This window comes from Microchirus variegatus (assembly GCF_963457635.1).
Source record: "Microchirus variegatus genome assembly, chromosome: 6".
In the NCBI taxonomy this organism is placed as follows: Eukaryota; Metazoa; Chordata; class Actinopteri; order Pleuronectiformes; family Soleidae; genus Microchirus; species Microchirus variegatus.
Window position 1 is genome coordinate 31,283,176 of NC_139807.1, and position 59,743 is coordinate 31,342,918.

Here is a 59,743-nt window from a genome sequence, read left to right on the forward strand (position 1 = left end):
GTCAGGATAATTTATTACGATCCGTCTGTCGGTCAAGTTATTAGGTTGTCAGTTAGTTATAAGATGATACTCATACAAATATTCAGCTGACAGTTACCACACACCACGACTTATTGAAAAGTAAACCATAGCAAACCATCGCTTGTCCGCACCGGCCGACTATTGACAAAAGATTGTATAATAAAAAAATAAATGTTACGCAACAATGACGTCAGTAATCCATAATATGGGCCTAAACTAAGATCATTTTTATATCTCTATTAACAAAGAAAATACTTCATTTGTAGCACACTCGTTTCGCTGCTTTCGGCGCCATCTTTGTTACGTGAAAACACGCAATGCATTCTGGGTAGCCCTTGCTCCCAACGGTGGTCTCGGAAAATCTCAATATTGAGGGCGATACAGCCCTTAAACTCGGCCCTCAACTTAATTTTTCTGAGAATCGGGACAGCACATTTTTAAGATTGAGGGTTAAGCGAGGAATTGGAATTCACCCTTAGCCTATAGGTGTAAAAGTTGGACATAAGCACATTATTTTCTTTTCCTCCACAGCTTTAAAAGCCAGGCTGACAACAGTAGAGATGAGTTGTAATCTGCATCCGTCTTTGTGTTAGATGAACACAAATAATGATGCACGCCCGGTCCTCAGTGACAGGAAATAGCTGACAGCAGGAATGCTGCCTCGCTCTCTCTTCATCCGTCTCTCCAGGACTCCGCTCCACTACTGCTTGGCTGACTCCTTCGTACATACAACAACTACTTCCTGTAAACAAGTCACGCTGCCAATGCGCCCTCCCATCCTCCACCTCTGATCTCCAGGGATTCTCCGTTTTTGACCTCCTCGTGCACCAGAACAATCGCTTTGAGCTTTCTTGAAAGGGTCAAAGCGTTTCATAAAGTGTTTTTCTTTTTTTCCAGGGGCAATGGCCTTCAGAGTACACAGTGGTTTTAACTATCTGATGGAGTAATTTGAGATTAAGGTTCGGGAAACGTTTAATTGAATGGTTGTTTGTTATTGTCTGCACTTTTCCGTGACTGTCCAGCATCGATCATAGGTTTGCTAGGTGGTTTAAAGCTCACATAGAGTGGTCCTGTTGCACATATATGTTAGTTATGGAGGTCTACTTACATACATTAACTTGTTTTTATGGTCAAAAACCTCCTATTTGCTGCAAATGAGATGATCCAAATCTCTCCTCACTGAAGCTCTCGTCAGCCGCGCTGTTTCAGACTGAAATCTCACCCCCAGAAGACAGAGTGTGTTGTGATTGGCCAGCCAGCGAGAGCTTTCACAACTGTCTTGTGATTGGTCAATACCTGGAAGGTATGACGTCATGTTTTTTACGTGACTCCAGATTGTTAAAATGAGTCGCTTAAGTAACGCTAAACTTTAAAAACAGAGGCACACATACGCAATACACAGGTAAGCTGCTCTTCCTTCTTCAATAAACAGACTGCTCCAGTTCCACTGTAGGTGCGCTAACGGCGCTAAAGGAGCTAATGCAGCTAACAGAGCTAACTGGTAAACGGTGCCTGGACTCTGGTGTCACGGCACACATGACGTCATGCGTTGATCTAGTGCCCAGCACTACAGAAAATGCTAAAAAAAAACGTCGACCAGTGTTTGTCAAACCTGAAAATGACGATGTTCTCGAACGTCTTGTTTCGTCCACAAACCAAAAGTGATTCAGTTTTAATGATTTCTTTGTTTTATGGGGCAAAGAATCTAAGAAAATATTCACATTTAAGCCGAATACACGGGAATCAGCTGATACGTTCTTACAGAAATGCAAATACTGTATGAAACACAGTTTGTTTGTTTTTATTACAAAGTGCAAACATTATTCATTGTTGCCACAATGAAAAGACAAAGTTACCTTAGCCTGTGTCCAGTAGTGATCGTCTAATATTCTCAAAAAATCTCTAGCAGAGATTAGTTTAAATAACAGAGATTTGTTTTGTTGTGATTTGTTTAAATTAGGTATAAACTCATACAATACTGAGTATATTTTGGTCCGATAAAGGTCAAAATCACTGGATCACATACATTAAAGAGAAAGATGCTAACTCTGACATCGTATATAATGTGATGCTTCACTATGCAAAGACAAACAAAGACTATTTTAGCTGATTTTATCTCGTTAACTGTTTATTTCTTCTTTGTGGGATTGTATTGGCCTGATATCAGGATCAGTAGATACTCGAGGTTGTGACATTGGTATAGTAACAGACATGAGAATGTTAGTTCCCCTTGCTGTTGTTAGATTGTGTGGGAGTCTGCTATGCTGAAGTTAACCATTGTGGTTATAGATTAAATCAGTCATGACGTGCACTCGGTCGCCTCAAACTTGCTCACTTACGTCGTTTTTTTCTCTTGGTTTTCCTCGTTGCGGGACCAATGAGTGTGGCAGCGGCTGCATGATTAATGGTTTTCTGTCCACATTTCCTTTCTGGCTGTGATGTGAATGCAGACTGAGAACTTGCTGCAAATGCTGCACTTTCTGTTCCAGTGGTGCAAGTTTGAGGCAATAACAGACATGTCTGTAGTGACAGGAAAAACTCTGGCACAGAACGTCCAACCTGCTGTGTGAGTTATGGCTGCACTGACTCCTATAATATGTTCCTGGTATCATCCTATTATTGCTACAGACGCTGGTGTTTACCTGTTGGCACAAATATGCAGAGTCACACCTTTCGTAAAAAACCAGAGTTTGGTGTACAAGAGGTGACCTGTTCAGACGAATGACACTCCTGCTTTTGTCTCGGCTGGGCTGTGGTCGCAGAGGAATGTCGGTCATCTGGTTTTAGGCACAGGATTTATCATGACAATCGATATTATCTTCATTTCACACCTAATACTTAACTGAACTGAACCGAGTTTGCAATATGAGCCGTGTGTTTTTGTGTTTGTGCAGAAATGCTGCCGCTCTTTAAATGTCCCACATTATGCAAAAATCGACTTTTTAATCATTTAAATCCTTATATTTAGGACTCTGGAGGTCGGCAAAGTGTGAAAAAAGATGACTCAGTCATGTTTTTGTGGTCCTCCTCACTCCAAGTACAGGAGATAAAACACGCACTCATCAAGACGTCACAATGCGCTAAATTCTTGGAATTGTGCTGGCGAGGGCAGCGGTATCGGAAAACCGGAAGTCTGCGAAAAGTTCTATTCTTGTCTCCACAGTGCAGCACAGAGTTCTACACAAACTTCCAGCCTCAGAGGATTTATCTGTCCAGTGTATACATGTTATATATGACGACAATGTGCCTGCTAGAGCCTGCAAATGATCACTTTTCCAAATGCTAACTGCTGTTAGCTTCATTTCCTGTCCCTTAAGTTTCATTTTACTTTTTTTTTTAAGGTGGATCTTTAAGGTGGACCTAAAGAGATACTACTAAAGCGAGCGTTCTGAACAGGGCTGTTTTGTTCAGGGTGATTGAACTGGTTGTTGTGCTTCATCCTTGGAGAGGTCCTTTAATTGTTGACATCCTTGTGTTTGTCCACCAGGTGAGCTGGTGGTTTGCAGACCAACATGACAGCCAACAAGAGTTCCAAGGCTGTGCCTCGTGCAGGAGGGGGTAAAGCCTCCCGAGAAGCCCCCGAAAGGTCAGTGACACGTGGGACAGGGTTGGGTTGGTTCATCTGCTCTTTCAGTCTCATTGCACGGATTTGGAAAGTCTATCTGACTACATTGATATGCTTTTTTTGATTTTAAACTGTACCTGCAGTTATATTTATTTCCAACCACCTCAGGGATCAGTCTGTAGTCACTTTCTCTTTTTTTTTTAAAGACCAGGGATTGTCAGTCATGATTACACTTCCAAAGCTCATGCAAGTACAATCCCGTATCCAGGACAAGGGCCCCATCCAACTCTGAGCCGTGAGTAGTGAGCTGAAGCTTGTGTTAGCATGTCGAGAGAGCCGATCGTGTCCTGCTGGGGGACAAAAACTAACTTTGGGAATGATATGTGATATCTGCGGGATTCATTTCTCACAATCTATCACCCTGTGAATTTACAGCGAGCTCAGATTTTATTTAAATGCAGTCTCGGTAGCGGCAGGAAAAAAGCAGCTGTGTTTGTGACTGTCTGGTTTTAACTTAGAGGAAAAACTGTTTTTTTTATATATAACACAGAACTCGCTATGGCTGATTTCTGTAAGTTACTGTCAGTAGTAACTCAAACAAATGTTCATCATAATATTAATGATCGAGATAGTGATCAGTGAAGGATAAAGCTCTAATGCTGATGGTTATGTTTCTCTAACATGACAATTCTTTCTTTTAAAAGTTGACAAACATCATCATAATACCTGAGATTGTTAAAGGTCTTAAAGGTTCATGTTGTAACACAAGTGGTGTTGGGTAGGAACGTGCTACACACTCTATTTCCAGAAGCTATATACAGTAGCTAGGAACCATTTTTTTTAGGAGAAATTACACCCATATTGAGGTTTAGAGGCAGAAACAAACAACAAAGGAAACATACAAGCTACAAACAAACAAACAAACAAACAAAAATATAATGCACATATACAGTATATACACTACACTCTTAGAAATAAGGGTTCCAAAAGGGTTCTTCTACAAGGGCTGAGGTGTGTAAAAATGTGTAATGATGCCTATTTGCAATATAAATCAGGACAAATGCTGAAAACCCTCTGCGTTTTCTGAATAACATTTGACAAATGATGTATAAACTGTTACAAAATATGGTCGTACAGTGCAATCGAGGATTACATTTTAATCCCCGTGAATTTTCCTATAAATTATAATATTTAAATGAAAAATACTGGTGAAGCAAATCCTCCTAAACTTGAGTTAAACTGGTGCAGAACTGAGTTTCAGATGAACACAGGACGTCCTGTGATGGCTCTGCTCTCTCTGTCCTGGTCAGTCAGAGGAAGTGGTTTGTGGTCTGCGAGCCCCTGGAAGTCTGAGTGAGATCCAGAGACCTGGTCCTGACCGGGCTCTGAGTCTTTGTACAGTACAGTTTGTGTGTGTGTGTGTGTGTGTGTGTGTGTGTGTGTGGCCGGCTCATCTGAAGCTGACTGAACTGGGCTTATTTATACAAGCGTGATCCAGACCACTACAAACCCCCGAAAGTCCTCAACATCTAAATATACTTCAATTCTGCTCATAGTTTCTTTTTGTCGTCTTCACTTTACAGCACGAAGAAGGAATTCTAGCTAAAATACGTTCTGAAATCCATCTTCTTTTGTGGCCGATCGTACTTTTGCAGTGGATCAAGTCTGCTGCTCTGTAAGCAGATCAGATTAAAGTACTCTTTAAATGGGATTAATGGTCAACAATCCAGAGTGAGTGGTCAACTTACTAAAGGCCACATTATACTTCTCCGACTGCGTCGCGCTGCAATTTCCCGCTCGGTCAGTAGGGGTCGATGCGTAAGGTTGTTGTGCTCCTAGCTACAGTGAGCAATGGCGTCCGAGAGAGAAAGACTGTTGTTGTTGTTGTTGAAACAGTGGCCGTTTCTCACTTTTCTGTGTCACGGAAAGCAGTTTTAAGGTAATTTGAGGCGAGAAATTGGCCATTTAGAGTCTAAACATGTGCTGTGTGTGTTAGGATATGACGTATTTATTTATAGTTTGGCAGCGACGTTGTAGGTGGTGATCAGCTCCGCCTCTGTGGACGCTCGGTGCTCGCTGTGAGCCCGGCACAGAGCAGCGTTAGCTCGGCCTGTCCTGAGGACCGATCGCAGCTCTTGCCGTCTCCGTTGTCCCTTGACGGAGTGACGGACACTTATAAAATATTTCGTTCAGCCGGAGACGACGCAGAGGGCTCTGGGTAGGTTACGCAGGAGTATAAATTTGGCTTAAGGAGAACATTTGACAGAAACTCATTTGTAATCAACCGAGCATACATAAGTGTGTCACAATTCCAGAAATGTTGGTGTTTTTCAGGACTTTGTGTTGGATCTGGTTGTCACTAAAACATCTCACTCATGTTAAACATCACAGTTCCCAGAGCTGAAGTCGGTCAGAGAGTCAGTGTGGTTTTCATTTGTCAGACGTATGAGGCTCCAATGAAACGTGTCATATTTTATAATACTAATCAATATCAGAGGATTTTCCTCTTGAAACCATGAGCTCTGTTTGACTTATGCTATATATATATTTTATCTATACAGTTGTGGAAACTTAAACACTGTACTTTTTTTTTTTCCAGTATTTGATGCTACACTCTGACTTTATCCAAACGGAAACAGGACTTTTCAGGTTCAAGGTTCTAAACAAACAGTTCAGCCACTGCTGAGAACGCTGTGTTTTATTATAATCTCGGGGCTCAGCGAGATCTCTGAAAAAACCCGGTCCGGTTACGTAAACACCGGTTCTCCGGAACAGCAGATCCTCCTGCTCCGGGCACTAGTCCGGGCACATCCGGTTGCGTACATTTGAACCGCAGAAGAAGAATAACGTCCGTTGTGGAGGTGTTTCACGAGCGACAGTGTCTTCTGACTCCGGGTCAAAGGTCGTCAAAGAGACTGCCACAGGTAGAACCTTTTTATAAAGGTTCCACCTGGAGCCAAAAAGGGATCCGTTCTATCAGATGCTAGATAAGTTGACTATAAACTATATGAACTACACTCTTAGAAATAAAAGTGCTAAGTAGAACCATATAAGGTTCTTCGGTTTGTCCTCATAGGAGAACCCTTTTGGAGGGTTCCACCAAGAACCCTTTTAAAACCCTTTATTCACGAAAGGGGTTTTAAAGGGTTCTCTGGATCAAAATGGTTCTTACCGGGACCATTAGTGTTACCAAGAACCCTTGAAAAACGGGTTTCAGGGGAAGGTTTTTCAATTGGATGGGACAGACCAAAAATATCAAAACACTTTTATTTATGCCTTTATCTTGACAAAAAAGTATGAAAAACACGAGTTTTTTTATTCTTCAAAGCTACAAGGAGCCTGAAGAGCCACATGAGGCTCTGGAGCTGCAGGTTGCAGACCCGTGCTATAGACTATAACGTGAGTCATCATGACTTTGATGAACTTCTCTTGTGTTTCTGTGAGGGACGTTCTTCACGATGCATCCATCACACTCGCATACGTTACAGCGTGCAGGTTTCTCCTCGGCTGTTGTCAAAAAAGTTTCCCCACCCTGGAGCAGGAGGAATGAAACCAGGGAAGGGCAGATAGGTGTGTGTGTGTGTGTGAAGTGAGATCTGTCCTGACCTGCATTGTTGGATCACAGTCTGCAGCCCTCAGCTTCCTCCTCCTCCTCCTCCTCCTTCCATAACGCTTGTTATTCTAACCACTGCTCTGCGGTGACATCAGATCTCCCAAACGCTTCACTTTCGCAATCGTTAGTCAGACTTCGAGTCACGCCAAAGGTTCCTGAGAGACAATGAGTCGTGAGGTGTCAGAGGAACCAGAGGGAACGTTTGATTCTCGTGAGGTTTTTAATGCTGTGTGTGTAAACGTGCGATGGTACGGTCTCGTACACCTAGCGTGAGTTAGCTGCAGGGATCAGAAAAGGCCGTGAGGAGAAAGACTCTCAGGTAAGAGCGCTGTCATAAATCGTGCTTTCTGTGTGAGGTCCACGCCGATTTCTCCCCATGTGGAAAAATCCTCAGTGGCATTTTAATGTAGTCTGTATTTCCTTTGGCCCTTTGTTTGAATCTCCTGCTGCCAAAGACAAAATACTTTCCTGTGGTTGTTCTAAATAAGTGGCTCAGGTTCTCATTCTGCCTTTGAAGTTGGGAATGAATTCAGAACCTTCAGCTGATTCTGTTCGGTTTCCTCACATCTGGTTCACATTGATTTTCCTGTGACTTTCCTTTACTGTGGAAGTTGTTGGCCGCTCTTATAATTTGCCTCCTTTTTTTATTAATAGCCCTTAAAGGTGCATTATGTAATAAATCTAAAGCAACTGGCCATAAAATCCTCCTAATATGTCACAGAGACTCAGGAATAATGTTCATATAACAAACTGAACTCACCAACAACAACAGTGCAGCCAAAATATTTGCATTAAAAAAATATTTGCAGACTGCAAATCATGTTTTGGCATCATGTGGCGCCACCTACCGCCATCTACCAATCATTGCAGTCGGTAGGGTCTCAGCTACCGAGCAACCACGGGTTGCCAGTTGCGCCAGAAAACGAAACCTAAAAGACCTCGGTAGTTTGAATTTGAATGTACTAACCATTTTTGGCCACAGGTAGAACCTTTTGGAAGGGTTCCACCAAGAACCCTTTTCAAACCCTTTATTCACGAAAGGGTTTTTAAAGGGTTCTCTGGATCGAAATGGTTCTTACTGGGACCATTAGTGTTACCAAGAACCCTTGAAAAACCCTTTCTTCGGGAAAAGGGTTTTTCAGAAGTAAATGGTTCCAGGTAGAACCTCAGCCCTTGTAGAAGAACACTTTTGGAACCCTTATTTCTAAGAGTATATAAACGATGAAGTTAAAGCTGCCCTGACATCCTAAAAAAATCATCTCTCTCTATAAATACACACTGGTGTATATATATATATAAAAACCCACTCATAAATCAAGTGTAGTTCATAAATTCACTTATGTTTTATGTGTTGAAATCATGTTTTGGCGTCATGTGGCGTCACCTACCGCCGTCTACCAATCATTGCAGTCAGTAGAGTCTCAGCTGCCGAGCAACCACGGGTTGCCAGTTACGTCAGAAAACGAAACCTAAAAATAAACTCGGGTGTTTTGAATTTGAATGTAGTAATGTAGTTTTTGGCCACATTCTTACTATATGGCGCCTTTAAATATTGTTTATTATTTCGTTTCAGGTGCCGGTCGACGTCGCCGTGTCCCGTGCTCTCGGGCAGCCAGGGCCAGCAGAGCCAGCAGCCGGTCCTCAGCGACGGCGAGAACTCGGGGAAGCAGGCGAGGTACGTCCGCACCGACGGCCGGTTCCTGGTACGCACCGGCTGCAAGGGCAAGGCGGCCGCGCTGTGCAGCAGCAGCAGCAGCAGCAGTGCAACGCTCGCGCGCGACGACGCCGCCGCCGACTCCCAGGGCCGTCTGGTCAAGTCGAAGAGCATCAGCTGTCTGGACAACAGGCTCTCCATCTACAAGCCCCAGGGTCAAACTAAATCCTCTCATCAGGACGGTCAAGGTGTCCAGGAAAACCAGGAGAGGGACCAACAAGGGGATCACTCTGCGGGAAGTGGACTTAATGGAAGGCCGGTGACCTGGAGCACGCTTTCCCTGGGACCTTCCTCCATCCAAGGCCACAAACGAACCCTCTCGCTCACGCGTTCCGTCGCAGGCGTCCCGCCCGCCACCATCCGCAAAAAGATCTCGGAATGGGAGTGCAGGAGGGTTTCTCTGCCTAGGATGAGCTTGTGTCTGGACAAACGAGGAGGAGAGCGCGTCGGAGGCAGCGAGGGCTGCCCGAGCCTGCTCTCGTCTCCCTGCAGCGAGAAAACCTTCGACTTTAAGGGCGCTCGCAGGATGAGCACGGCCTTCTCCGAATGCTCCTACACAGAGACGGAGGCGGAGGACGGAGTCTCGGACAAGGACAACCACGGTCGCTTCCAGAAACGGATCGGTAAGACGGAGTTCGCGCGCTCCCTGTCTGCTCGGAAGGAGACGTCGGCCGTCCTCAACAGGATACAGAAGATAGAGCAGGCCCTGAAAGAGAACCCCAGTCCTCCCCCTCCACGGTATCTGAGCAACTGCTACGCTCCGGACAAGACAAGACAGAGGTCTTATGTGATCGGTGACGGCTTGGACAGCACCTGCACCAGTAAGCGCAGCAGCATTTGCTCGGTGGCCACCGAGCCGGACGCCGCGTTGGGGTCCGATAAGCTCTCCAAACTCAGACAAAGGTTCAGCGTGAGCTCGGTCAGGTCCGAGAGCCCGGAACCAGCCCACGGTCAACAGGCCGCTGTGGCCACGCCGGTCAACCCCGTGCCCAAACCCAAACGCACTTTCGAGTACGACGCCAAGCGGGACCAGGAGGCCACGTCGCCCGCCAACGGACTACCTCCAAACGGAGGCGCCGAGTCTCCGCCCCCTCTGCCCTCCACGCCTGCGCCCAGTGCGCCGCGGACGGCAAAGACCGCGGGGGGAACGTCCGCCAAAAACCACGACAGGTGAGAACATCTCTGTCCTCTGTGTGTTTACATTGAGCTGAAGTCATTTGTGTTTCTGAAAAACAAAGAAAGCATTTCTTTTCTTTCTTTTCTCTTTTTATAAACATTCCAGTGGTTATTTGTTCAGTGGTTTAAACAAAGGCGAACGGCATGAGTCACTGCTGTTCTGTCCAACTGTTTCTGTTCAGCTTTGGTGTTTGATGGATTATTTTATTATTTGTGTTACAGTGGTGCCCGAAAACTCTGACAATATAAAACACAGAAGGATATAAATGCAAGTTAATGTACATGTAAGCAGAAGAAAAGATAGAAACAGGACGTACATCACAGCTATACAGAGAATAAGGACTAAAATTAACAGCGATGAGAAATAAAAGTGCTATGTAGAACCATGTAAGGTCCTCGGCTTGTCCTCATAGGAGAACCCTTTTTGGCTCCAGGTAGAACCCTTTATTCAGGAAAGGGGTTTTAAAGGGTTCTCTAGATCAAAATGCTTCTTACTGGAACCATTAGTGTTACCAAGAACCCTTGGAAAACCCTTTTTTCTGGGAAAGGATTTTTCAGAAGCAAATGGTTCCAGGTAGAACCTCAGACCTTGTAGAAGAACCCTTTTGGAACCCTTATTTGTAAGTGTACACTCTTAGAAATAAAAGTGCAGAGTAGAACTATATAAGGTTCTTTGGCATGTCCTCATAGGAGAACCCTTTTTGGCTCCAGGTAGGACCTTTTTATAATGGTTCCACTAGGAACCCCTTTTGGAGGGTTCCACCAAGAACCCTTTTTAAAACCCTTTATTCAGGAAAGGAGTTTTAAAGGGTTCTCCAGATCAAAATGGTTCTTACTGGAATTAGTGTTACCAAGAACCCTTGAGAAAGGGTTTTTCAGAAGCAAATGGTTCCAGGTAGAACCTCAGCCCTTGTAGAAGAACCCTTTTGGAACCCTTATTTCTAAGAATGTATATACGATGAAGTTGAAGCTGCCTGGACATCCTAAAAAAACCCAGAAATCCTAAAAATCGTCTTTCTCTATAAATACACACGTATATATACATATATATATATACATATATATGTATATATATAAAAACCCCACTCATAAATCAAGTGTAGTTCATAAATTCACTCATATTTCGCCTGTAACTGACAACACTCTACTTTATTAACTCTAAACAAACAATAAACAATAGAACCCAGAGAAATCCAACACTCATTATCATGTTTTTGCGTAAACGTGGTCACTACAGTCCACTCTCAGTTTAAATCCTAACCCTAAAGCGTTCAGACTGTCATGTCCACAGTCTTGTTGATAGTGGGCGGGGCCATGTGCAGATCGTCCCTATGTGAAAACGTGGATGATATATCCATAAACATTCTCCTGGACTCTGTGTTTAACATTCCTGTGGCTCTGGCTCATTTCAGAACATGCTTTAAAGCCCAAAGTCGATGGTGCAACACGAGCGTAGTTAGAAACAGCGAGAAAACTGCATGTTTGCTTCTGTGATTTCAGCACATTGTGATCAGGACGCTTCTTCTTCTTCTCTTTTCCTGTCTCTCTGAACTCTATCTCTTCCATCTGTTCAGCCTCTCTGTCTCCAGATGGCAGGTAGAACTGACCGTCTGGACTATTTTTAAAAGCATCTGGGCCTCTTCTTTTTTCTGATGACTCTTACCTGTCTACCTTCTGTGAGGTAGACGCTGACTCTTTCAGACTCTTTCTTCTTGACATTTTGAGTACGCTGCCGTGATATATACTTTTCCCATCCCGGTCTGTTTTGTCTGTCTTTATTTCCTTCTTTCTTTATTTCCAGAGAGTCTTGTGAGTCAGAGGATGCTGCGAGTCTGCCGTCTTCTCATCAGTCCTCGCCGACAGAAAACGGCACTCTGACCGCAGACGCACAGAATCGACCCAGTTCCAAAAGCACTTTAGAGGAGAACGCCTATGAGGATATAGTAGGTAAGAGCTTCGGGGACGGCTTTTTGTATGTAATTATCTTTTTATTAGGACATTTCACATCAATTGACGAGTACAAATGGATTTAAAGTTGTTAACATCAGAATTGTCAGTCATCAGCCACTGAGATACATTGGGAAACCCCAAAAATAAATAAAATAAAAAGTCCTTCAGCTTGTTACCCTGACAAAATCTGGTCTTAAAGGTCTGATGAATTGTACCCATTTCCCCCAGTGTTATGAATACGTTTAGCTTTAAGTTGACAGAAAAAGTGACCTTTTCCATAGTATATTCTGTCACATCTATGCAATTATTAATTGTAGGTTCGGTCGGCAGGTTCTTGGGTGTAGATATGTATTCACTTGGTAATTTTCACTATATTCTGACTATATTTATGGACAAATCAGTCACAGAATTGAGAAAATACTGGTTATAGGTGGACCAAGAACTGTTCAGTTCAACTCATCCTAAAGAAAAACATTCAGTGGCAGCATTTTGAAAATAGTAAGAGTCAAAGAAGGTAGAATAACAGAATATGTTCAGATCCATTTAAAAAATACACTCTTAGAAATAAAAGTGCTAAGTAGAACCATACAATGTTCTTTAGCTTGTCCTCATAGGAGAACCCTTTTTGGCTCCAGGTAGAACCTTTTTTTTTATAAAGGTTCCACCTGGGACCCTTTTGGAGGGTTCCACCAAGAACCCTTTTAGGAAAGGGGTTTTAAAGGGTGGTTCTCTGGATCAAAATGGTTCTTACTGGAACCATTAGTGTTACCAAGAACCCTTGAAAACCCCTTTCTTTGGGAAAAGGGTTTTTCAGAAGCAAACGGTTCCAGGTAGAACCTCAGCCCTTGTAGAAGAACCCTTTTGGAACCCTTATTTCTAAGAGTGTATGCAGGCTGCTTTAAAGGTAATCTCAGGTCAAACTCTGTTTTTCAGTTTTTCATTCCCTTGTACCAGAGTAATATTAAATACACATATATTATATTATTATGTAGTTATATTATATTGTGAGTGCAGCAGAGGTCTAAATTCCTTTTGATATTGTGCACGATGTGAAAGGTTTCTGTGGACGCACTCACCTCCACCAGGCTCCTGGCTAGAGCTGTAATGTCTCTGTGTTGATGTTGTCGATTTGTAATTCCGGTGAATAGACAACAGGAGCGTGAGAAACAGGCGGTGATCGTTGCACGGAGGCAGTGATTAATAACATTGTCCAACACATTATGACGAGGTCTGAAACAGGAAAGGGGGAAAATGTTTGTTGTCGCGTCCGCACGGCGCGCGATCACACCCTCGGGTGTAGAAATCGTCTCAGTGTGGGAGTGCACACAGGACAGTAATCCCTCTGTGTGTGTGTGTGTGCATTTACTTACGTATTAATTTTATTTTAATTAAACATACACTCATGGAGATGTTTAATTGTCCTATTCAACACGTTTTGACAAAGTTACTTTATCAAAATAACACAGAATTCACTAATCAAATGTATTTCGGAAACTATTACACACTTTTATTTAAGAATTGATGCGACAGGGTCTGTTTAAACTTAGTATTAAGATGTTAAATTTACTGTATATGTCTAAGGTTTGGCATTAAGGTAATGTATGCTTCAGAATTTGTATTTATTTATCCACGGGGGCTCAGAGGAAAAAGTCTGGGAACCACTGCACTGAACAATGGGTCTATTTAACTGAAGTGATTGTCTTTGCTGTTATTCATAACTCCACACAGAAGAATAAGAAGGATAAGAATAGCCTTTATTGTCATTGTATTGCATACAACGTTTAAATTAGCACATTTAAAAAATAACTATTTAAAGACAATTGAAACAATGTGATAGCATAAGAATGCATAAGCTATATGGATAGAAAAGAGGAGAATGAAGAGGTGTGGTTGCATTTCTGTGCTATTAATAGTTATGATATGTTATGAAATATAAATGGTATATATGTAATATAAAAGGTTAACACACGTTAACATGCATGATGCGTTTCCATGACGACTGACCGGAAAAAGAAGCACGCGCCGCGATACACCGAAGTCCAGGCACCGCTTACCAGTTAGCTCCGTTAGCTGCATTAGCTCATTTAGAAGGACGTGCGTGAACGTGTGTTAACCTTTTATATTACAAATAACCAGCATACCTGTGTACTGCGTATGTGTGCCTCTGTTTCTAAAGTTTAGCGTTACTCTAGAGACTAATTTTAACAATCCGGAGTCACGTAAACATGACATGCGCTCAGTCGTCATGGAAGCGATTTAACGGGCACTAATAAATATTAACTAGAATGCTATCAATACTTCATTTTTCAGATTTTGTGCTTCTTCATATTGGAGTCCCGAGTTCATGTACAAAGTTTGGTTACGATACGTGAAAGGCTTCCTGATATATGAGCTAACTTCCTGTTTGGCGGCTACACCTCCGATTTCGTCTGGCTGTGACGGGCAAATGCTTCCGAAAATCTAAAATCCTTCTGGTAGCTTTTGCGAGGCTTGGTCCAAAGATCATTTTGTGAAGGTCGGACAAAATTTGTGACCTGTGAAAGTTTAGTTTTGCTTTCTAGTCAATCCAATATGGCGGAAGAACGACAAGGGGTCGGTGACGCTATCTTCAATTTCCAGTCCAATGTTGGGTTCCTAAATTGGCCCTCAGGTATCAAAACTTTGAGAACCCCTGGTCTAGGAGCAGGAGCTGACCAAAAATCTGGCTGACTGGAATAAGAAAACGTAAGAAGCACTCAACTAGAAAAGCACTCAGAGAGCGCAGACCTCCACCAAGGCGGCTCAGTGCCTACAAAATACACGCTGCCACCGCGCATCCAAATCCGTCCGTGACTTTTCGAATTATGTTGGTCACAAACATATGGGGTCGTACCTATGTCCCCCGGGTCCTATGTTCCCCGATCGTGGGAGCATCGGACCTTTTTTTTAAAAAAAGGGTCCTATGTTCCCCACTTTGTGGAAGCCTGGGCGTGGAGCTCCAAGGTAAAGGGTTATGGTTAGGGTAGGTTAGGGTTAGGGGTTAGGTGTTAGGGGTTAGGGTTAGGGTTAGGGTAAGGGTAAGGGTTAGGGTAAGGGGTTAGGGTAAGGGGTTAGGGTAAGGGGTAGGGTCCTATGTCCCCCGGGTCCTATTGGGTACATCGGGGAACATAGAACCCTTTTTCAGAGAAAGGGTCCTATGTTCCCCGGTCTCATACAAAGCGGGGAACATAGGACCCTTTGGGCGAACAGCGGGGGAACATAGGACCCTTTTTTAGAGAAAGGGTCCTATGTTCCCCGGTCACATACAAATCGGGGAACATAGGACATAGGCCCCAGGGAACATGGATACGGTCCCCAAACATATCACTAACAATACAGAACTAAAACTGTGATAAAGAAGATTTTGATCCGTCCTCCCTCATCTCAAACCTTTGCTGCGACATGTTTCAAACAGCTTCGACTCTGACATATTATCGTGTATGAACTGCTGGACATGTCGAGGAGCCAAATTCCTTTCCACTAGCGAATGACCCGGGGCCTTCTGCCCGCTCCGTTCGCCAGCTCCCCCAGTGCTGACTTAATGTGGTGGAAATGTGTGTCAGTGTGAGCGCAGTCTCATGACTGGAGCTCATGTTTCACATGCAGTAAAAAAGAATGTCACACTAAATACGTTTCATCATAAATGCTCAGTCATGGCCAAATAAGGGCTTTTTAAAAAAAAATTTTTTTATACCCGATTGTTTATGAATCAGTGACCTGTTTGCTCTGAAGCATATTTTAGCTCGACAATGTGCAGAAAGTGCGTCAGGGCAGGGGCCTGATTTTCATGCGAACACCAACAAAGCCTCCCATTATTCGGCCAGTGTGTGCCGTGCGGAGACGTCTGAGGGTTTTGTTTTTCCTGACGAGGACATTGTCTCTCGAGCGAGGCTGAAATTGCTCCGGCGACTTCAAACGAAAGCTCTCACGCTGAAGCGAGGAGCAGTTGTTTCCACTGCAGCGATGCAGCAGTTTCAGAGGTTTCAGAGGTCAGCTGACGCGTTTGAGAGGCGGCCACGTCGGGGGGAAATGAGCCGTGTTCTGGTCCCTGTGAGCCCCTGTTTTAACAAGCGTCCCAGAGAGAAGACAACGGTATATTGTCTTGGCTTGGTTGGTTCCTCTTCATCATCTTGTGGAGATGTTCACTCATCATCTTGGATTGTTGGCACCTGAGACTGATAATGGATGTTCAGCTAATTTGTTAGCACAGTATTAGGCAACTGTTGTGAGTGATTTTATCTTGTGGTGATGATAGATGGAATGATAGTGAGTTATATGTTGATAGACTGATGGGGTTTTTCTCTTCTTTCCCATTGGAGATTGGTATATTCACTCACTGTGTACTTAATTACGTACGTGACACTTAAATAAGTGGCAGCTGGTGTTGGGTTGCATCAAGGTTGGCTATTGCTAGTGACTTCCTGAATTAATTTGATTAATTTTTGATTGATTTAGTAATATTTCAGTTTCCATACCAATTTTGCCGCAGAGCTTTTGCTGCCTATTGCACAAAGTTCTCTCTAACCTGGTGCATCATTGAAAATATTTATGTTTATATGTTTATACACTACCATTCAAAAGTTTGGGCTCACCTATACAGTTTGTTTGCGTTTTCCATTAAAAGTCAGACTTTTATTCATCAAAAGAGTTGGAAAATGAATAAAAAATATAGTCAAGGCATTGACAAGATTAGAAATAATGATTTTTATTCAAAATAATAATCAGCAAAACTGTTTTCAGCTGTGCTAACATCATTGCACAAGGGTTTTCAATGGTTTTCTAATCATCCAATAGCCTTCTAACGCCATTAGCAAACACAATGTACCATTAGAACACTGGAAATGGGCCTCTATACACCTATGTACATATTCCATTAAAAACCAGACGTTTGCAGCTAGAATAGTCGTTTACCGCATTAGCAATGTAAACAGTGTATTTATGATTCATTTCATGTTACATTCATTGAAAAAAAAAAATGTGTTATACAGCATAGAAGTGCAGCAGACAGTTTGAAGCCATCGCTTATTTGTCCAGCAGAGGGCACTTGTTCTTTTATCTGGAACCATGCAGTCTGCTCCTTCTCCTTTGACTTCTGGCATCAACAACGAGGCATTAAAATTTTTCTTCCAGAGAACTCACGCTCGCTGCCATATTTCACTCTCCCTTTTCACACCATTCTCTGTAAACGCTAGAGATGTGATGGATGTGTGAGAAAATCCCAGTAGGTCAGCACTTTCTGGAATTCTCAGACCAGCCCGTCTGGCACAAACAGCCATGGCATTATTCACCATCATCTCTCCTCCTTATGCTGATGCTCAGTTTGAATTTGACCGTATCTATCTGTCAACTTTCTCTGATATTTGGCGTTTGGATTGGAACGATGTGCCTGAAAGTTGGTCTTATTGTTATTCGCAAAGTGTGAAAAAGCTGCTGCTGCAGAGCGTTTTCACATTTGTTGACATGAAATTGCAGGACAAACAGGTTTCACCTGTAACAATAATTAGACTTTGTGTTATTGTTGTAAGTGCGAGGGTGAGGTTACACTTAACTGAAATTTTAAAAACTCCATACCTCCTACTTAACCTCATGTTTTCTGGATTTGTTCCAATGACGTGACAGAAGATAAATAATGACATCACTGTACGCTGTAAAACAGCAAATCTAATAGACGTTTGCACAGCACTGTATATATATACACAGTATATCACGAGTAATTTAATTTAAATAAAATCACACTCAGACAATTATGCACACGGTTGATCCCATGATTTTTTGTGTTATTCTGCGGGTTAAAAAAAACGCTAAAAATACAATGGTTTGTGGCGCTGCCAGATGTTCTTACAGCGCCGTAACCGGGTTTTCAAGCGGTGCCGATGTAACCGCGTTTGTCCACTTTACCCCGTAAGCCGATCCGGACACTGCCCACACGCGGTCCATTGTGTACACAGAATATGTAGAATCGCGGCCGAGGTGTGTCCCCCTCCCTGCCCTAATGCTGTGTGTCTGGGCCGGGGGATGTTTGTAATCACAGGGACCAGTTTAGTACCCTCCAGTACACGAGCAGCTATAGAGACGTATCATTTTCCCAGCAGGCTCTCATTACGCGGTTTAACGAGCTAGCGGCGCAACGTGGGGTCAGTCCGAGCCCTCTCATTCCGCTCCTCGGCTTTAATGACGCACAGAAACTCACTCCCCGTGAGTTAATTTACTGCGTGAAGTGTACTTTGCTTGTGTATATGTACACGGCGGTGTGTGTGTTTTCAGGTTCAATAATTAACCTCTAAATCATTGGTTCTCAAAGTGCGGCCCCGGGGGCCAATGGCGGCCCGCAGAAACATTTCTGGCGGCCCCGCAATGAATTACAGTTGATGGTTTTAATCCAGGAGCTACTAAGCTTGTTAATGTTTATTGGACATTACTGGATACAGACCAATAAGTGTAAACTGGACAACTGTATTTACTGTCATCCAATTTTGGATGACATAGTGACACAGTATAGTATGTTTTTATACACATTATACTATATGTTTTTAGTATAGACGTTTTTGTCCAATTTTGTTGAAATTTCTTCCCAAAAAATTGTCACATTTTGGACGACATAGTATAGTATGTCATTTTTGTCAAATTTTGGACCAAGCTTTCTTTTGAAAAAAAAAATGTGTCAAATTTGGGACCAAAAACTTTTTTCTCCAAAAATTGTCAAATTAGGGACGACATAGTATAGTATGATGTTTTTGTCAAATTTTGGACCAAAAACTTTTTCCCCAAAAATGTTAACATTTTGAACGACATAGTATAGTATGTCATTTTTGTTAAATTTTGGACCAAGCTTTCTCTTGAAAAAAATTAGTCAAATTTGGGACCAAAAACTTTTTTCTCCAAAAATTTAAAAAATTGGGGACGACATAGTATAGTATGACGTTTTTGTCAAATTTTGGACCAAAAACTTTTTCCCCATAAATTGTAACATTTTGAACGACATAGTATAGTATGACGTTTTTTGGCAAATTTTGGACCAAATAAATTTTTTTACAACATAGTTATTACGTTTTTTTTTTCCTTTGGTGGCCCTCAGTCCAATGTTGGGTTCCTAAATTGGCCCTCAGGTATCAAAACTTTGAGAACCCCTGCTCTAAATAGAGAAGCAAACAAAGCATCTGCCTGTAGGTTTATCTCCAGTGTTTGCGCTGCAGAGTTCACCGGGTTTTTCCTCGTCCAAACGCAGGAAGAAGGAACCGCAGCGACCGAACAGCTTTTCTGCTCTTTCTCTCTCGTCTGCTGACAGATAACGCTGCATTTCTTTCTTTCTTTTGTGAAAAAGTTCCCCTCGTGCATTTCGACGCCATCTGGCTCTGTTTTTTATCCCTCACTGTGGCTACACTGTGTGCTACACTTTCTCACAACCTTTTTTCGGACCCTGCCAAAAAAGCTATTCTCAGAGCAGAGCACATGTCTGAATAGACGTGCACCGCGGCGTTACACCAGTTTTCGCCTTATTGAAGTTGGCGCCGGGCCAGATGACATCAGCGCGAGCTGCAGTTTTCTTTGCCTTTGTGCTCCATCATCGATGGATGAAGACGAGCGGGAACAAAAGGCTCTTCCTGTATTTACACTCACTTCTTCAGGGAAAGAGCAGCTTTTTAAAAAAAATGACTAATCTGGTTTTTATTTTGCATTATTTAGTAAAAAAAACAATGTCTAAGGAAATGACCCCCCCCCCCCCCCACACACACACACACACACACACACACACCACCACTATGTCTTAGAGCAGACAGTTTGCATACCTGGACAGTGACTCACTACAAGTGTTGTGTCCAGAAGTTTCAGCTGGGCCCGGTGGGGCCCACGGGGCCCCGTGCCAACAGTAACTGTTTGGAGTTCACTCGAGCCAGCTGGGAGTGACCTTTGACCTTTGACTTACCTTACTTGACTCATCTGTTCCCAGACTAACCACAGGGAGGCCCCTCCTGTGCCCCCTTTACCCTCTTTGACCCCCGAGTCTCATCTGTCTTGTGCTGAAAAACAGCCTCAGTCTACACTCTTAGAAATAAGGGTTCCAAAAGGGTCCTTCTACAAGGGCTGAGGTTCTACATGGAACCATTTGCTTCTGAAAAACACTTTTCGAGCTTCTTTGAAGCCTCAGCTTTGACGCCTTGTTCTTCTTGCACTCTTAGAAATAAGGGTTCCAAAAGTGTTCTTCTACAATGGCTGAGGTTCTTCCTGGAACCATTTTCTTCTGAAAAACCCTTTCCCGAAGAAAGGGTTTTTCAAGGGTTCTTGGTAACACTAATGGTTCCAGTAAGAACCTTTTTGATCGAGAGAACCCTTTAAAACCCCTTTCCTGAATAAAGGGTTTAAAAAGGATTCTTGGTGGAACCCCTCCAAAAGGTTTTCAAAAGGGTTCTCCTATGAGGACGAGCCGAAGAAGCTTATATGGTTCTACTTAGCACTCTTATTTCTAAGAGTGTAGGGTATGTCGGTGCTGCAGCTGCACTAGACTCTCTTAGAAATAAAAGTGCTAAGTAGAACCATGTAAGGTTTCTTCAGCTTGTCCTCATAGGAGAACCCTTTTGAAACCCTTTTGGAGGGTTCCACCAAGAATCCTTTTAAAACCCTTTATTCAGGAAAGGGGTTTGAAAGGGTTCGAAATGGTTCTTTCTGGAACCATTAGTGTTACCAAGTTTCCTTGAAAAACAAATAGTTCCAGGTAGAACCTCAGCCCTTGCAGAAGAACACTTTTGGAACCCTTATTTCTAAGAGTGTAGAGTGAAAGGAAGCAGAGGAGATCGATCCATGCACAGTTAAACTACAGCTCAACTACACTGTTCAGGTGCTACATGGTGATGAGTTCTCTTTCATCTTGTTAGTATTAAACTGTTCTCAACATCCATGAACATAGAACACTGTAAAGCTTAAATCTGACAGAGCTTCAGCCTCAGCACTAATCTACCAGGCTGGATTTTGTCATGTTTTTGTTGCTCTGGTCTTATTCTAATTCCAGGTATAGGCCAGTGTTGGGGATTGTGAAACACGCGTTGTTGAGTGTCCAGGTCACATTAAGTCCAGTTCTGGTCCAACTGAACATGTACATGCAGTGAATCCACTGCCAAACACATTTCAACTATTACTCTGACTGTTAGAAAATGGATCTGGAACAATTTTGTGCTAAAATAACATTGTTCATGTCTTTTAAACGCCTGGTTTAAGTGGGGGTTAAAACAATCATTCTTTTTTTTGTCCCATTCTCTATCGCTCCTTCTCGTCCTGCCTCTGGCACTGCAGAACCTTTAATCATCATAAAACCAACACTCTGACAAACCTCCACATTTTAGAGCAAGCTCTCTTTGCCAGATCTATTTCATAATCAAGACCATACAAAATATTTAGTTCAAATATAATGTCAGCAGCAGCTTCTGTCCATACACTCTTAGAAAGAACAGTGCTAAGTAGAACCATATAAGGTTCTTCAGCTTGTCCTCATACACTCTTAGACATAAGGGTTCCAAATGGGTCCATCTACAAGGGCTGAAGTTCTACCTGGAAAACCCTTTTCCAGAAGAAAGGCTTTTTCAAGGGTTCTTGGTAACACTAATGTTTCCAGTAAGAACCATTTTGATCCAGAGAACCCTTTAAAACCCCTTTCCCGAATAAAGGGTTTTAATAGGGTTCTTGGTGGAACCCTGCAAAAGGGTTTCGGGGTGGAACCTTTTTATAAAGGTTCTACCAGGAATCAAAAAGGGTTCATCTATGAGGACAAGTCGAAGAACCTTATATGGTTCTACTTAGCACTTTTATTTCTAAGAGTGTAGTGCAGCTGCAGCATTGACATACCCTACACTCTTAGAAATAAAAGTGCTATGTAGAACCATATAAGGTTCTTCTGCTTGTCCTCATAAGAGAACCCTTTTTGGAGGGTTCCACCAAGAACCCCTATAAAACCCTTTATTCAGGGAAAGGGTTGTTAAAGGGTTCTCTGGATCAAAATGGAACCATTAGTGTTACCAAGAACCCTTGAAAAACCCTTTCTTTGAGAAAGGGTTTTTCAGAAGCCCTGAAGCCCTTGTAGAAGAACCCTTTTGGAACCCTTCAGAGTTCCAGACAGCTGGACTGGTTGCACTGACCTGCACTCGTACCTGCCCCAGTGTGAGAGCGCATGAAGACGAATGCGTAAGAGTTCTGACGTTTGATTTCCCCCCCCACAGAGAAGGAGAACCCGTACGAGGACGTGGACCTGAAGAGGAAGAACATGGGTCGAAAGTCTTGCCTGTCGGAGAGCAACAGACCGTGGACGGCTGCAGACAGGAAGCTGAACTCTCCGCCTCAGGTGAGTCTGAATCCTGCATCAACATCAGCACTACATCTGTTTTCACCATGTAAACAAACTACATGTGTTTTATTAGTGACTCTGGATAAGATCAGTTAGAGGATCTGACGCCTCGTTACGACAGTTTAAACAGCGCTGATGTTCAACAGAAAGTCAAACACAGTCTCACTAAAGACGCGCGCGGTGGTTCAATACAAACACTCGTAGAACATCGTCTTTGTCAGGACTAAAAGAGAAGAGGAACTGATGTATGTCTGCTCTCGGTGAAGCCAAAACAATAAGACATCATAAATAATAAAAGTCAGACAACGATCGGCTTCTCGTGTTGCCACAAACATCTGCGATCTCCTTTCATTTCCTTCACACGACAGCCGTAGTTTTTTTTTACGCAGAACAACGGGGCAGAGGGTTCTGCGAAGCGACTTTGGTGCCGTTTGTGGCTTCCTGCGATATTTCAAACATTTCTTTGTTTGTCTGTTTTTAATGAGCTGTTGTCGTCAGTGTCAGCGCAAAAACCTCTGAAGCAAATTCATGGCACTTTCAGACACGACTTCACAATAAAAGCCACCCCCCCCCCGTCTTATTAAGAAAGAAAACACATGCATTTAAAGACAATTGTCCTCATGAAAATTGTCTTTTTTACAAAACATGAAATTTATGGTGAAATATAAGTGCAATTTCAACAATATTATGCCTAAATGTACCATTTACACATCACACTGGACCTGGAAGTGAAAAATATTGTATTTGACATTGTCATTTTAACAAATTCATCCTGTGAGGGCCGGATTGGACCCTCTGGCGGGCCAGTTCTGGCCCCCCGGGCCGTACGTTTGACACCCCTGGATTAGACTGTGTTGATTTCGCACTGAAAATGACACAATATGAACAAAACAAGCCAAAAAATCAGATAAAAATAAGATACAGATGCACATACACACTATAAAATAAGTATTTTTATGCACTTGAGGCAAGAATAACTTGTATTATAATAATCCTTTCTAGTTGGTTTAGACCACAGTTGTTCTCTGATGTGCACGGGAAAGAAGTCTCACCTTTAGATGTCACACATGCTTTTGAATGAATGAATGAATGAATAAATGATCAGATTTTCTGTTTTCTGTCCTGACCACAGTTACCTTCCAAACCCAGTAGCCAGTCGCTCCACCTCACGGGTCAGAGCGAGAAGAGGAGCCACCGACTGTCACAGTTATCCAAACGCTACAGCCACGACGAGCTGCTGCTGGGCGTGACGTCGTCGCCCTGTGGTCTGCTGGACGACGGCCTCTGTGGCACCAGCGACACTCTGGCCTCGCAGAGGCACTGGAGGATCCCCAAGGTATATTATACTGTATATATATATATATATAGGTATATATATATATATATATGTACTCTAACACCTACACTGAATCCATGCAGAGCTCTGACTGTGTCAGGTTTCCAGAGTCAGAGACGGCACAGTTGTGTATGACTGATAATCCTTCAGATAAGGATCAGGTGTAGTGGTTATCTCTCGCCTTTGCAGCAAGAAGACCCGGGTTCCTGGGTTCGAGACCCGATTGGAACAAAGGGCCTTTCTGCAAGGAGTTTGCATGTTCTCCCAGTGTGTTCGTGGATTTTCTCCGGGTTCTCCAGCTTCCTCCCGCAGTCCAAAAACATGCAGATTTGGGGCTTATGTGAATTTGTCACTCTAAAATGACCATAGGTGTGAGAGTGTGAGTGAATGTCTCTATCTGTGGCCCTGTGATGAACTGGCCTTCCTTCCTGTGGAGGATAAAGTAAAGTTTACCACATTGTTAATGTGGTAAACGACGATTCTAGCTGCAAACGTCTGGTTTTTAATGGATTGGAATATGTACATAGGTGTATAGAGGCCCATTTCCAGTGTTCTAATGGTACATTGTGTTTGCTAATGGCGTTAGAAGACTATTGGACGATCAGAAAACCCTTGTGCAATGATGTTAGCACAGCTGAAAACAGTTTTGACTATATTTTCTATTCATTTTGCAACTCTTTTGATGAATAAAAGTCTGATTTTAATGGAAAACACAACAAAAATGATAAAGGTGAGCCCAAACTTTTGAACGGCAGTGAAATTACTTCCAGGGTTTTAGTGTCTGTGTGTGGTTTTCTTGCCTTGAAGCTTCTCACTTTTGTTTTTCTACAAACTCCCTAAAGCAAACGTACAGTATTTAACACTGTAACCCCCCCCCCCCCACTGCTTCCTCTGTATTACTGCCCGATCAAAAGAAACAAATGTCGGGATTTTGTCTTCCTTCTTTTCACAGCTGGTCCAGAGGATCAACTCCATTTACTGCACTAAACGTGGGAAGAAGAGGCTAAAGAAGCTGTCCATGTCCAACGTGGAGACTGCGTCTCTGAGAGGTCAGCGCCGTCTCTGTTAACTCTTTAACGCGTGCAGACGTTTGTGTCGTCGCCGCCGTCTCTGACCCTCTGACCCTCTGACCCCGCCGTGATATAAACACCTTTATGGAATGACCTCTTTGACCTCTGTAGAAAACATTCTTGTCTGTCTCATGTCTGCCTGCAGATGACAACAGCGAGAGCGAGAGCGACTCTGACGACAGGTTCAAAGGTGAGCGAACCGCGGTGACGCTGCACTTCCCGGCTTTTTGTTTTTTTCCTCTCTGCAAAAGTCTCCTCAGTGTGGAATTTAGAAATGACTTTTGAAGGGTTCTCTGGATCAAAATGGTTCTTACTGGAACCATTAGTGTGTGTTACCAAGAACCCTTGAAAAACCCTTTCTTCGGGAAAAGGGACATTGTGTATGTATCTACTATTTTAGCAGTAGATGCTTTTGTCAAGTGTTTCATCATCCATCCAGCTTCTACACTCTTAGAAAGTGCTAAGTAGAACCACATAAGGTTCTTATAAGGCTTGTCCTCATAGGAGAACCCGTTTTGGCTCCAGGTAGAACCTTTTTATGAAGGCTCCACTTGGAACCCTTTTGGAGATGCACTCGTGTCCGTGCATATCAAGGCAAATCACTATTTTTTTGGTCGGTGCACCGGAGCCAAGTCACATTTCTAAATTCCACACTGGGATCTACACTCTTAGAAATAAGGGTTCCTAAAGGGTTCTTCTACAAGGGCTGAGGTTCTACTTGGAACCATTTGCTTCTGAAAAACCCTTTTCCCCGAAGAAAGTGTTTTTCAACGGTTCTTGGTAACACTAATGGTTCCATTTTGATCCAGGAAACCCTTTAACACCCCTTTCCCTGAATAAAGGGTTTTAAAAGGGTTCTTGGTGGAACCCTCCAAAAAGCGTTCTCCTATGAGGACAAGCGAAGAACCTTGTATGGTTCTACTTAGCACTTTTATTTGTAAGAGTGTAGGGTATGTCAATGCTGCAGCTGCACTACACTCTTAAAATAAAAGTGCTAAGTAGAACCATATAAGGTTCTTCGGCTTGTCCTCGTAGGAGAACCCTTTTTGGTTCCAGGTAGAGCTTTTTTATAAAGGTTCCACCTGGCCAAGAACCCTTTATTCAGGAAAGGGGGTTTTAAAGGGTTCTCTGGATCAAAATGGTTCTTACTGGAACCATTAGTGTTACCAAGAACCCTTGAAAAACCCTTCCTTCAGGAAAAGGGTTTCTCAGAAGCAAATGTTCCAGGTAGAACCTCAGCCCTTGTAGAAGGACTCTTTTGGAACCCTTATTTCTAAGAGTGTAAATCACAGTGTGGAATTTAGAAATGTGACTTGGCTCCGGTGCACCGAGCAAAAAAAAAAAAATTGAGATTTGCCTTAATATGCACGGATTATCCGTTGACCACTCATTTATCACTTTAATATCCAGTGACAGGGATGAATAGTGATGGGATTAAGTGAAACTTTCTCTCTTTTTTTTGGACACAACAGTTCAGCAGCGTCAGTGAAAAATCCATTTCCCGTCTGGCTAAAGGCAGATGCTTCTAAACTCTTCGTCTTCCCCTCCTCAGCTCACACCCAGCGGCTGCTGAAGCTGCAGTCCATCCTCCGTCGAGCCCCGAGCTACCGCACACTGGAGCTGCAGCTCATCGAGTGGCAGGAGAGAGAACTCTTTGAGTATTTCGTGGTGGTTTCGCTGAAGAAGAAGCCGAGCAGAAACTCCTTCTCCCCCGAGGTCACGTACCAGTTCCCCAAGGTAAAAAAACGGCGTGACAGTGATAAGTGGATCCCTCTGCTCGTCTTCTCACCTTTAGACCCGGCAGGAATCCTCAGCCACTGATTTATTATGTTCACGTGGAGCAAATATTCATAAAGTCCAAAACACGTGTCAGGGGCTTTTCAGTGGCTTCAAATATTTTAGCTCAGGAATTAGAACCGACTATTTTTCCATTTATGATGGGCGGGAGCCATGTTAGAGTTCTGAAAGCAGGGAAAAAAATATTATATAATATGAACAATGAGAGAAAATAATGGGCATGTGTCATATGTCCCAGTGTGAGAATGTGGTCATAGATTAATGTGTATTATGGAGATGATGATGATGATGATGATGATGGATTAAAGTAGGAGAGAGAACCACTCCCATTCTGAAATAAAGATTCATATTTATGTGAGTTTCTCACACTTGAACGTACATATTCTATAATCTATAATTTAAATTAGTATGAGCTTATATTGTTGGCACTTTGTTCCAAAGTATACAAGGTCATACACCATATAAGGTTCTTCGGCTTGTCCTCATAAGAGAACCCTTTTTGGCTCCAGGTCGAACCTTTTTTGTCTTATAAAGGTTCGACTTGGAACCCTTTTGGAACCCTTATTTCTAAGAGTGTACACTCTTAGAAATAAAAGTATAGTATAACTAGATAAGATTCTTTGGCTTGTCCTCATAGGAGAACCCTTTTTCCCACATGGAACCCTTTTGGATCTTCCACCAAGAACCCTTTTTAAACCCTATATTCAGGAAAGGGCTTTTAAAGGGTTCTCTGGACCAAAATGGTTCTTACTGGAACCATTAGTGTTACCAAGAACCCTTGAAAAACCCTTTCCCTCGAGAAAAAGGTTTTTCTGAAGCAAATGGTTCCAGGTAGAACCTCAGCCCTTGTAGAAGAACCCTTTTGGAACCCTTATTTCTAACAGTGTAGATCACAGCACCAATATCAAACCCTAACTTTCTGAGAATGTATTTCTTGTTACTTCCTTAGTCCATGCCCCATCGTTCTAACAAGGTTTGTCCTAAGCGAGTAAACGCTCAAGCTGTTGTTGAGTTATTGAGGACTGGAGGGGTCAAAGGTTAACCTTCATGTACCAGTTATCGTACAGAGAACAAGCTGATGAAAACTCTCCTCTTCCTCTTCCTCTCACAGCTAGAACGTCCCACCAAGCAGATGAGGGAGGCCGAACAGAGGCTCAAAGCCATTCCTCAGTTTTGTTTCCCAGACGCCAAAGACTGGAATCCCGTCTCTGAATACAACAGGTATGAGAAAGGAATCTTTAAGGTTGTTATTTTAGACGTTGCAGCAGAAAACCCTGAATGTGTCCCACGTCGACGGAGTACGCCGACATATTTCAAACACCACTTCTTGAAAAACCCTGCAGAGCCAAAAACAGATAATATCATTTAAGTTATTTTCTCCTGACCTCTAAGCCACAGAGCGTTCTGAGTGAGCGTTATATATCGTGACGCTGTGCCAAACCCGTCCTGCACGGAGTCTTTTATGATTATTTTTATTCTGTGTGTGTGTGTGTGTCAGTTCTCATGTGTATACATTTTTCTTGTTCTGCTGCAGCGAGACCTTCTCCTTCATGTTGACCGGAGAGGACGGCAGCAGGAGGTTTGGGTACTGCAGACGCCTGCTGGTAAAACACCGTTACCCTTTCACATCTTCTTCTTCTCGTTGTAGCGCCCCCTGCTGAGTCCTGTTTGCTGTGACTGAGATCTTTATGTTGAACACGCGATGATTGTTTCCTGCCGAGCCACGGATGTGTTGCACGGCGATGCACTGTGGCAGCAGGACAGGGATCATTATATTTAACAGTCACTCGAGTGAATACCTCTGCCAAGGTCAAACAGTCAAACACATATGTACTTTGTTCTTATTAAGGAGCGAGGAAGTTGTGGTGATGATCTGATCCAAACTATACCAACGTATACACTACCGTTCAAAAGTTTGGGCTCACACACACTTATTTTTTGAAGGAAAAACACTTTTTTTTTCAATGAATCTCACATTAAATGAATCAGAAATACACTCTATACATTGTTAATGTGGTAAACGACTATTCTAGCTGCAAACGTCTGGTTTTTAATGGATTGGAATATGTACATAGGTGTATAGAGGCCCATTTCCAGTGTTCTAATTGGTACATTGTGTTTGCTAATGGCGTTAGAAGACTATTAGATGATTAGAAAACCCTTGAAAACCCTTGTTAGCACAGCTGAAAACAGTTTAATTTGGTATAAAAATCATTATTTCTAATCTTGTCAATGTCTTGACGATATTTTCTAGCGCTAAGCTAGCGTATGACGCGTTTCCATGACGACTGACCGGAAACAGACACGCGTGACGTCACGTTTACGTGCCGCGACACCGGAGTCCAAGCACCGTTTAACAGTTAGCTCCGTTAGCTGCATTAGCTCCTTTTAGCGCCGTTAGCGTTAGCCTACAGTGGAACTGGAGCGGTCTGTTTATTAAAGGAAAAGAGCAGCGCTAACAAATAACCAGCATACCTGTGTAACTGCGTATGTGTGCCTCTGTTTTTAAAGTTTAGCGTTACTTTAGCGACTCGTTTTAACAATCCGGAGTCACGTAAACGCGACGACACGCGCGTCTTTTTCAGTTGACGCCGTTAACAGCCGTTAGCGCGCCCATGACTAATATTTTCTATTCATTTTGCAACACTTTTGATGAATAAAAGTGTGACTTTTAATGGAAAACACAAAATAATTGTATGGGTGACCCCAAACTTTTGAACGGTAGTGCACTGTATGTTAAATAATAATGGATTATTCTCTGGTTTGTGCCCACCTGATGAGGAAAGACTCATTACCTTAATAGTTTGACGGACACATCTGAAAGATTGAACTTGTATAGTTTAATTTTATTTATTTTATTTTTCTGTTAAAGGTGCCATATGTAAGAATGTGGCCAAAAAGGGTTACTACATTCAAATTCAAAATACAGAAGTCTTTTAGGTTTCATTTTTTTTTTGAAGTAACTGGCAACCCGTGGTTGCTCGGCAGCTGAGACTCTACTGACTGCAATGATTGGTAGACGGCGGTAGGTGGCGCCACATGCATTTCAAAACATAAACATGATTTGCAGCCTGCAAAATATTTTTTTTAATGCAAATATTTTGTCTGTACTATTGTTGTTGGTGAGTTCAGTTTGTTATATGAACATTATTCCTGAGTCTCTGTGACATATTAGGAGGATTTTATGATTTATTACATAATGCACCTTTAAAACAGGAAAAGCAAAAGTCAGTGTTTGATGATGATAGCAGCTGATCAGCGCGATGGTCCAGGGACTTCTCGTCCTTCTGTTGTCGTTCAAGTCTGCCCAGGAAATACCTGCAGCCAGCAGTAGTAACAGAAACATCTGGAATAACAAACATTCAAACCGTGTTGCTAACCAGGGAAGCGTGTTAAAGTGGTCTAATTTTTTAAAATGTCATTTGAATTCGATATAATTACAATACGTGAGAGAAACGACCGCAGGTTCTCTGAGCGGAGCTGATGCTGCAGACATTCGCTAACGGTCATAAAGCGAAAATGTAACATAATAATAAAATAAAACGGCCAATTCGATTTTAACAAGATTTTCTCAGGGAGAGACGAGACGAAGAGAAACCATGAACAATCCGAACGTTGTCATCGTGCAGCGTTTTCCCTCTTCGTAATGAGGCCCCGGGAAGAGCTTTGAAGGTTTTGTTGACTTTCCCATTCGGGCTTTTTGCGGCGAATGTGGGATTGTGCGAATGTGGTGGTGATTGTGTGTGTGTTTTCGAGCGTGTTTACAGCGCTGCAGTGAGTGAGTGCGTCTTCTCAGGAGAAACTGGCGTTTTTCACCGTCGTGAGCTTGTCTTCGAGGGACGGAAACGTCTTGATCCGCGACGTCGATCTGCGACCTTTCGCGACAGAGAGGCAGGTTTTGATGAAGGTAGAGGAAGAGGTGAGCGGGCGGCTCCTCCACCGACTCCGTTTCCTCCCTGCCGTCTGTCCAGCTGTTGGCAGTCACAGAACATTCCTGAGGCCTCGACTCAAGCACCACATCGTTGATTTAATCATCCATTTGGACGAGTGCGGGAGAAACGAGAGCGGAGAACCGTAGATCCTAATAAGGACAAATGAATTGGCGTTTCTTCTGCAGTGGCTTGTGTTCGTTTGTGTCTGTGTGTTTGAGTGCGTGGAAGCACATAATGGTCCATGAGTGTACAGAGGAAATGCAGATAGGATCAGCAGCAGCAGATAAACCACCTGTGTTTAGGAAGTTGGTTTCCACATGAAAGGCTGATGACAGACCAGATTCAGAACTTCACTTACGCTGTTTACACTTCTTATCTGCACGTGATAGTATCATTGCCCAGAAACTATAAATATATATATATATGTGTGTGTGTGTGTGTATATATACACATATATATATATATGAACAGAGAAGTATATATAGTTGCATCATGGTAGATCATCTGATCTGGGTGGTTATTTATATAGCACCTTACATACAAATCAGTGCAACCCGGAGGAAATCCCACTGTCAGCCACAAGGGAAAACACCTTAAAAGACAAAAAAAAAAAGAAGATGAATAATCACAACTCAGCAGGAATAAAATAATAATAATATAACAAATACAAATGAAATACATAAGTAAAGAAAGTAAAGACCGGTAATAGTTATACATGTAAACAATATTTATCTTAATAAGAGCAGTAAAGAGGCTGCTACCTCACAATCTGACAGTCCTTCACTCTTAGAAATAAAAGTGCTAAGTAGAACCATATAAGGTTCTCTGGCTTGTCCTCATAGGAGAACCCTTTTGGAGGGTTCCACCAAGAACCCTTTTAAAAGCCTTTATTCAGGAAAGGGGTTTTAAAGGGTTCTCTGGATCGAAATGGTTCTTACTGGAACCATTAGTGTTACCAAGAACCCTTGAAAAAACCTTTCTTCAGGGAAAAGGTTTTTCAGAAGCAAATGGTTCCAGGTAGAACCTCATGATCAGCCCTTGTAGAAGGACCCTTTTGGAACCCTTATTTCGAAGAGTGTACATGCTTAGAAATAAAAGTGCTCAGTAGAACTAGATAAGGTTCTTTGGCTTGTCCTCATAGGAGAACCATTTTTGGCTCCAGGTAGAACCTTTTTATAAAGGTTCCCCCTTGAACCCTTTTGGAGGGTTCCACCAAGAATCCTTTTTAAACCGTTTATTCAGCAAATGGGATTAGTGTTACCAAGAACCCTTTCTTCGGGAAAAGGGTTTTTCAGAAGCAAATGGTTCCAGGTAGAACCTCAGCCCTTGTAGAAGGAACCTTTTGGAACCCTTATTTCTAAGAGTGTTGAAGGTTGATTCAATGCAGTAGCTGTAGCTGAACTATGTTGTTTTTTCAGGCTAGACCAAAAAAGCAGAAACATTACAGTAATGGAGTCTGGAAGTAATAAAAACATGTTTTTTATTACTCTCTGTGTTTATATTTTCCCCCTTTTGAACATTTGAGTTTTGCTTCCATTCTTGAACGTACGTCTTCACCTTCGAGAGCCTTAAAGCGGCAGCGCGTAACAATTGTTCCGAAGTGAACAGATGTTTGAGGTGTCACTAAAGCAACAAAAATATTAGCCTCAAAGTCACTGATCTGCTTGAAAAGCTCGTTTTCTCAGTTTTTGGTGAAATCAGCCAATTTTCTAATGCAGATTACTAGAGAACGGAAAAAGGTAGAAACAAAGTTTTTTTTCCAGATAAAAGAAGAAAGTCTATGTTTTAGTTTTTTAGTTTCACTGTTTACATCATCATAGAAAACAATATTCTGTGGGTCTCCAAAGATGGGTCAAAATGCTCTGAAAATGGCTGGCTGTGAAAGAGTTAAAACCAGCATCAGCTCCACGCCACGCTCTCTATTACAGTGGAGTTACGCAGTGCAGCTTTAACGTCCTGCGAGTGTGTGAATTTATATTCTCTGGTGCTCTCTGCACTTTTTTCGGGGTCAGTTTTCCGAAACATCTGTTTCTGTTTCCATGGAGTCTATTAACACCAGTGTCTTATGAGTCTCTGTCGGTGTGTTTCTCACAGCCGTCTGGGAAAGGGCCTCGCCTTCCAGAGGTGTACTGCGTCATCAGCCGGCTGGGCTGTTTCGACTTGTTCTCCACGGTGAGTTCAGCCTTGTCACATATATATATATATATATATATATATATATATATATATACTGTACACATGCACACACACAAACACATGCTGTCGCTGCAGTTAACCCCAAAAATAATGCACGCTCTTCTCTTTGATCAGTGTTTCCGACTTCCCTCTTTTTTTTGTCTGTGCCATAGCCGTACTTTATACTTTATACTTGTAGAACATGCTGAGTGAAAGCAGACTGTGGAAACAAAGCAGCTATTATATCAAAAATGAAACAGAATGATTTCAAAGATGATGCATATTGTATTATTTGATAATGAGGATCTTGTGAAGCTCTTTGAAACTGCAGCGTCAGCTGTGATCAAAGACTCTAAAGAACAACTGAAAACATGACAACCTGAAGCCTCGTGAATATTGAGTTGAGTTTAAGCTAAGTGCTAAGTAGAACCATATAAGGTTCTTCGGCTTGTCCTTATAGGAGAACCCTTTTTAAAGGTTCCACCTGAAACCCTTAGTGTTACCAAGAACCCTTGAAAAATAAATGGTTCCAGGTAGAACCTCAGCCCTTGTAGAAGAACACTTTTGGAACCCTCTGCTTTCTTTCACTCTTTTAACACACTTTTAGTAATAAGGATTCCGAAAGTGTTCTTCTACAAGGGCTGAAGTTCTACCTGGAACCATTTGTTTTTCAAGGTTTCTTGGTAACACTAATGGTTCCAGTAAGAACCATTTTGATGCAGAGAACCCTTTAAAACCCCTTTCCTAAATAAAGAGCTTTATAAGGGCTCCTGGTGGAACTTTCATAAAAGGTTCTACCTGGAACCAACAAGGGTTCTCCTATGAGGACAAGCCGAAGAACCTTATTTGGTTCGACTTAGCACTTTTATTTCTAAGAGTGTAGTGCAGCTGCAGCATCGACATACCCTACACTCTAAGAAATAAAAGTGCTAAGTAGAACCATATAAAGTTCTTCCAAGAACCCTTTTATAACCCTTTATTCAGGAAAGGGGTTTTAAAGGGTTCTCTGGATCAAAATGGTTCTTACTGGAACCATTAGTGTTACCAAGAACCCTTGAAAAAGCCTTTCTTTGGGAAAAGGGTTTTTCAGAAGCAAATGGTTCCAGGTAGAACCTCAGCCCTTGTAGAAGAACCCTTTTAGAACCCTTATTTCTAAGAGTGTATAAAGTATAAAGCTATAGGTATGTTCTCTGTTTATTATTTGTATGCTTATTCTGTTTTTTGGGCGGGTTTTTGGATCATGTGACAGTTCAGGATCATCATCATCATCATTAGAGAGAGAACACCACAGATTCCTTTATGTTGACATCAGCGTAGCAACAAACCTGGAAATTAAAGGACAACAGTGTTTGATTTCAGTGGAAGCTTCTGTGTGTGTGTGTGTGTCTGTGTGTGTGTGTGAGAGAGAGAAAGACACACACACACAAAGAGATGAAGGGTGATATCATGTGACCTTGAAAACAAGCAGACAAAAGGCTGCTTGGAACAAACACAGGCAGCACTAAGTGGAATTTTCCAAACACACAGAGACACGGAGAAGGAAAAAAAAAAGTGATTTACTGAGTTCCAGAAAAATTGTTAATACTAAACACATCGAATATGTTTCCGTTAATTGCTGCCATGCTCAATAACCTTCATTTATTTTCCCTTGCTTTCACATTTTGCTGGTTTCCACTGAGTTGTGCTGATGATGATGATGATGATGATGCTCTTTACTCCCATGTCCAGATCCTGGATGAGGTGGAGAGGCGGCGAGGCGTCTCGGCTGCTCTGGTCTACCCGTTCATGAGGAGCCTGATGGAGTCGCCCTTCCCTGCACCAGGGAAGCTGATCAAAGTCAAGACCTTTCTGCCCGGAGCAGGAAACGAGGTCATTATTTTTTTCATAACGCTCATAATGACTTCACTTTCATCACGCTCTCGCTGACTCCCTGCGTCATCTCCTGTGGTCGCGTCAGGTCATCGAGCTGAGGCGGCCCACCGACTCCAGGCTGGAGCACGTGGACTTCGACAGTCTGTTCCGCTGCCTCGGCGTACGGCAGGTGGTCCGAGTGTTTGCCTCGCTGCTGCTGGAGCGCAGAGTCATCTTTGTGGCCGATAAACTCAGGTGAGGCTCCAGAATGAGTCACGTTTTTATGCTAGCGTCCGTCATTCCGTCCGTCCGTCCGTCCGGACTAAAATGAATACCTTCCTGTGCGCGTACGTCCTTCACATTTTGCAGGATTGTTTAGTGGGTGAATATCTCCAGGCGTTTTTTTTTCCGTTTTGTCGAAAAACCCTGTTTTTGAATTTTTCGTGAATTTTTACGCGTTTTTTTTTTGCGGGAAAAATGTGAGAAATGTGTGAACGGCGCTTTACGAGCTCGTCAACACAATAACTTGACAAATATTCGACATATTGATGTCAAACTGGCACTGTCCATGCCTCTTACAAGTATCTTTGACGAGTTCGAAGATGGGTGACCTTGACCTACTTTCCAAGGTCACAGCTGCACTTGAAACTTGAAAAATAGCCAAAAACCGGCACTTTTCAACCTTGTCAATGTGATAACTTGACAAATATTCGACATATTGATGTCAAACTGGCACTGTCCATGCCTCTCACAAGTATCTTGGACGAGTTCGAAGATGGGTGACCTTGACCTACTTTCCAAGGTCACAGCTGCCCTTGTAACTTGGAAATTAGCCAAAACCGGCACTTTTCAAGCTTGTCAACGCGATAACTTGACAAATATTTATTGTATTGCTGCCAAACTGGCACTGTGGATGCCTCTTACAAGTATCTTGAACAAGTTCGAAGATCGGTGACCTTGACCTACTTTCCAAGGTCACAGCTGCACTTGAAACTTGAAAAATAGCCAAAAATCTGCACTTTTCAACCTTGTCAACGCGATAACTTGACAAATATTCGACATATTGATGTCAAACTGGCACTTTCCATGCCTCTTACAAGTATCTTGGACGAGTTCGAAGATGGGTGACCTTGACCTACTTTCCAAGGTCACAGCTGCACTTGTAACTTGGAAATTAGCCAAAAACCGGCACTTTTCAAGCTTGTCAACGCGATAACTTGACACATATTCGACATATTGGTGCCAAACTTAAGTATTGATTAGTATCAGAAAGTGTTTTGATGCCATCATTTAAATGAGAGGAGGATGTGATCGTGTGGAGGACAAACGAGTCTCCATGTTACCAAAAACAGAGACACATACTTTTAGAGTATTGTGGATGAGGGTGGAGTTGGGGGTGGTGATGTGTGTGTGTGTGTGTGTGTGTGGGGGGGGGGGGGTAATCTCTCCATGTATCAGAGCCCAGTTTAAACAAACATCAGTGGGGGCAGTGACTGTGAGGGGAAGGAATGCACTTCCTGTGTTGCGTGACGACTCTGCCCTCTGTGATCTGCGGCTCGACTGTCGCTGTCGGACTTAAGTTATGATGCCACGCTCACTCCCCGTCTATGAGTGACACTACACTGTGTGTGTGTGTGTGTGTGTGTGTGTGTGTGTGTGTGTGTGTGTCCCCGGAGAGAAACCATTACCAGAGGTGATAACATCGAGGAGTCATGGAGCCAAAGCCATGATCCAAATATTATTAAGATTCGTCCAAAAACAGCCAATTATGTGATGTAGTGACATCTGATATTGAACAAAGTGCTCTCCCACAGGATCAGTGATCATCTTCTCCTCTAATGTAAGAGTTGTCATCACATCACCGTAAAGTATATTTGGATATTTGACCTTCCCTTTGACCTTCAGTGCCATCATTAGCTCACAGTTTAGCTCTGTTCTGTACAAATTTCGGCAAGAATGACCTCATATTTAGAGCTCTTATATCCCAGATTATAATACACTCTTAGAAATAAGGGTTCCATAATAATAAGGGTCCTTCTACAAGGGCTGAGGTTCTACCTGGAACCATTTGAGAAAACCTTTCCCGAAGAATATGGTATGGAAGTATGGAAGATATGGTTCTACTTAGCACTTTTATTTCTAAGAGTGTATGGTGTGTCGATGCTGCAGCTGTTCTACACTCTTAGAAATTAAAGCGCTAAGTAGAACCATATAAGGTTCTTCGGCTTGTCCTCTTTGGAGAATCCTTTTTGGTTCCAAGTGAACCTCAAGGACCCTTTTAAAACCCTTTATTCAGGAAAGGGGTTTAAAGGGTTCTCTGGATCGAAATGGTTCTTACTGGAACCATTAGTTTTACCAAGAACACTTGAAAAACAAATGGTTCCAGGTAGAACCTCAGCCCTTGTAGAAGAACCCTTTTGGAACCCTTATTTCTAAGAGTGTAAAGTGAAAGAAAGCAGAGTGTTCCAAAGGTGTTCTTCTATAAGGGCTGAGGTTCTACCTGGAACCATTTGTTTTTCAAGTGTTCTTGGTAAAACTAATGGTTCCAGTAAGAACCATTTCGATCCAGAGAACCCTTTAAAACCCCTTTCCTGAATAAAGGGTTTTAAAAGGGTTCTTGCTGGAACCATCCAAAAGGGTTCCAGGTTCTACCTGTAGCCGAAAAGGGTTCTCCTATGAGGACAAGCCAAAGAACCGTATATGGTTCTACTTAGCACTTTTATTTCTCAGAGTGTAGGAAACACGATAATTGCTGTACGTCAATGTTTTACATCCAGAGTTGAAAATGACTGCTGACATTAAGTAATAAACGCTGCATAATGAAGTCATTTAAAAACTGTCAGAAAAAGCTAATTGATTTACAGTAATTATCCGTGACTGATAACTTTATTATCTGTACGTGTGTGGCATCGTCGCAGGGTTCATGCAGAGCTCCTGTGTTTTCATTTCTTTTAAAAACAGCGTTAACGACTGACACTCACTGATAAAGCGGCTGCTCCCTTTGGGGCTTTGCTGCAGAAAATCCACTCCCAAAACACCTCGTCAGTGGAACATGATGTATGTTTTCTCTCCTAAACCGACTGAAACTAAGAGCAGACGCCGTGTTAGGCTGCACTTGTTGACTCCTTTAATCGTATTGTGTTTCTTCCACGTTTCCTTTGAAGTGATAATTCACCGACGGATGCCTGTAACAACAGGTTTGATGCCTAATGAGATTAATGTCACTGTGTTATTACTTTACTCAACTTAACTGACCTGCAGAGTAATAAGAGTTTGTTAAGAGTCTTTTTCTGGATGGTGAACACAGCGTTTGTGCATGTGGTGGTGAAATACTCCATATTTGCATATTGGATTTAGATGAAAGACATTGAAATACAACGATTGCATGTAAGAGTTAAGTATTTAGTGGACAGATTTCCACTTTTTTATGCATTAACATTTGGATTTGAGGCGTTGACGTGTCCAATCAGTCATTTTCTGCTACTTGGTTTTAGAGCGACTCAAACTACTGTGTGCATTCACTTCATCAGAAGAAAGTGAGCTAATTTTCTCCTTTAGATGCACAACAAACGCAGTTTCTCACCTGAAAAAATTCTCAAAAACGAGAATCAGCTTCGTTTAGGTGACTTTTTTCTATCGTGTTTGACGTACATGAACGAAACTTGGTGCACGTGTTAATCGTGTCAGGACGGTCCAAAAAGTCAATGATGACTTTGCCGTAAGTCCTACAGGAAGGCAGCCATCTTGGGCTGAACAGCCATTTTTGGCAGATTTTGCCGTTTTTACGTCAATGGTATTTGAACAAACTTGTTATATTATTGTAATTTGATGTAAGATAAGATAAGAGAGTCCTTTATTCGTCCCGCAGTGGGGAAATTTACAGCATTACAGCAGCAAGATAAGCAGTGAAGATAAATAATAAACATGCATTAACAAGAAAAGTACACTATAAAAAAATATTAACACTGAGACTATATAAAAAAGTTAAAAGAATGTATAGTGTACATAATAGACAGTTTCCAGAATATATACAGTATGGACTAGATATTTACATTATAGGCAGAGATTGAGCATGGTTTATTATATGTTTATATTGCACATTTGTAAAATAACAGTATATTGCACATGTGATGAGGAGCATGGTATATGTGTGGTCTACTGGGTTAGGGTTAGGGTTATGTTAGGGTAGCAGCATGGTTCTCAACTCGCGGTACGAGTAAGCTTCCTCTTGTGGTACGTGGAGGAAAATCAGAAATACTGTTGTACTGGATATAACAGTGTATAAAACAAATGAGAATATAATAATAATAAAAAACGAATAGTTAGCGTCACCTTATCTCTCACTCCATCTTAATTTAACGTCACTGTACCAGTGTGTGACGTATTATGTGAGGAAGAGGAGGATGTATCTTTAGGTTTTAGGGGGTTCTTGGTATAATAAAGCTGGAGAACCACTGAATCGCAGCACATTCAGACCCCGTGATGGACTGGCGACCTGTCCGGGGGGTTGGACTCTCTCGCCTTTCACTCATGTGGAGGATAAAGAGGCAGACGATGGATGGATATTAGCACATTCAGATAGGCTTTTTGTTTTTTCGTGGGCTGAGTGTTTTGCATACTGAGTGAAGCAGCAAAACAGAAGCGATTACAATGAAAGATGAGAAGCCTGTGTTAGAGGAGGAGAAGAAGAAGGAGTGAAAAGGGAGGAGAGTGGAGAAAAAACAGTGGCTTCTGAAAGCTTTTTTTTGTGGGTTTTTTTTACAGACAGACAGGGTGAATTAATCCTGTTTACATTTCACTCTCTTGTTGTCCTCCTGGTCATTTAACCACACGATGAAATAATAATGCTGCATGTGACGTGTAGCGTACGCTGCGTGTTGTGTTTTTCTCACAGCAGCTGCAGTTTTTTGACAGGTAGAATTATTGCTATACTGCTGCTGGCATTTGATATATTCGACAAGTTCGGTCCCGCACTCGTGTCGTTGATTCCACGCTCGGTCGCAAAAAAACACCTTCTGCAACGCGCTCTGCAGAGCTGGCGCGAAGCCAGCGACTTAACTGCTTTTCCATGTGCTGTTTTGCCTTCGAGGGGGAACGAAATCTGTAAACATGTGAAATGTTTCTCTCTTTTTCTTCTTCTCTTTTTTTGAAAAGACCTCAGTGATTATTCCGGAGACTCCCCACCAGCTGATTTTTACATCAGCGCTGCTCTCTGTGAATGTTTACACCCACGTGTCCACGCTCATATACACAAACACCTGCGCACATTCATCTGCTCGCTCAGACTTTATTGTGGGGTTTTTAATAAAAGCACGTATCGAGTTTCCCGTCAGGAAGCCGTTCCTCTTTGCGGAAAAAAAGACTTCGGTGGAGACGCAGAGCCAGTGCTTACAGACAGGAAGTGAGGGGGGGGAAAGCGTCAAGGAAGAGCAGATTAAAGGTGCATGTGCAGCTCGTCGTGTAAATCCTATAGGTGTGTGTGTGTGTGTGTTCTCTGTGAGATGATTTCTTGAGCTTAAACAGCCCAAAAAAAAAAAACCGCTTCTGCAGAGCTCTGCAGCACAGCTGGCGTCTGACAGCTACAGCTCTGCCTCGTCCTATTTGCTGCCGCTGCTGCGTCTGTGGAATCAGCGTTAGCCGTAGCACAGCGCTAATAAAACACTGGAGCTGTGAAGCATGTGGTGATGCAGGCGTTTGACTCCTGCCCTCTTTCTCAAACACTCAGACTCTCCCTCCTTCTCCTCCGGGGCTTCGCAGGCTAAGCTCTCGATCCCATGTTTCCTGCCGTATCTGCCAGTTCGGCCTCACACACACACACACACACACATGCACACACACACACGGACACACTAAACCAGACCTGGCAGACTTATGAGAGCTAATATGTAAGGATTAGCTCCCAAACCTCAACACATAGCAACGCGGCCGCTGCTGCGGCTCCACCTCTGCAGAACTGGTTCTTCGCTCGTATGACGTTTGTGTGTTTTATAATCGGGGTTTAAATCTATCAAAGGAACCTTAATCCATGCTTATGTGATATGATCTTATGAAAATTGGGGTTAAACATTTAAGACAAAGTACACTCTTAGAAATAAGGGTTCCTTCTACAAGGGCTGAGGTTCTACCTGGAACCATTTGCTTCTGAAAAACCCTTTCCTGAAGAATATGGTATGGAAGTATGGAAGATATGGTTCTACTTAGCGCTTTTATTTCTAAGAGTGTATGGTATGTAGATGCTGCAGCTGTTCTACACTCTTAGAAATAAAAGTGCTAAGTAGAACCATATAAGGTTCTTCGGCTTGTCCTCATAGGAGAACCCTTTTGGATTCCAGGTGGAACCTTTATAATAGTGTCACCAAGAACCCTTTTAAAACCCTTTATTCAGGAAAGGGTTCTCTGGATCAAAATGGTTCTTACTGGAACCGTTAGTGTTACTAAGAACCCTTGAAAAACACATGGTTCCAGGTAGAACCTCAGCCCTTGTAGAAGAACACTTGTGGAACCCTTATTCCAAGAATGTAGAGTGAAAGAAAGCAGAGGGTTCTTGGTAACACTAATGGTTCCAGTAAGAATCCATTTTGATCCAGAGAACTGTTTTAAAACCCCTTTCCTGAATAAAGGGTTTTAAAAGGGTTCTTGGTGGAACCCTCCAAATGAGTGGAACCTTTATAAACAAAAAGGTTTCTTCTATGAGGAAGAACCTTATATGGTTCTACTTAGCCCTTTTATTTCTAAGAGTGTAGTGCAATACTCATTGGTATCGCGATGTTAGAATAAAAACCTGTTTTCCTGGATGATCTAAACACCTTAATATCACACTAATGTAAAAGAGCAGCAGCTGAGTTATGAGTTATCTGAGTTATGTTGTGGTCTGTTTATTCCCTTCCTTATGGGAGCAGAATAGCTGTCGCACAGTTGGAGCATTATGTTTGCGAAATGGCTGCTTGTGGTCGGGGAGTGAAATGCATCGCCGCAAATGTGTTTTTAACAGCTTAGCAATTTAAAAGATGTAAATCAGCTGCAATCGGAACTGATTCTGGTATTGGGGGGAAATATCGTTCATGGTTGTGATATTATGGGTATTATTGGTATCTGTAGCAGACGCAAACAAGTGGTTTGGATCCAAACCCCCGGTCCACACCTTCGCCCTCTGCTCTGGGTCAAAAGAAGGTGTTTTGAGGCTGAGCCTCAGGAGGTTGAATCACGGTTCTTCCTCTAACTATAAGGTCAGCGGTTTGATTCCCTGCATACCAAGTGGTCTTTGGACGAGACACTGCGCCCCCAAGTTGCTCCTGACGACTGTGAATTCCGACGCTGTGGTGTGAAGTGCTTCTTAGCAACCACGTTAAACACGTCGTGAATAGAGACGTCAGTGAAGCTTTTCTTTCAGTGTTTCTTCGCCTGAATGTAACGGGAATGTCAGTTTGTTTGGAGATTTTTGTGATTAATTTTCTTGCACAAAACGTAAACTGCGATTGTGGAAAAACTGTGACATGTATCAAAACCTTGACTTGGGTGAGAAAAGTCTCAAGTATTGTGACCCGTTTAAAGTTTCAATGACGTTTCTACGTCAAAGTTTGACGAAACCGTGAGGCTCCAAAGTGGGCTTGTTTTTTCTCATTTTCCCACTCGTGGGTATGTGAAAAGACTTAAGACAAAATTGTCATTTTTCGCGATTTGTGTCGCCATGGTTACTCCAAACCCTTAGAAAAGTCATAGCCGGCTATTCCCGAAGAAACCGCACGTTCTGATATAAGATATGTGGGGGTTTTCTCAAAACTGTGGGAGGAGATACATTTCAAAATTTTGCAAGCTCAGATACGAAACTTTCGAAAAAGCCAAGAAATACGCCAAATCCAAGATGGCCGACTTCCTGTTGCGTTGAGGTCATGGTGTCAAGAGGATTTTTTGTTCATTTCGGGCCGGGCAATATACCCACCAAATTTCAAGAATTTCGGCGCAAATACATTTCTGCAAGCTCCATAGGGACCTGACCTGTGGGGGCGCTACTGAGCCATTTTGCATTGGTTTTTCACAAGTACATTATTTTATAACATTTTTTGCCTTGTCTCGTCTTGTTCCAGGGTTGAGTGGCAACCTCTGGTGGTGCAGAGTGTTTTCACTGCAAGTTCATCTTCTCCCAAGAGTGTGTGGTTGTTGGGGGGGGGAGATGAATGTAATTGATCCTTTTGGTATCAGTGGTGTGCAGGGCCGCATGTAGCCTGTGGGCGAGGTTTTTTTTACTTCTGAGATCTGTGCACCATCACTCTTTGTTGGAACTCGTCAGAACCTCGGAGAAGGGTAGGATCTGGTTGGAATTATGCAGCCCTCCTCCTCGGGCAAATGGAAATCAGAGCGGCCAAAGCAAAGCTGCAAGTGCTTCGTGTTCGGAGTGGAACTGGAAAAGTCCGGAAAAGAGTGAGAACTTCAGCGGTTACCGAAGTCTTTGGGGTTTTTAACTGGTGTAATTCTGCTTTAGCCTGTCAGGAAAATCCACTTTGATCCCGGTAACTGATTTGTGGGAAGATGAAAAAAAGGGGGTCTTGTGGAAAAGTTTGAGGAGGTTCTCATTCACTGATCTCACTGCTCCACAGGCTGAAAACTCAGTAAAAAAAAATCAGGTCAAGAACAAGGCAGTAATGGTGAATTCCAATTCCTTGCTTAACCCTCAATCTCAAAAATGCTCTCCCTCTAGTGCAAGTGCTGTCCCGATTCTCAGAAAAATTAAGTTGAGGGCCAAGTTTAAGGGCTGCATCGCCCCCTAAATATTGAGATTTTCCGAGACCACCCTTGGGAGCAAGGGCTACCCATAATGCATTGCGCGTTTTGACATAACAATGATTGGCGTCCGAAAGCAGCGAAACGAGTACGCTACAAATGAAGTATTTCCTTTGTTAATAGAGATATAAAAACGATGAAAACCATTGTATTATCTTAGTTTGAGCCCATTTTATGGATTACTGACGTCATTGTTGCGTAACGTTTATTTTTATTTTACGATCTTTCGTCAATAGCCGACAAGCGATCGTTTGCTATGGTTTACTTTTCAATAAGTCGTGGTGTGTGGTAACTGTCAGCTGAATATTTGTATGAGTATCATCTTATAACTAACTGACAACCTAATAACTTGACCGACAAACGGACGTAATAAATAGTCGTGACGTAAATGCGTTCTTCTTCTTCTTCTTCTTTTTTGGAGTCAACAGACTGGACGCAGCTTATTCTGCCCCCTACAGTCTGAAGACGTATCTGCATTTAAGGGGTGTCCCATTTCTAAGTGACAAAATAACCCTCAACACTTGGTTTTGAGGGGCCAGCTAAGATTAAGGGTTGAGCTTGAGGGTTAAGATAGGAATTGGAATTGGCCCTAACTCCTGTTTACTTGGACGTTCTTGTTGGCTGCTGATGACAATCGCCATGAAAAACGCTTCTCATTAAAAGTGTGTGTGTGTGTGTGCGATTGCATACCATGTGTGATCCCTGCTCTTCTTCTTGATCCATACTCATTTAGTGCCACTGCATGTGTGTGTGTGTGTGTGTGTGTGTGTGTGTGTGTGTGTGTCCCCGCAGTTTATTTTCCCTCTCTTTGTGTACATGGACAGTATGTAGAGGACAGAAGGGGGAGGAGGGTCAGCCACTGTCAACAAGCCACGGATCGTGAGAAAGACAGGCTGCTATTTGCGATCGCGATGTTATGCCACAGCTGTCGGAGTAAAAACCCGGAGCGGCTCGACTCGGTATTACGTCAACAAGCCTCCGGCTTAACTGCAGCAACATGTCAGAGTCACGCCACCACCGCCGCCGCGACGACCGCCTCCTCCTCCTCCTCCTCCTCCTCCTCCTCCTCCTCCTCCTCCTCCTCCTCCGTACAGACGGAGCAGAGAGCGAATGTCACAGTGATGCAGTTCATTCACGGGGGTTCACCCCTTCATCGCTGTGGTTTGCAGCAGATGGAAGTTTAAGTGGCGCAGAGGTGGAACAAATAACATGATTCATTTGTCCAGAAGTTGTGTTATGTTTGTCTGCTGGAGCCTTCTGTTCCACGTCAGCACACGCTTAGAAATAAAAGTGCCACAAGTATAGAACCATATAAGGTTCTTCGGCTTGTTGTCATAGGAGAACCCGTTTTGGCACCAGGTAGAACCTTTTTTTTATAAAGGTTCCACCAAGAACCCTTTTAAAGCCCTTTATTCAGGAAAGGGGTTTTGGACCAAAATGGTTCTAACTGGAACCATTAGTGTTACCAAGAACCCTTGAAAAACAAATGGCTCCAGGTAGAACCTCAGCCCTTGTAGAAGAACACTTTTGGAACCCTCTGCTTTCTTTCACTCTACACTCTTAGAAATACAACTACGGGTTCCAAATGTGTTCTTCTACAAGGGCTGAGATTCTATCTGGAACAATTTGTTTTTGAAGGGTTCTTGATAAGACTAATGGTTCCAGTAAGAACCATTTTGATCCAGAGAACCCTTTAAAACCCCTTTCCTGAATAAAGGGTTTTAAAAGGGTTCTTGGTAACACTAAGGGTTCCAACCAAAAAGGGGTTCTCCTATGAGGACAAGCCGATGAACCTTATATGGTTCTACTTAGCACTTTTATTTCTAAGAGTGTAGTGCAGCTGCAGCATCGACAAACCATAAAGTCTTAGAAATAACAGTGCTAAGTGTATATATATATATATAAGAACCATATAAGGTTCTTCGGCTTGTCCTTATAGCAGAACCATTTTTGGCTCCAGGTAGAACCGTTTCATAAAGTTTCTACCTGAAACCCTTTTGGAGGGTCCCACCAAGAACCCTTTTAAAACCCTTTATTCAGGAAAGTGTTTTTAAAGGGTTCTCTGGATCAAAATGGTTCTTACTGGAACCATTAGTGTTTCCAAGAACCGTTTCTTCTGGAAAGGGTTTTTCAGAAGCAAATGGTTCCAGGTAGAACCTTAGCCCTTGTAGAAGAACCCTTTTGGAACCCTTATTTCTAAGAGTGCAGGAAGAACAAGGCGTCAAAGCTGAGGCTTCAAAGAAGCTTGTTTTTAACCCCTCCCCCTCCCCCCTAAACTTTTTCATTATCTACAGAAACATCTGCCGTGTTTTGATTGTGTTTGGTTTGATCTGGTGTGGCCTCTGCAGGGCGTGGTTTTGTGTGTCTGTGATTGATGGTGTTTGTTGTTCTTTTGTCCCCGGGTCGACCAGCACCCTGTCCAGCTGCATGCATGCAGTGGTGGCGTTGCTCTACCCGTTCTCCTGGCAGCACACCTTCATCCCGGTGCTGCCGGGCTCCATGTTGGACATCGTGTGCTGTCCCACCCCCTTCCTGGTGGGGCTGCTGTCCAGCTCGCTGCCGAAACTCAAAGAGTTACCTGTGGAAGAGGTAGGCTCGTCATTGATTGGATTTTCTCATTTCGAACCTAAAATGTGAAATTTAACTCTGCTTTAAAGTTAGTGCTGGGCAACATTAACGCATGATTGGTTTCCATGACGACTGACCAGAAAATGACGTCATGTTTACGTGACTCCGGATTGTTAAAATGAGTCTCTAAAGTAACGCTAAACTTTAAAAACAGAGGCACACATACGCAGTACAAAGGTACGCTGGTTATTTGTAGCGCTGCTCTTTTCCTTTAATAAACAGACCGCTCTAGTTCCACTGTAGGCTAACGCTAATGGAGCTAATGCAGCTAACGGAGGTAACTGGTAAACGCAGCCTGGACTACGCACTTTAAAGCCTCACTCTCTGGATCCCTTGTCTGATAAATTGCAGAAATACACACTCAGGCTAATTCTATCCTAACTTATTATTATTATTATATTATTATTATGGTCAGTAGGGGGCGTCGAAAGAACCTGTTAGCAAAGGTGGAATTACACAAATGACGTTTTACGTTACTGTAATTGAGTAGGTTTTTTGTGTACTTTTGTGTAAATTTACCTTAACTTAAGTATGTCTTTTTGGAAGTATTGTACTTCACTGTGTTTTAAATTGCATCCGTTGCTAAGTAAAAAAAAAAATGTTGGCCTGAATATCATATATTTATCATAAATATATATATTCATATTTTTTATATTAAATAAAAATAAATAAATCACGCACCTTTGGCAGGGAATGGTGCAAGTTAAGGTCCCAGAGTGAGTGAGAAAGTTAAAACATTTGTGACCTTTGACCCATTTGCGACTGATATATCATTTTATTTTGTCAGCACTTTCATTTGTAAAGGTTTGTCTTTATTTAAAAACAATTCATGTCAGATTTGTGGCCCCTTTTTTTTTTCTTTTTGCTCGAAACAAGAAAGAACCTTGTCAAAAAAAAAGCAAACGAAGCAACTTTTACTCATACTTTTACTTACATTTAAGTAAAATGTTATCAAAATAGTGGTACTTATAGTACACTATAGTAGCATAGTTCAGTACTCTCTCCACCACGTGACGTCATCCATAATTATCTGTTTTGAAGCCTTCAGAATTTGGCTAGTGTCATAAAGCGTTAACTTCTTAATGATCACTGATCGTTTAGTTTAAAAAAGACATGTATTCATGTAACCTACTGTAAATGATGGTATAAAATAGGCTTTTTATGACTTATAATTGCTTTGTTCATTTAAAAACACATGTAACATGTACCTTCATGTGCAGTCACAGTGAAACACTGAGCTGTTCATACTTCGTCAACAACATCTGCTCTCTCTTCCATCTCTCATCTCTTCCTGTAACCGACTGACTCACGAAACGACGATCCTCGAAAAATCGTCTTCGCGAAAATGTGTTTCGTATTTCAAAAAAATGTTGTGCCGTAAATTTGTCCGAGTGCTGACGGTTTTTACGAGGGAACAAATGTGGTTTTAACAAGTCAGAGATAAAAGGAGGGTTTGTTTTCATTCATTCATTCATTCATTCATTCATTCTGAAACATCTCCGTCTTCTCCTCAGGCGTTAATGGTCGACCTCGGAACTGACCGGTTCATCCGTCAGGTGAGTTCACAGAGACGTCGTCACGTGACTTCAGCCGTTTTAAAAGCAGCGTAAATAAAAAGTATGAAAAGCAGAAATGATCATGACAGAAAGTATAATTGAAAACAAACAAAACAATGAATGAAACACATATTTGCTGGTGATCTACGATGTGTTAACTTTATTTTTATTTTTTGTGTTCCGCAATAACTGGATTAACTGAGAAAACACACGACGAGACAGTGACTGTTTTCGGTTAACAAAAAGCCAGCGAACGTCAGACGTTTTTAGGCCACAGAGGGCGTCAGAGACCGACTTTAGGAGCCTTTCTTTAAACAGAGGCTGCAGAACATGCGGTTCGGTCTCTTTGAAACTCACCCTCCAAACAAAGCTTTGTTTATCGCCGGCCGATGCAATGTTTTTTTTTTCTCGCTTGTTTACAGATGGACGACGAGGCCTCGCTGTTGCCGCGGAAACTTCAAGCGGCCCTCGAGCAAGCTCTGGAGCAGAGGAATGACATCATCAATCAGGACTCTGACAGCGAGTCCGACGAAGGTAAAAAAAGAAAAACAATTGACGAATCAGACAGATGTTTTGTGACGTCTTCGCCAGAACAAGTTTATTCCGTGTTCCTGTGAAATTCTCTGGGAAACCAGGAGTCTCATGCACTTCCAGCCATGACTCACAGAGACTGGTGTCATCATTTTCATCGTAGTGATGATGATTCAGGGTTTCGGATGATGACAGGTGGGAGTGAAGCTAATGAGTGGGTAATAATCTACACCACAGACAGTCGGGGGGGGGTGACACGAGGTAAATGTGATAACAGTCAAACACTATTTACAAAGTTCAATCTGCCTCAAATGTCCAGTCAGGGTTTTAGTGACACCTAGTGGTGAGACTGCAGATTGTTATAATTCCCCCCCTCCCCTTTTCCCTGAGTGTGTCAGTGAACTATGTTGGTATTCACAGACCACAAAGCATGATGGTCTTTTTTTTCTCTTCTGCATTAAAGCTCCCATAGACGGCAAGTTTTTTGGTGTGTATCTGCACTCTTAGAAATAAGGGTTCCGAAAGGGTCCTTCTACAAGAAGCTGAAGTTCTACTGAAGAAAGGGGTTTTCCGAGGGTTCTTGGTAACACGAATGGCTCCAGTAAAAGACCCATTTTGATCCTTTAAAACCCCTTTCCTGAATAAAGGGTTTTAAAAGGGTTCTTGGGGGAACCCTCCAAAAGGGTTTCAGGTGGAACTGCGGTGGGGAGTCGTGACCAAGCCATTTTTAAACATTGTTAAAACAATGTTTTGATAATGAGTAGCAGTGCATCCACCGTTCCAGAGGGGGGAGCTGCGTTTATGAGCGCTGACGTGCTCATGATGTCACTTCCAGGTACCTGGCCAATCACAGGACAGTTGAGAAAGCTCTCGTTGGCTGGCCAATCACAACACAGTTCTGTCTTCTGGGGTGAGATTTCGAGATTTCGATCAACTAGGAGTTTTTTTTTTTGTTTTTTTTGCACTTTCAATATATTTTTATTAGAGCACCTTGTAACAACGATATATCAACAACATCATACACAATAGTATAATGCATATCAATATAGAAATGTGTGCAGTTAGGACATATTGTACTCGCAAAAACAAAACATAAATAAATCCCACCCTCCCAACTTACCCAGCCTTATCCTTCCGTCATAGTACTACTTTATTATAGTTAAGGGGAAACATTAATTTCCACTATCAGGTGTGAGATAGTGAATGAGAGGTAACCAGATTTTTTCAAAGTGTAGGAGTTTGTCCATAAGAGTGTATTTTATTCTCTCTAAGTGGAGAGTGTTAGTAAGATCACTAAGCCACATCCTTGTGGTGGGTGTGTCTTTCTTTTTCCAATGCACGACAAGTAGCTTCTTCGCGATGATGAGACTATAGGAGAGAAAACATCGTCGGTAGTTGTTTAACCTTTTAATGTCGTCAGAAATTCCCAAAATAATAATATGTGGATTAGGTTCCAACTGTATGTCAAGTATTTTAGAGGTTAAAGTGAAGATATTAAGCCAAAAGATCTTAACCTTGGGACACAGGGTCGAAGCTGGGAAGCAATGTGTCTTCTGCAACAAGGCATCTGTCACAAATAGGGGATATCTCAGGGTTTATTCTATGTAACCTCTCCTTAGAATAATGCAGACAATGTAGAACCTTAAAGTGAGGTTTTTGACCATTAAAAACAAGTTTATGTATGTGAGTAGACCTCCATATCTCACATATATGTGCCATAGGACCACTCTATGTGAGCTTTAAGATGCAGAGCACACGCTCAGGATAGATCGTGCTGCTGTAGAAACACAGGGGCCTCTGTAAAGCGAAGACGTTTGGCCTATGAAAACAAAACTATTGTGTTTAGTGGTCATGCTCATACACTGGCTCATGTATCAGAAGTGTTTTTTGAATTGAGCCTATATATAAGGGTGTGTCTCCCATATGGTCTAGCGGTTAGGATTCCTGGTTTTCACCCAGGCGGCCCGGGTTCGACTCCCGGTATGGGAACTGAGGTTTTCTGAACGTTTACCCCTCAAGGAAACAGACATATTGAGTCGATGTAAGTCCTCACACTATAATCATGTGGTTCAGACTGTATTAAAGTCGACTGTATTTGTTCCTTATCAATCAAATGTAATCATAGTTTCACTCACAGCCGGTTATCACTGACGTGTCCAAGCAAAGCAAAGCGTTTTCTGCAGCCGACACCGTTTCAGATGAAGTCTCGTCGTCTTTAGCCGCGAAGATCAGATCTCGGTCAGATTTTCCAGCAGCTCTGGTGGATTTAAAATACCTCTGGCAACACTGACGACCACAAAATTATTATTATTATTGTTCTTTTTTGTTTTATTATTTCTTATTTTGTGGTCCATTTTATAGAAGTCGATTCGACCAAAGACTTATGAGATACGTCCCCAAACATCCACAATGTTTTTGTTGTTGTGAGCGTTCGGCCAAACCACGGATTCAACTTCAATATGTCTGCGTGATAATAATGTGCCCTGTGTGACATGCAGTAGTTATGCTTTTATTTTGAAGGGATAGTTCAGCTTTTTTTGAAACGTGGTTGTGTTTGACCCAGAAAATTAAGATTATATCACAGTTTATATACAGATATACTAAGGCATTGGTTCTCATAGTGCGGCCCGGGGGCCAATGGCGGCCCGCAGAAACATTTCTGGCGGCCCGCAATGAATAACAGTTGATAGTTTTAATCCAGGAGCTACTAAGCTTGTTAAATGTTTATTGGACATTACTGGATACAGACCAATAAGTGTAAACAAAAATACTGGGTATTTACCTGGTTTCTATATGGTGAAATTTAGTGTATTATTGGGTTATAAGCTGGTAATAAGCAGGTAGCTACAGCCCCCAATTACTCGCTATTTACCTAGTAAATATATGGTAACAGAAATGTGTTACTTGGTATCAACCTGTAATTAGAAGGTAAGAACAAAGGCCAAAATATAATAATTTACTGGGTAATTACCCAGTAAATTATAAAGCGTATTATATTAACGCTTAAATTACATTTGGCGGCCCTCAGTCCAATGTTGGGTTCCTAAATTGGCCCTCAGGTATCAACACTTTGAGAACCCCTGTACTAAGGGATTTGCTGCATTAAGAACTACAAAATAAAACTGTTGACATTTCATTGCTGTTTATAGCCAACATTTAAAAAAAACGACTTTGGAATAAAACACATAATTCCATTGTTTGTGGAAAGTAATGAAATTAAAAGTCACTCACTTATAATAGACAATAGACAATGCAATATTTGGACTAGAGTACAGATACAGTAAATGTGTGATGATCCAAAGATGCACAAAATATTAAAACAAAAGAAATAACAGATATTATCAATTAAACAAGAGATGCAGCCAATTGAATTCCACTTCTGCTGAAGTGTCAGCAGTTTTGTGCACCATTCACTTTCCATCACTTTCCAGTTATAAAAAGGCTGTTAAATGTTGGGAAAAGTGGCTAACATGTTCTTGAGCAGGAATAGAGTTCACAAAAATGGCCAAATTCTCAGTCTCAATACCTCAAACAACCACACTATCCCTGTAAATACAAATGTGAGTAATAATGAGAATACCTGATCAAAGAGCTGCGGTGAATCCTCCTTCTTCTCCTCCTCTTCATCTCCAGAGTACAACTCCTTGAACAGCCTGGTGTCTGAGGCCTTCATCCGCTTCTTCCTGGAGACCATCGGCCATTACTCCCTGTTTATCACTCAGAACGAGCGCGGGGAGCGCGTTCTCCAAAGGGAGGCCTTCCGCAAGTCCGTGGCGTCCAAAAGCATCCGCCGCTTCCTCGGCGTCTTCATGGAGTCGCAGATGTTCGCCGGGTTCGTTCAGGATCGAGAGCTGAGGAAAACCCGGGCTAAAGGTTAGACGGACGGAGTGACACACACTTTTTCTTCCCTCCTTCAAAGTCACTTTTGAACATCCACCCATGCAGAAGACAATGTGCCAACGCTGACCTCCAGTGGCTGAACGCTGACATCGGCGTGTTTTCTCTGCAGGTCTGTTTGAGCAGAGGGTGGACCAGTATCTGGAGGAGCTGCCAGACACCGAGCAAAGTGGAGTCAACAAGTTCCTCAAAGGCCTCGGTGAGTTCTGTCACAGACGCACAAGACATGTTCAAACTGATCGGTCTCACCCTGATCGTGCTGCGACAGCAGTTTCAACTTTTAAAAACCGCAATAACGTGACAGAAATAATCAAGTTTCTCACTAATAATACAGGCTGAATGTGCAGGACAACGTATTCTTGACCTGAAGCTACATTTTACCTTAAATCTCTGTCCGATGTTACGTTAAAAACACTACGTTTATTATTCAATATGCAATATTTAAGGTGCCACAAGGAAACCTGAATCATCTTACTTCTATTTGAGATAGTAAGAGATAATAAACCAGGCGTTTTATTAAGTGATAAAGAGCAAATGTAACATTAACATTTTATAGGAAATTTAAAAAAAAAAATATTCAAAGCAGGACGTTTTTATGTCCTTAAATGTGTCTGTGAAGGATCATTCAAATTTGACCAGTACCACATTTTATTTGTTTTTTAGTGCTTTTTGAAAAATGCTCAACGATGCTTTACATAAATATACAGCTGTGATTGCGAAGGGCAGCGTTAAACCTCTCGGTGAAATCATTACTCAGGGTGTCTGCGGGGTCTTAAAAAAGTATTAAAAAGTCTTAATTCCGACTTCATGAGGTATTAAATTGTGTCCGTAAGGTTTGGCTGCAAAACGTCTGCATGAATATATTTATTTTACCTTCCTGCGTTTGTTAAAATCAATTAAATTGAAATGGCGAGATGGTCTTGGAAAAAGTCTTAAAAAGGTGTTCCTGCATATACACTGTTATTATTATTATTAGAAGAAGAAGAACATTAAAATTGACATAATAATACAAGATCATTAAAGGTTACTGTGAAATGGTTTGTTTTGAGGTTTTATTGACTGTATAATAATCTGAATAAAAAGTAGTAGAAGTCTTCCGCCTAGCAACCGTGGCTGTTGGTACGCTGGGCTGCTTCCGGTAGGTCGTGTTGTCGTTGTGATTTCCCGGAGTTGCTAGTGACGGTGCTAAGTCGTAGAGTCAATTTTGATTAGTTAAAAGGAGCGGATTTCGGATACAAGAGAGACGGTTATCGTATCAAAAAGTCAGAACGTCAGCTCTACATTGTTGTGTGATCCTTTGTTTTTTTTAAGAAAGTCAGCTCACTGTCAAAGTGCATCAGGGCAAATGGATCATTTCATGAATTTCAAAAATTCATAAAAATTATTCCTTAAGAGGTTTGCAATTATTTTCAACAGATCCTTGTTCAGGGCGATGCCGACTATTATGATGGTAAATTTCAAGTCATTCCGAGATACTTTTTGTTTTTGAGATTAAAAGTCAGCTCACTGTCAAAGTGCATCAGGGCAAAGGGATTATTTCCTGAATTTCAAAAATTCATTAAAATTATTCCTTAAGAGGTTTGCAAATATTTTTAACGGATCCTTGTTCAGGGCGATGCCGACTATTATGATGGTAAATTTCAAGTCATTCAGAGATACTTTTTGTTTTTGAGAAGAAAGTCAGCTCTTTGTCAAAGTGCATCAGGGCAAATGGATCATTTCCTAAATTTCAAAAATTCATTAAAATTATTCCTTAAGAGGTTTGCAAATATTTTCAACAGATCCTTGTTCAGGGTGATGCCGACTAGTATGATGGTAAATTTCAAGTCGTTCCGAGATACTTTTTGTTTTTGAGACTAAAGTCAGCTCACTGTCAAAGTGCATCAGGGCAAATGGATCATTTCCTGAATTTCAAAAATTCATTAATTATTCCTTAAGAGATTTGCAAATATTTTCAACGGATCCTTGATCAGGGCGATGCCGACTATTATGATGGTAAATTTCAAGTCATTCCGAGATACTTTTTGTTTTTGAGATTAAAAGTCAGCTCACTGTCAAAGTGCATCAGGGCAAAGGGATTATTTCCTGAATTTCAAAAATTCATTAAAATTATTCCTTAAGAGGTTTGCAAATATTTTTAACGGATCCTTGTTCAGGGCGATGCCGACTATTATGATGGTAAATTTCAAGTCATTCAAAGATACTTTATTTTTTGGTACAATTGTACGATAAACTTTCCTATGGTGTTTATACATCCTCAAATTAAACGTTTCTGCTTTTTTTTTTTTTTAAGTCGCACCGCTATATAAGTAATTAATAATCATCCATTCTGCTCACACACAAACCCATGAAAGTTTTTTGTACTATTGTACTGAGGCGAATTTGTACAAAGAGGTACACAACAACGTGAGGCTGACGTTCTGACTTTTTGACACAATAACCGTCCTTGTGTCAGAAATCCGTTAATTTTAACTAATAAAATTTACTCTACGACTCAGCACTTCACTAGCATCTCCGGGAAATCCCAGCGACAACACGACCTACCGGAAGCAGCCCAGCTCACGGGCAGCCACGGTTGCTAGGCGGAAGTTCCATTGTGCGCGTAGCCTGTTTTTAAAACATTTGTTTTTAACTCCTTTCAGGGAACAAAATGAAGTTTCTCCACAAAAAGAACTGAGGCCAAGTCTCCTTCCTGTTTTTAAGTCGCCCGTCTGGAGTCTCTGCGCGGTGACGATTGTAAACATGTACATATTATTGCACTGTAAACTGGCTGTGATGCTCTTCCATGTGTGTTTATAGTGTTATTGTGTGAGATGGTGATAGCAGGACGGTACACGGCCTCTGAGCTGTAGGGTAACCACTGTTGTTGTTGTTGTTGTTGTTGTTGTTGTTGTTGTTGTGAGGAGTGTGATCAGAGTTATTGATATGGGCATAGATGTACAGTTCGTATGTATTCGTGTCTTTTTTTATATTTGCATTAATTCACATCAGCCTCTGTTTAAGGAGTGTAAGACCTATTGGAGAAAAAAACTGTACATGGCACCAAGACAATGAAGAAAATGATTGTAACTCTTCATAGAGTCTCCTGCAATATTTGATTAAATGTGGTAGTTTAAACATTCACAACGTGGTTTTGACTCATTTCACAAAGTAAATAAATGTGTTACATCTTACCTGTATGTCACATTAACCCATTTATAGTCCAGATTAACACACAGATTAATCTCTCTAGAATCAAAGTCCAACAGCGTAAACACTACCGTTCAGAAGTGTGTGCTCACCTATACAATTTGTTTGTTTTTACATTAAAAGTCAGACTTTTATTCATCAAAAGAGTTGCAAAATGAATAGAAAATATAGTCAAGACATTGACAAGATTAGAAATAATGATTTTTATTCCAAATAGAACTGTTTTCAGCTGTGCTAACATCATTGCACAAGGGTTTTCTAACCATCCAATAGTCTTCTAACGCCATTAGCAAACACAATGTACCATTAGAACACTGGAAATGATTAATTTCATGTTATATTCATTGAAAAATATTATATTTCCTTTAAAAATAAGGACATTTCTACATGACGGTCGTGTAGATGTAATGTGTGGAAACAGAACACATTTTTACCTGATGACATTGAACCTCACACCTCACCAGGAGCTGAGGAGAAGCTGTAACATCCCATAACGATCAGTCGGTCTAACACCAGCGACCACATGCTGTGACTAACCTGATTACACGTGAGCTCATCGCTCTGGTGGCTGTCACTGACACACACGCACACACACACACACACACACACACACACACACACACACACACTGTTAATTCCAGCCGCCATATTACTTTTCCTCAGGTTTTGTCCTTTATAGCAATCGAGGGAGACATTGGATGTAAAATAACTGCTGCTGATGCTGATGCTGCTTATGATGCTGATGCTGCTGATGCTGATGCTGATGCTGCTGCTGCTGCACAAGAACAACCTGTGGGGGAAGAAATACTCAGATCCCTGAGTAAAAGCAATGAAACCACCATCAGTCGTAGTTGTAGTAGTAGTAATAATAATGATAATATGTATATATTTTACTGCTACTTTTTTAATATACCAGATATTAAATGTAACTTTTGCTATTTTGGTTGAGCAGTTTGTGAATAACATCCTACTATCTCAAAATAATGACTTAGTATCTCACTTTATTGACTTAGTATTTCAATATATTGACTAAGTTTCTCAATATATTGACTTTGTATCTCAAAATGACTTAGTATCTCAATATATTGACTTAGTGTCTCAATATATTGACTTAGCATCTCAATATATTGACTTAGCATCTCAATATATTCAAAATGACTTAGTATCTCAAAATAATGACTTAGTATCTCACTATATTGACTAAGTATCTCAATATATTGACTTAGTATCTCAATATATTGACTTAGTATCTCAATATATTGACTAAGTATCTCAATATATTGACTAAGTATATCAAAATGACTTAGTATCTCACTATATTGACCTAGTATCTCAAAATAATGACTTAGTATCTCACTATATTGACTTAGTTTCTCAAAATAATGACTAAGTATCTCAAAATAATGACTTAGTATCTCACTATATTGACTTAGTATCTGAAATTAATGACTTAGTATCTCTAAATAATGACTTAGTATCTCAATATATTGACTTAGTGTCTAATTATTTTGACTTAGTATCTCAAAATAATGACTTAGTATATCTAAATAATGACTTAGTATCTCAAAATAATGACTTAGTATATCTAAATAATGACTTAGTATATCTAAATAATGACTTAGTATCTCTAAATAATGACTTAGTATCTCAAAATAATGACTTACTTGTCAGTACTGGTCTAAAAAATTTACAAGTTAAAGTAAAAAAAATAGCTTGTTTAAAGTTTACTGAGAGTAAAAGTTCCTTATGCAGACAAAATAAGAAACGTAAACACAAATTATAAAAGGATCAGTGAAAATGGGTCAAAGGTCACACACGCTTTAACTTTATCAATTTTTTCACAACCTTAATTAACGGTAGTTAATTCACTGCCAAAGTTTTGTGATTATTTATTTAGTTAATTTATTTATGTCTTATATTATCTTTTATTTTATTAAATACTGTGTTAAAACATGTCTTATACAGGATGTTCCACTCCATTTCATTGTTTTTATTTGTCATTTGTGATGATTTAATGCACTTATTTCAACATATTACTGAATCAAAGTGTTCTAAAACACTTCCGTCATTCCTTTGCACTCGTCAGCGACGATTTCCGATGATTTCTGATGATTTCTATTTGCGCTGCCGCTTTGAGAAACGTCATTAGTGTCCGTTTGCACGAGCGCGAGCACAAAATCTCACGATTCACTGCGAGACTTGGTGTCTCCCAAATCTGTTTTTTTTTTTTGGCAGCAGGACCAAAAGAGCGACGAGATCCGATGGGGAGGGAGGACGCACGCGCGCGGATGAACGGATCAGGGTAAGAAAAAATGAGCAGAGGAAGAGAAAAAGAAAGAGGGGGATGATTTTAAAGGAGATAAAGTCAGTTTGTTTGCGCAGAGACGTAAAGACGCCGCGGCTGCACCTGACTGCGCTGACACAGAAGTTAAGTTGCTCGTCACTGTCTCGTTTCCATCATCGGACGGAAATCACGCACACACACACATACACACGCGCGCGCTAATGTTTACCTGACGCATGTTATTTTTCTTTATTCTGCGCACAAACTCACAACCACATCGTCGTCCGCGTGCATGACTTTGCGCCGCGGGCTTGTGATCTTGCACTGTTGTGTTGTGGATTGCACCATGATGCCATGATGAGAGGGGCGTAATCTCCTGCGCACTTTGTAAAAAACACACCATCATCATCATCATCATCATCATCAGTGTGAATGATGATGATGATGAAGCTGCAGAGACAGAGGCGCGTGCAGCCCGGACGTGATTCTAACGCGCGTCATTTATGTCATTAATGAGCGGATCTTTTTATTTGTGTCTCTGTGAAACAAACCCGATCAAAGTCGGACTAGATTTGGACACGGGATCATAATTTAACGACAAGGTTTGCATTTGCTTTGGTTTAAAAATAAAAAAGTTAATCACAGACAACTTAAACGAAACACTTTACAGTAAAATGCTCATTTTCTCTATGGGATTTGGTGATGAATAGTTAAAGGTGTAAAAACTTTATTGAGATCAAGTGGCAAAGACAGTTAAACACAAATATGGCACTAAAACACTCACTAAAAGTAGTTTTTTATTTATAGAGACTAATAGTTTGGTCAAACCTCTCAATTTTATTATCTCTTTATGTATAAAAAGGTTTGGTTGTCACTTTAACTTTGTTTTTTAACCAGAATTACTTTCATTGTCAGGGATAAATAAAGTATTAAGGCATTTTAGAGACATTTCCTTATTAAAATAACCTTATATTTTACTTATCAAAGATACTTTTTGTGTTGTGATTTTGGGCCTTTATGAATAAAACTAAGACATTAACATAAAATGGATAAATCAAGGCAGGATTTTATAAACACTCTTTTAAACGCCACCCACAGAGTTGATTTTTCATGATGAAGGACTTAATTTTACACTGTTCTAGTTCAATATTAATTATAACAAGGAGTAATATTTTGTGTTGCCTGTTTAAAGATATACAGCCCTAAAACTTCAAATCAAATATTAATTGACTAATTAACTATTTTCTATAATCGATTATTTGGTTTGTGGACAAAGAGAAGACGTCTCGGTGCGGTTCGGGAAACGTTTTCCGCCGATTTCTTCTCAATAATTAATGAGCTGATTAAATAGAAGACGAACAGAACTCGTCACGGTCAAAAACGACATTAAAATAACTTGGTTAGAGATAATCTTTAGCTTCATCTGAGCTCACCTCAGCGTGAACAGTTTGTTGCACAGGGCGACACTTTAAAATCACACGTCGCTGCACAGGTTTCTGTTACTGTGACGCCTCTTGAGATGGCATGTGTGCGTATGTATAGTGCCAGCTTTCCTTGTTACAGGGCAGCGAGACGCTGGCAGGAGAGGAGATTTCAGATAACGGCTGAAGGAGGAGGAGGAGGAGGAGGAGGAGGAGGAGGGGCCGAGCCAGGGAAAGCAAGTGCGCAGTTAGAAAATTCTACCAGAGCTGAGGCGACAAGGAGGTGGAGGAGGAAGAGGGTGTGTGTGCGTATGACGACTGACTAATTGTGTTTCAAATTGGGTCTCTGAGTGCACGGTGGGGAATGGGATTGCACTGAGCTCCCCCCCCCCCCCACCCAAGGATGAGAAAGTTGTCAGATTTGTAGGTCAGGCTGCAGGGGTTTGTCGTCAGGCAGATTCACTCCACACACATCACCTGAGTTTGAGTTCTGATGGTGAGTGTGTGTGGTCTCTCTTTATACTTCTTTAAAAGCGGACCTAGACCGGAAGTTCCAATTAACGCTGTTTGTTTTTTTAGTGTGTATCCGCGTCATTACCTTGTTTACGAAGCCCTGAAGGTTCTAAAACAAACAGTTCAGCCACTGCTGAGAACGCTGTGTTTTATTGTAATCTCGGGGCTTTAGCCAGATCTCTGAAAAAAACCCGGTCCGGTTATGTAAACATCGGTTCTCCGGAAACAGCAGATCCTCCTGCTCCGGACACTTGTCCGGGCACATCCGGTTGCGTACATTGAACCGCAGAAGAAGAAGAATAACGTCTGTCGTGGAGGTGTTTCACGAGCGACAGTGTCTTCTGAGTAGGGATGGGACTTTTATGTCGACAAATCGATCGACAATCGACACGTGCGCA

At 41.8% G+C, this 59,743-nt stretch overlaps 1 protein-coding gene across 2 annotated transcripts; it reads left to right on the forward strand.

The window, feature by feature from the left end:
* The first annotated feature begins 3,522 nt into the window (after nt 1-3,522).
* Nucleotides 3,523-54,995, forward strand: dennd2b (DENN domain containing 2B). Of its 2 annotated transcripts, none has more exons than XM_083891301.1 (19): nt 3,523-3,607; nt 8,773-10,083; nt 11,891-12,036; nt 22,263-22,450; nt 23,520-23,723; nt 24,676-24,772; nt 24,939-24,983; nt 26,346-26,530; nt 27,702-27,811; nt 28,125-28,194; nt 32,617-32,694; nt 34,426-34,566; nt 34,655-34,803; nt 45,738-45,915; nt 47,469-47,510; nt 47,933-48,044; nt 51,675-51,914; nt 52,051-52,137; nt 54,581-54,995. In XM_083891301.1, the coding sequence occupies exons 1-19, from the start codon at nt 3,534-3,536 to the stop codon at nt 54,613-54,615; spliced, it is 3,492 nt and encodes a 1,163-aa protein (XP_083747427.1). In that variant the 5' UTR covers nt 3,523-3,533; the 3' UTR covers nt 54,616-54,995. The 2 variants fall into 2 exon arrangements, with proteins under 2 accessions (XP_083747427.1, XP_083747428.1); XM_083891302.1 differs by having other exon boundaries at nt 22,263-22,384.
* Nucleotides 54,996-59,743: the final 4,748 nt, after the last annotated feature.

Bases quoted from the DNA above. Each gene is read 5' to 3' on its own strand.
- dennd2b (XM_083891301.1), top strand. From the start codon at position 3,534: ATGACAGCCAACAAGAGTTCCAAGGCTGTGCCTCGTGCAGGAGGGGGT. The intron at 32,695-34,425 runs GTGAGTTCAGCC...TCCCATGTCCAG, and splicing joins GTTTCGACTTGTTCTCCACG to ATCCTGGATGAGGTGGAGAG. The intron at 51,915-52,050 runs GTTAGACGGACG...TTTTCTCTGCAG, and splicing joins GAGGAAAACCCGGGCTAAAG to GTCTGTTTGAGCAGAGGGTG.